The sequence below is a fragment of the Ascaphus truei genome, chromosome 3 (assembly GCF_040206685.1).
Source record: "Ascaphus truei isolate aAscTru1 chromosome 3, aAscTru1.hap1, whole genome shotgun sequence".
In the NCBI taxonomy this organism is placed as follows: Eukaryota; Metazoa; Chordata; class Amphibia; order Anura; family Ascaphidae; genus Ascaphus; species Ascaphus truei.
This window is the reverse complement of record NC_134485.1, coordinates 353620369-353692457: the sequence shown is the minus strand read 5'-3', so window position 1 is coordinate 353692457 and position 72089 is coordinate 353620369. Positions and strand designations below refer to the sequence as shown.

The 72089-nt window shown below is 44.8% G+C and overlaps 1 protein-coding gene across 1 annotated transcript; it reads left to right on the top strand.

Moving 5' to 3' along the window:
- Positions 1–36258: 36258 nt before the first annotated feature.
- On the top strand, positions 36259–61671 carry SPRYD7 (SPRY domain containing 7). Its single transcript, XM_075591951.1, has 5 exons — positions 36259–36422; positions 49461–49577; positions 52745–52911; positions 53691–53793; positions 55424–61671. The coding sequence occupies exons 1-5, from the start codon at positions 36320–36322 to the stop codon at positions 55519–55521; spliced, it is 588 nt and encodes a 195-aa protein (XP_075448066.1). The 5' UTR covers positions 36259–36319; the 3' UTR covers positions 55522–61671.
- Positions 61672–72089: the final 10418 nt, after the last annotated feature.

The window sequence follows — 72089 nt, the reverse complement described above, 5'->3', positions numbered from 1 at the left end:
TTAACTGTGTTCCCGCATTTTTCATCATGTTGAATAGGGAGGGGTAGACCCAACTTTACCCCATTATTAAGGTACTTTTTATGTTTGCTCTGTAAATGTCAGCTTGCTGTGAATAGGGATAGCTGGGAGAGAACTGAGACCAGAATAAACTAGAATAAAACCAGAATAAACGGAATAAACTAAAACTGGGTGTAGGAACAGAGGAAAAGCGGAGGTATGCGGGCCACCACATGGCAACAGACCATTAGGACAACTCTGATTTTTAATCCTTGAAACGTCGGCAAATCCTAAAGTGCTTTGAGATTTGAAAATACACAAAGAGGTGTGACTCGCTTAAGGGCACATCATGTCCTCTACTGGCAGATGTCAGGCTGCCTGACTGCAGGAGAAGCTGGCAATGCTACAAGAAAAACAACGTGCTTGTCTCCTGACATGGAAGCAGGGCATCGGTTTTTATGGGAATGGGTTCATTAATTACTTCTTTTTCTCAATCCCATTTTTAGTGTCTATTGATGCGATTGTGTGGGGTATGTAATCGACGTGCTTTCTGCTGCTTTGATAGTGTGAAGGCAAGAGGAGTGCAGAAGGCCTCTTTGTTTAGTGTTGTTGTGCAGAGGAAGATTCGTACAATAAGGAAAACACAAGTAGCAATGTATGACTTGTTTTTTTTTTTTTTTTAATGATTGATGTTTATTTTCTACTATTCCATTTACATGGTATTTATTTAAAAAAAAAAAAAAGAGTTGTACAAGTGTAGAGTGTAGCCCCCATTTGGGACTACTATTTCAGCTAATGGGTTAATTACCTTAATGAGTTAACTGTGTGGGCTCACTCAAAACTCTCCCTTCCTATCATGTGATGCAAGATGATTATGCAGAAGGGATTGCCACTCCCCAGTATGTCTTGTGACCAGTGATGTCACTATAGGGAGATAGAAGGGTATATATAGCTCCACCCAATGTTCTACAAACAGGTTCTTCAGAGTTCAAATGGGGCCTCACCGTGAGTCCTGTAAATAGGTTTGTGAGTATAGTTAAGTGTATTAAGATGTTTCCTGTCACCCTTTGTTGTTTTCAGTTAAGTAAAGTGCCTCTGTAAGTAAGCTCCAGTAGTATGAGTCTGAGATTCCTCTCACTATTGAATGGGAGGAAGCATGCATTTAGTAAGGAGTTCTCAGTGTTAGTGTCAGGAATCGGCATTCTCCTCGCTTCCCACACAGAGCACTCCCTCCCCGCAGGGACCCCCTGGACACAAAAAACAACCCTGCCTTACCGGCCTCCACGGCTCCTCGCCCCTGCCGCCGTCGCGGGATCACTCCCCTCGGCGATTCCTCTGCTCAGCGCCGGGCGCACCCACGCCCTCCTGCACGCACACCTGCACGCACACCTGCACCATCCACTGTCTCGGTTCACACGCGTACACGAGTTACGGAGCACGCTCAGTCTGCACACTCTTATTCCCATCCCCGGAGCTCAGGCTCCGCCCCCGCACACTGCACGGTATACTCAGGTTACTAACAAGACTCGCCTGGCCTGTTATGCCTGCACCAATCTGCAGTGTCTCCCTGTAGCTCTTCCTGTCCCGCCTCCGTTCCTAATTGGACCTTCCTGCTTTATCTAGCTCCTCTCTGCTCTCAGTCTTTGCTCGACATAGTCTCTGTATGGAAGTACTTCTGGATTCTCTCAGTGTTTTCACAGGTTCTGATGCGGCTTGTACGACTACCCCCTCTGGCTCTCGATCTCGGCACTCCTTGGACAACGCACACTCTGGTAACCCCTTGAACACGGCTTGGACAACGACCTATCTCCACTCTCCACTCCCTGACTTCGGCGAGGCATCCTTCACTCTATCTCTACAACCGGTACCGGCAAGTATTGTCTACCTTACTACACCTGGCCTGGCAACGCTTAGTACCACACTCCGGACACGCTCCCTTTGCTGCGGGTGCGTGTATTATCACTTCCCCCTTCAGCTCAGGGGACGGGTCTGGTCTGCGGGCAGCACCGGCGTAACATTGTGTCGAGCCCACAAGACGCAGACCAGACCGAACTTCAACAGTTTCTCTCCAATCTGCTTCAGCACAACCAGGCCATGGCGGATCAAATTGTGACACTTACACGCCAGGTCACAGTACTCTCAGACAGGGTACCGACCGCGACCCCGCCAGATGTAAGCCCCCACTCCGCAAGCGCAGTTAGCAGCTCAGATGTAAGGATTCCTCCCCCCAAGCCTTATGCAGGTGAACCGCACAATTGTAGGGGTTTCCTAAACCAGTGTGAGGTGCAGTTTGAAATGGCCCCCCATCTCAAAAATACTGATCGCAAGAAGGTAGACTACATTTATAACCTCCTCACTGGCAGCGCCCTGGCTTGGGCTTCCCCGGTTTGGGAGTGACGTTCTGACCTTACCCAAGTTTACCCGGCATTTAAAGCCGAGTTTCAACAAGTATTCGATTCTCCCGCTCGTCGGGAGATGGCATCTGTTTCTCTCCTCCAGATCACTCAGGGACGGCTATGGTAGCCACAAATGCAGGTGATGCAGTGCACAGCAAAGATACAGGATACACCGGAACAGCAGCAGTAAAATAAAAGTGCTTTATTATAACTTCATGGTGCAGACAGGGATGGGTGCAAAAAGCCTCCTTCTCTTACGCGTTTCACGCCTATAAGGCGCTTCGTCAGAGAAGCGTCTGACGAAGCGCCTTATAGGCGTGAAACGCGTAAGAGAAGGAGGCTTTTTGCACCCATCCCTGTCTGCACCATGAAGTTATAATAAAGGACTTTTATTTTACTGCTGCTGTTCCGGTGTATCCTGTATCTTTGCTATGCACTGCATTACCTGCATTTGTGGCTACCATATCCTCTCCTACCTGCAGAAGCACGCATCCTGGAAGGCTACAAGGGCATGGTCACGTGAGTTGGTACTTTAACTGTACTTTGGGGTATTTTATTGGTGTTATCAGGCAGTTGTCAGACCCAGTCCATATTGGCAGTGAGGGAGTGGGGCTCATATATCTCCATCACCCACACTCACCAGGACATTATATTTGGGCACAGACACTCATGCTCACCCATATATACCTCATTACTCACCCTTATACCTGCACCTAGCCATCTTCAATCAAGCATTTATTGCATCATAGATGTATAACCATCACGGTCATTAGAGCACTGTCACTGAACTTTGTTCACCTACCTTACACTCAGGGACGGCGAATGGTGACACAGTATGCTGTGGAATTCCGGACTCTAGCAGCCGACACTAACTGGGGACAAGAGGCTCTCATCTCCGTGTTCTGGCAAGGCCTGGCAGATCCCATCAAGGATGAACTCTCTCGCCAATCCGGATAAATTGGAGGTCCTCATTGATTTGGCTGTCCGAGTGGATCAACGTATCCAGGTACGCCGCTCAGAGCGTCAGCGCACTCGCGTCCATAACTTTCAAGTTCCGTTCTCCAGTACTCCCAGCAACACTCCTGCTCCCCCAAGTGCTACCATACCTCTTCGTCCTGCACTGGAGTTGCCAGAGCCAATGCAATTGGGGGTACAACGCATCCGCACAACGATACGGCAGTTCCGCCACGCCGGGGGATTGTGTTTCTACTGCGGATCCATGGAACATCTGGTTCGGGAGTGTCCACTGCGTCCGGGAAACGGGAACACCCAGTGAGTACAGAGGGGCTCTCTCTGGGTGTAATGTCTCCACGTCCCCTTTCTAAAGGTGAACTTCCTAAGAAACTTACATTTCCAGTCTCCCTTTCAGGCGATAAGTTCAAGACTTCTACCGCCGCTTTCATTGACTCAGGAGCTGGAGGAAACTTCATGGATCTTGAATTCGCCAGGTTAAACCGCATACCACTCGTGAGAAAGAAGGTTCCCATCGCACTCGTCGGTATCGATGGACGTCCTCTTACCCCGGCCCACATCTCCTTAGAGACGGCTCCCTTGCTTCGGTCCTCACATCTGCACAAGGAGATCTTAGTTATCGATGCCATTCACGCTCCTGGGATACCCATCACCCTTGGTCTTCCTTGGCTACAGCTTAACAATCCTCTCATTGACTGGACTTCCTCTGCTCCCATTTCCTGGAGGCCGAGGTCAGACGAGACTCATCAACTGCTGGCCAATACCTCTGTTGCTGAAGTTATTCTACTGTCCGTTTACCATCAATTCCGGGATGTTTTCAATAAGGTACAGTCAGACCTCTTGCCGCAACACAGGACTTGCGATTGTCCGATCGATCTAGTTCCAGGTTACTCCCTACCCAAGTCCAAGACCTACCCCTTGTCGTTACCAGAATATCACGCTATGGATGAATATATCCAGGAGAATCTCAAGAAAGGCTTTATTCGTCACTCCAATTCCCCAGCAGGGGCTGGGTTTTTCTTCGTCAAGAAAAAGGATGGGTCGTTGAGGCCTTGCATCGACTACAGGGGTTTAAACCACATCACTATTAAAAATCATTACCCCCTTCCCCTTATTACCAAACTGTTCGATAAATTACAGGGGGCCAAGATTTTTTCCAAGTTGGATCTACGTGGTGCCTATAACCTGGTGCGCATCAGGAAGGGGGATGAACTGAAGACGGCCTTCAACACGTGTAGTGGACACTACGAATATCTGGTAATGCCTTTCGGCTTATGTAATGCACCCGCTGTCTTCCAGGATTTCATCAACGACGTCTTTCGTAAGGTACTCAATATTTTTGTTATTGTATACTTGGATGATATCCTGATTTTTTCCAAAGATCTCCAGGACCATATACGCCACACCTCCTACGTCCTTTCCCGTCTCCGTGAACACCATTTGTACGCCAAACTGGAGAAGTGCACCTTTTATCAGACCTCTACTCCGTTCCTCGGGTATATCATTTCCGATGAGGGGTTTATGATGGACTCCGGTAAACTTCAAGCAGTCACTGAATGGCCAAGACCTAACTCTCTCAAGGCCATACAACGTTTTTTAGGGTTCGCTAATTACTATCGTAAGTTTATACGGAATTTTTCCACCATTGTGGTACCCCTCACTGCGCTCACCAAAAAAGGAGCTGATCCTTCTGCTTGGTCATCCGAGGCCATCTCCGCCTTCGAGATACTCAAGGAAGCCTTTATATCCGCACCTATTCTCCGCCATCCCAACATTGAACTTCCCTTCGTCCTGGAGGTCGACGCTTCTGATTGCGGCGCTGGTGCCGTTCTTTCTCAGAGACCCACGCCCCAAGATAAGTTACATCCCTGTGCATATTTTTCCAAGAAATTCTCGTCTGCCGAGAGGAACTATGACGTGGGTAACAGGGAACTTCTGGCCGTGAAGATGGCTCTTCAAGAGTGGAGACACCTGCTGGAGGGGTCGAAAGAGCCGTTTACTATTCTAACGGACCACAAGAAACTTCTTTACATAGAGAACGCTCGACGCCTTGGTCCACGACAGGCTCGTTGGGCTCTTTTTTTTTCTCGATTCGATTTTCACCTTTCCTATATCCCCGGGACCAAGAACGTAAAGGCAGACGCACTCTCCCGAATACATTCTTCTGAAGAGAGGCCTGAGGAATCTTTGGAGACTATCCTTCCACATGAGAGGATTCTCGCCACGTCTACTTTCAAGAATTTTGACAAGATTTTGCACTCCCAGAGATGCATTCCCAAGGACTTGGTCGTTCCCGACAACAAACTCTTTGTACCATCCAAATTTGTACCAGAGGTCCTGTCTTGGGGTCACTCCTCTAAATCTGCAGGTCATCCAGGTTTAAGAAGACTACTGATCTCATTCGTCAGAATTTCTGGTGGCCAAGGATGTCTCAAGATATTCTGGAGTTTACCCACGCATGTCCCACGTGCGCTCAAAGCAAGACTCTCCGTCAAAAGCCTCAGGGTTTTCTGTTACCCCTTCCAGTTCCCGACCGCCCCTGGTCCCACATTTCTATGGACTTCATCGTGGAGTTGCCCAGGTCCAGAGGAATGAACACTATCTTGGTGGTCGTGGAAAGGTTCTCGAAGATGTCCCATTTCATTCCACTTAAAGGATTACCCACCTCCCCCGCCCTTGCTGATATCTTTACGGAGCAGATTTTCCGGATTCATGGGATCCCTTCGTCCATTGTTTCTGACAGAGGTTCTCAGTTCGTATCCAAATTTTGGAGAGCTTTCACGAAGAGATTGGGCATCTCTTCTTCCTTCTCTTCCGCCTATCATCCTCAGTCCAATGGACAAACGGAGAGAATCAATCAATCTCTGGAGAAGTACCTTAGATGTTTTATATCCGATTTCCAGGATGATTGGGCTCAACTCCTCTCTTGGGCAGAGTATGCCGTCAATTCTGCAAAAAACGAGTCCACCCGGGAGTCGCCCTTCTTTATAAATTATGGGTTCCACCCTCCCTGTCTTCCCATCCCCAACATTCCTTCTGGAGTACCAGCCGTAGATGAACGCATTTCTTCCCTCCAAACCGCATGGTCCAGGATTCTGTCTACCCTTCTCAAGTCCTCCCGCAGATCGAAACCACAGGCCGATCGTCGTCGTCGTTCGCGCCCAGTTACAAACCAGGGGATTTGGTATGGCTATCTTCTAGGAATATCCATCTCAAGGTACCATCTCCTAAACTGGCACCTAAGTTCCTGGGACCCTTCCCTATTTGTGAACAAATCAACCCCGTGGCATTCCGGCTCCAACTACCACCCAGTATGAAGATTCCCAATGTCTTTCATGTGTCCCTCTTAAAACCATTTATCTCCAGTCACTTCTTTCCGGATCAGACTCGTAAACCGGATCCATTACTGTACAAAATAACGAGGAATACGAAGTTCCCTCTCTTTTGGATTCTCGCCTATCCAGGGGTCAGCTCCAGTTCTTGGTGCAGTGGAAGGGCTTTGGCCCTGAAGAGAGATCCTGGGTACCTTCAAAGGACATTCATGCCCCGGCCCTTCTTAAGTCCTTCAGGAAAAAGTTTCCAGAGAAACCGTTCTTGGACCGTCCTGAGGCCGTTCCTGAAGAGGGGGGTATTGTCAGGAATCGGCGTTCTCCTCGCTTCCCACACAGAGCACTCCCTCCCCGCAGGGAGCCACTGGACACACAAAACAATCCTGCCTTACTGGCCTCCACGGCTCCTCGCCCCTGCCGCCGTTGCGGGATCACTCCCCTCGGCGATTCCTCTGCTCAGCGCCGGGCGCCCCCATGCCCTCCTGCACGCACACCTGCACGCACACCTGCACCATCCACTGGCTCGGTTCACACGCGTACACGAGTTACGGAGCACGCTCAGTCTGCACACTCTTATTCCAGTCCCCTGGACCTCAGGCTCCGCCCCCGCACACTGCACGGGTATACTCAGGTTACTAACAAGACTCACCTGGCCTGTTATGCCTGCACTAATCTACAGTGTCTCCCTGTAGCTCTTCCTGTCCCGCCTCCGTTCCTAATGGACCTTCCTGCTTTATCTAGCTCCTCTCTGCTCTCAGTCTTTGCTTGACATAGTCTCTGTATGGAAGTACTTCTGGATTCTCTCAGTGTTTTCACAGGTTCTGACGTGGCTTGTACGACTACCCCCTCTGGCTCTCGATCTCGGCACTCCTTGGACAACGCACACTCTGGTAACCCCTTGAACACGGCTTGGACAACGACCTATCTCCACTCTCTACTCCCTGACTTCGGCGAGGCATCCTTCACTCTATCTCTACAACCGGTACCGGCAAGTATTGTCTACCTTACTACACCTGGCCTGGCAACGCTTCATACCACACTCCGGACACGCTCCCTTTGCTGCGGGTGCGTGTATTACCACTTCCCCCTTCAGCTCAGGGGACGGGTCTGGTCTGCGGGCAGCACCGGCGTAACAGTTAGTAACTCCGTTTTGCATTTGGATCGGCCCAACCGGAAGGTCCCTAGTGCAATCCTGATCAATTAAGTATGCGGTACACAGTAGTGGGTTCCTTATTCAGCAACCTGAAGTGTATTCCAGAGATATCCATTTAACATGGGACATCACTAACTCTATTGGAGAGACTGACAGTTTAACCCTTACTGTGGGTAACAAGCCAGGTACCTCCCTAGCGTAGGAGTGAGAGCTACAAAGGGGATGAAGCCCAGATAAGTCCAGTACCTCCCTAGCGTAGGAGTGAGCTACACAAGAGATGAAGTCTTGCATATTATTATTGGTCACGAGTTATCAGTCAAATGTGAAGTATTTCAATGTCTGAAGCATTATTGACGGATGTCCAGTAAAGCACTATATGTTTAATTAAAGTTCCTGGCGCCCATCCTTTTGTACATTCAAGAATCCACGCCCAGCTGGCACCTACCCAGCACCCTGAATAGGTATGAGAGACTGAGCACTGCCATGTATGTAGTCAATCTAATGTAAACTCCTTTGGAGCAGGGTAAGGAGGATTACACAATTACTTTCTTCTATAGAATCCACCCTTCATCACTGCATCCTGGAAATGACTGCTGCATTATTTTTTTTAGAATAGATGACACTAGTCTGTATTCTAATGTTTGTGTCTTCAAAGGTACATGTTCAAGTCTAAAGCCATAATAGCACAGTCTTATTTAAGAGCAAAGTGAACTGACGGCGGTGATTGACTTAATGGATTAAATGTAGGTTATTGACGGAATGTTTCAAATATTTGTTAGCCCCTGTGTGATGAGCTCCACACACTCACACTGCCCCCTGGCAGGTTCCTCTCCAATGTGCTCTGGACATGACTGTGATGGACATGAGAGCAGCCAATAATAACGGCTGTGGAAGAGGAGGGACTAAATAAATGTGGTGATGAGCAAAAAAAGTAGGTAGTCTACTGGTTTTGTTCATCCTGAGCACAGGAATTGGCTGCATACTCTGTTATACAGAAGAAAGAACCATGCTGGCAATTCTGGTTTAAAATGAGTATTGGAATTACATTCCGTGTGCTCAGTTGTATGTCTTAATATCTGCTGTTTTAACTCTTATGTGATGTTTCAGAAACTGTTCTACATGAAAGAAACCTTTATCTGAGACACAGGACTCCAAGCTGACGTCTCCCCCTCCTGTCTTTAATATGTGCATCAATACAATCCACACAATGATAAGTAATTAGCTAAGTTGCCGATCGATCCGTTCTCCTGTGATCGATCGGGAAGATTTGGCTCGGGGGTTTCACTAAATAGCTGTCAGTGCAGCAGAAGAGGACCAAAGATCCAAATTTCTGTGGGGAAGATCATGTGACCAGGCAGTCATGAGATACAATTGGTGCACTGCCAGAGAGAGGGCAGGGCTCAAAAAGGGGTGTGCAGAGCCTGTTTCAGAAGAGAACGGGGATGTAACTTTATAAATGGTTGCTATAGAAAAAATCCTTGTTATATTATAATGCATTAAAAAATGTAATTTAGGTTTTTTTTTTAAATGCTACAAGTATTTTCTCATAGTACCTAGTAGTTTTTAAAAAGCTTCTAACCAAAAGAGAACACATTAGTTTTACTTTGAAAGTGCTGCCCTCTACAGTTTCTCAGTAATAAATTCAATTGCGCTGACTTGCTTGTCTGACTGGCTTGTGTGTATGAGATTTAAGACCTTTGCCCAAAATGTTAGTTTAGGCCTTGCACCTTGAATGTCTAACATCATTCAACCTGTAATAGCATCCAGCATTTCTCAGTACTATTACTATTCTAAAATATGTTGGGTACCACCTACTATTTTAGCAATACTGATGCATCTCTTAGCATTTCTTGATGCAAGCCTGGGATATAGATTGGGGATTATTTAAGTAATAATTCCTGAAGAACAGGGCATTATTTGCCAGTAATGTACTGTTCTGAGGGGATTATTAGTATTATAGGTTAGTTGTATGGTTTTTAATAAATAATATACGTTTGTATAGTAATATTTTTATAAACATAGCCTACATTTTGTTTTAGTGCTTTTACTATACTTTTTTATTAAAAAATATTGGAAATACACCAAAGCCCCTCTATACACACACACACGCACATACACACAAACACGCTATAGCCCCCCCCCTACTCTATACATGCAAACACGCACACTCTGCAGCCCCTCTACTATACACACAGCTGCAGCCCCCACTTTATACACACAGCCACAGCGTTACACACACACCCCTCCCCCTGCTCTAAACTCTCATAGAAAGGCGGACAGGCTTTGGCACAGTCAGAGGGCAGCCAAAGAGTGTGAGTCGTTTGCTGATGTTTGGTGATGTTAAAGCTACTCTAGTTTCAATCTGAAACTCACCAGCCCTTTTATCCCCTGTACCCAATTTTCCAACTCTAACTGTCCAAGAAATATCTTTGAATTGACTGTATGGCCTCTGTTCATTTAATGTAACCATGTATTGTTATCATAACTCATCAAAATCCGCCATTGTGTATACAACCCGTGGATGGATTTGTAGAATCCAATCTGCAAATTCAGCAACCGTCCCACGGAATGTGGAATCCGCAGTGTATTGGTAATAATCAGGGCTCGACAAATGCGGTCGCCCGGTCGTCTGGGGCGACTGCATTGTGGCCACTGTCGACTTCTTACCTGCGGCGGTGTCCCCCGGTGTCTCCCGGTCTTCTCCATCTTGATCTTTAAAATCATGTTTTTCTCCTGCAGCACTATTCAAAATGGCCGTGCGGCATCATATGATGCTGCATTGCCATGGTAACGGGACGCTGCGTCACGTTGTGACATCACAGCATCCCATTGTCATAGTAACGCGGCATCATCTGATGCCGCACGCCCATTTTGAATAGTGCTGCAGGAGAAAAACACGATGTTAAAGGCGACAAGACAACCGAAGGCCGGGATACACCGCCAGGACCCTGCAACCGGACTCCGCCGCAGGTGTCGTGGGGGGCGTTCATTGATATTTTGCTCACAAATGGCCAGAATGGCCGCTTTGGAGTACATAGAATTAACCCTAACAGTACCCTGTCAGGTATGGTGGAATGCAAGCCGAAAAATCAGTAAAGGTCCTGATGACCAAGGGCATGGTATCACAATATTTTTGCCGCCAGAAGTAAAACAAAAATGTCAGTGTGACAATAGGCCCGATTTATATGCAGTATTCTACAACTTCGGCACACAGAAGGTTAATTTGAGTAACACTTTACATCTTAAAATGACAGTTTTTTGGTTTATTAACTTGAAACTATTTCTGGTGTTTTATGTGTTTGTCTAAAAGTGGGGTTATCTAAGAGCACCAGAGCTTAACCTGGGGTTATCATTGATGACCCACTTAAATATGTGTATATTATTGAGGTCTGGTGACAGTACCGAGACCTACCAGAGAACCTGAGTGTCATCCTCAAAGGGGACCCTATATACTCCTGAGATCCCCTCCCACCCCCTCGTAAGTAGCAGAGAAAGGTTACGAAAAGGTCAGCATTCAGTCTAAACTCTTTTCTAAAAATAAAAGATATCTTGGATTTGATGTGACGCACAACAATAGAAAATACATATTTCTAAGTTGGAAATAACAGCACGTTCAGCTGTTTCAATTAAGTACAAAGATGCTGGACTAGTTAAGTTGCATATGTGATGTGTCCCTCTGTCCATTGAAGATGGACGTGGACATATCAAAATAGACATTTTGATCAGCCTAACACATTTATATGGGTCCCGACATTCTAGGCGTTATTGAAAGACAGTTATGAGGGTATTAAAAAAAAAAATATTTTCTCCCAAACCATACAAATGTAATTAGAGATTAATGAGTGGGAGTTGCGGGGGGTGCCTTCCCCTCTCTCTTTTTTAAATATCCATGCCATAATAAAGTTTTTCTACAGCACAGTCCAGCCTCTGTCCATTCGTAGCGCGGCCGTGCCCACTGTCCTTCCTCCTCGGTGAGGATACTTTGCCTGTTATCTGTCTAACAGCCTGGAGCACGCCAAAGACTGGACGAACTCAGAAGATTTCAGTGAGTAAATTGACTTTTATTCATCCATTTGCTGTGGAGTTTCCCCAGGTGTTGTGGCTCATATAGTTGCGGGACTTGTATATGGGGTTTGGGTGGGTCTCAGGACTTCCCCCAGACATCCCTAGATACTCACTGCCAGACCACATCCCAACTAGGGGTTTATGTCAATATTAAACTCCTTTATACCTTGCTCCTCCAGATAAAGCAGCACATCTATCACTAATATGGATTCAAGCCCTGCAGCACTGGTTGATTGAGGGGTTAATGTTCCTCAATGTTCTGCTTACTTATTGTCTGCTTATTCGGCATTAACACTGTAAAACTAGGACATTCATAAAAATGTATAGGCATATACATATTTTAGTTACATGTTTTATATATTACAACTGTTTGTGTTTCATTGACGTGTTCAGTGAAACGTTGCAGTTTTTGTACTGTAAAAATATTCACTACCTAACCATCTGTGGTGTAATAACTTACATAATACGTTTTGCTGACATCAGAGGACAACCCCATGCATACACGCATTTGTATCTTTAGGACAAGTCTAACATTACATTGTAACTAACAGCACCAAGGGAATTTACTCTGTAAAACAAATCTTCATATTTATTTATCCACTTTGTTAATGTCTCAGACAACCCTTAAAGCTGCAGACCAAGCAATATTCTACATGGTTTTTTTAACTTAAAAAAAAATAAAAAAAATCAGTTCTGTACTATGAGAAAATACTTGTAGCAGAAAACTGTGAATAACATTCATGTATTATAATGTAGCAAGCATTTTTAGTTTCTATAGCAACCATTTACAAAGTCAGATCCCTTTCCTCTTCTGAAACAGCCTCTAGCACACCCCTTTTTGAGCCCTGCCCTCTCTCTAGCAGTGCACCAATTGTATCTAGTGACTGCCTGGTCACATGATCTTCCCCACAGAACTTTGCATCTTTGGTCCTCTTCTGCTGCACTGACAACCATTTAGTGAAACCCCGAGCCGAATCTTCGCTCATCGATCACAGGAGAACGGATCGATCGGCAACTTAGGGCCCTATGCAGAGAGCAGCGCTAAAATAAATTGGAGATGTTAATAAATTGTACCTGTAATGGCGTGATTTTATGTCCATATGCAGAAAGGCCCGAAAACTGCATTTAAAATCATGTGTGATTATGGAGAGTTTCAACCGGCGAGATGCGCGCTGGTGAAACATGTTTGAAAAAAAACGCGTTTTTTTTTCTTCTTTTCCCTCTCGCCGGTGAGCTCCAGCTTCCTTCCAACTTTTTTTGGCGGAGCAAATTGTACAATTTCTCTCCATTTTAATGGCGCGAACAGCCACTAGATGGCGATCGTGCCTTTCTGCATACGGCGGTTTAAAAGACTGAAGAAATATAGGTTCTCGCCAGCCGCGCGGCGAGATTTACAAATAGAAAAAAAAAATGGCGCGTTTTTCGTAACCCGACATTTTCTGCTGTTTTAAACGCAAATTTCTCCAAAAAATGGCGATATTTACTATAGCACTGCTCTCTGCATAGGGCCCTTAGCTAATTACTTATCATTGTGTGGATTGTATTGATGCACATATTAAAGGGGGGGTGGCATCAGCTTGGACTGCTGCATTAAGAGAACGTCTGTGTCTCAGATAAAGGTTTCTTAAATGTAGAACAGTTTATGAAACATCACATAAGAGTTAAAACAGCAGATATTAAGACATACAACTGAGCGCACGGGATGTGATTCCAATACTCATCTTAAACTGGAATTGCCCGCATGGTTCTTTCTTCTGTATTACAGAGTATACAGCCAATTCCTGTGCTCAGGATCAACAAAACCAGTAGACTACCCAATGACAGCTATTCCTTTCTTTTTTGCTCATCACCGCATTTATTTATAACATTTTTTTTACAGGAAATAATACATTGAGAGTTACCTTTCATTTTCAAGTATGTCCTGGGCATAGAGTTATGATAACAATACATGGTTACAGTGGCGTAACCACCGTGCTGCTAAACCCCGCAATTCGGGGTGGCCTGGGAGCGCAGGGGGCCCCTGCCGGCCGGCACTGGAAGTTGGTCTCAGGTTCTGTGCTGGCTCCTGCTCGCTGTGCTCCCTGCGGGGGCGGAGCCTTACCTGCACACAGACAATCCCTCCTCCCCCTGCTTGTTTCCCTGCACCCACATGGCTGAGCACACAGACAGGGTCAGAGCAGCTAACCTTAACCCCAGGTTAAAAAAAAAAAAAAGTGTATGTAATTGTGTGTAGGGGAGGGGGATAGAAATTGTGTGTGCAGGTGGAGAGGGGAATTGTTTGCATAGGAGGGGGGGATAAATTGTGTGTGTATGTGTGTAGGACGGGAGGGGAGATAAATTGTGTGTCTGTTTGAGGGGGGAATTGTGTTTGTAGGAGGGGGGGAGAAATTGTGGGTAGAGGGGAAATGTTGTGTGTGTGTGTAGGGCGGATTGTGTGTGTGTGTGAAGGGGGAGGACTTGTGTGTGTGTGAATGGGGGAAGTGTGTGTGTGTAGGAGGAGGGAAGCGTGTTTGTAGGAGGAGGGGAAATTGTGTGTGTGGTGGGATTAAGTGAGGGGAAGGGCTGTGTGAGGGAGAGAAGCGTGAGAGGAAGAGGAAGAAAGGGAGGAGAGGGGTACAGTAAGGGTGGGGGGAGTGTGAGGATGAGTTGGGTGAGCATGAGGGGGGAGGATGGGAGTGTGAGGAAGAGAGGGGGGACTGTGATACGGTGAGAGCAAGGTGTCTGAGAGGGGGGAGCTCACACGGCCACTCACATTGGGAGCCCGGTGGAAATTAATTAGATGTTTTGTTTAGGGGGCTGTTTCAACATTTTTGCAGAGTGGGGGGCAAAAAATGTAGTTAAGCCTCTGCATGGTTACATTAAATGAACAGAGCTTATGCATTAAATTCACTGACATTTCATGGACAGTTAGTTATGATAATGAGCATATTCAGGGCTCGACAAATTAGAAAAAAATCCACTAGCCCGAAAAAAAAGGCACTTGCACCCCCCCTAGCCCCCCCCAAAATATCTTATTGTAACCCCCCTCCCTCTCTCACCGCCCTCACATTACCCGCTGGCGAGTCTTACCAGCAGCAGGGTGCTGCGGTGTCTCCCGGCATTGTCCTGCTTCTCTCCCTCAAACTCCAGTGTCTCCCCCTGCAACTCGTGTGAAAATGGCTGCACGGCGTTGCCATGACAATGTGACGCTACGTGACGTCGTACATGGGATGAGAGAGCTGGTGCGTTTCATATTGCAATAGAGCAGCTTTAATAATCCCAAACATCAGCGAACGGCAGACAACGGCAATACCCGTTGGTTGCCGCCAAAGGCTGAACCTTCTCAGTTACTGATACCTTATAATACAGACGAGTACATTATCCCTGCATATACATATCCTACCTTACAGCTTCTTGTACACAGAGACAGTGTACTCCCATTGTGTGCACGCATGCACGCCGAGGTGTTCACATGGGAGGGCTGCTTCATTTTCTCTTCTAAAGCAAAAAAGAACATTGAGGTGTACACCTGCAAAGGATTGATGTCCTTAGTCATATTATTTCTTCAATGTACCATAGGCTTCTTTAACCTAATCAAGATCCTGGTTTTGGACAGATAAAAATACATGGGATTGGAAAATGAAGTATTTCCAGTCTAATCTAATGTCATTTTAACACAGCAGATCAATTATTCAAGTGTCAGTTTACCATAGGGATCCAATAACAATCAGCCCTACACCGTCCATATTTTTTATTCTATAAGACTTTCTTTTATACAGGTTTATCCTGTTACATAAATATGAAAAATGGACCAAAAGGGATAACTACAGATTAAATACCTTGAGTACTTTAATTATTCCAATAAACTAACATGTCTGCACTTGTTTTAAGGGAGTGGGTCACACAGGGTCATAGGACCCTATGAATTTGCACGACATCTGATAGAAGAAAAATTTCCAAAGTAATAGAAAGAGATTTATATATTGATGTTTATTTGGCGTGTACTGCCTATGTACAAACAAAGTCTTCATATTAACGGCTTCTCTGGCATAGGAGCATGCAGTACATTGTAAACTTGTCTGTCAGCAAAAGGTCTAACTATCTCAAAAACAGGAAAAGATATTAGTGTGATTTAGGCATCACTTACAACACATATTCTGTATATTTATAAACCCTGGAAAAAAAATAAAGTGCTCATTTTAAAAGAACCACCAGATAAAATAATTTAACCCCCCGCCGCCCCCCCCCCCCAAAAAAAAAACCCAGATCCACATTCACAGTAAATCTTCAAAGTACCTAGTGTCTGAAAATAGAGGTTTATAAAGAAAGTTCTGGTATATGATGGATATTGTAAGTGAGACTAAAGCATCATAAAATAAAAAACAAAACCATGTGTGTTCAGTTTTCATATTGTGTTGCCCAGACATTGAAAATAAATATTTTATGGCAAATAAGTGCCAGAAATTGAAAACTGAAAAAAGTGTCCTCTCTGTAAAGGCCAAAATGTATTCTACCAGAGTATAAATGATCCGTACATTGTTGATTTAGTGTCACTAGAATAGGTTGCGCCATGGAATTTCATGCAAGTTCCCCAAAACTGTTCTAATATCTCCAATATTATGTAGTGTTTGCAGACTTGTTCAGAAAGAAAAACTGACAGTACACCAACAAATGCCATAGAATATACAACACCAATTGGTTTCATTTCGAGTTATGGAAGTACTGCAGCACTGGTTCCAAAGAGTTTAATAAACATTTCTTTGTATCATCATAATGTTGGCCACATAGAAAAGATTACTCTGAAATAGTAAATTGGAGGATTTAGCGGTGAAGAATGTCATTAAGATTAAACATATCTTTAGGGGGCTAATGTAGTGCACAACCCTCAAAAGGCCAAGCTAACCTGCAGTCATTTTGTGATCTTATTAGTGTTTGTATTGTAAATGTTTCAAAAACGTGTTTCTTAAATTGATATTCCCTTTTGTTCTAAAAAAAAAAAAATTAAGATATATTTGTTATTATTATTTTAAAAATAAACGTGAAAATGAATATGAGGGTCTTTGTAAGAAGAAAAAGAAATACAGACCTTGCTATATTGGAGTTCCTTGGTTTCAATCAAATGAAGTCAAAGTAGATCATCTCGTGACGTGATAAATGTGTTGCCTGATCATTATTGTATCTGATATAAGGTGATCTGTTAGTGGTTCAGTTTCACATTGCAGGGAGGTGGTACACTTAGAATCAGTCAAACAGTGCTTGTGCTGAAAACTGCATTAGCAGTGCTGATGGCATCACAATAGCACCATGACTACAGGACATGTCATTTGTGAGGTATGAAGGTAATTTGTACACTGATTGATCAAATATATAATTTAGTTAAATAAGGATAAAAAATGATCCCTGAATAACCATGCAGCAGTCTGACTGTGACAGCTCATGCATAATCAGTTTTCTTTAGAACGCCAGAGTCCAGATGTTCACTGCTTGTGTATGTATGATAATATACTGTACAAAGAAGCGCAAACTGGCCCACCAAATAAAGTGTTTATAACAAATATATAATATAATAATATAATAGCATGTTCTTGTATAGCGCTGCTAATTGTATGCAGTGCTGCTAATTGTATGCAGTGCTGCTAATTGTATGCAGCGCTTTACAGAGACATTTTGCAGGCACAGGTCCCTGCCCTGTAGAGCTTACAATGTATGTTTTTGGTGCCTGAGGCACAGGGAGATAAAGTGACTTGCCCAAGGTCACAAGGAGCCGACACCAGGAATTGAACCAGGCTCGTCTGCAGCAATCTCAGTGTCAGTCAGTGTCTTTACTCACTGAGCCACTCCTTCTCCCAAGTGCTCCTCAGTGCTCCTCAGTGCTGCCAAAATAAATGGTCTCTAGTACCGTGTAATACAGTGATGATAAAAATAGAAGCGCAAATGAGTGAAAGTGAAATATATAAATATATGGGGGGGAAAATGACCCAGTGTGTGCAGTGTTGTAATGTGAAATAAAGCACTCACAGTGGTATAGATCAGGAGTGAACAAACTTTTTATGCCGAGCCCCCCTTTTCATCCATAAAATTTCTCGGGACCCCCCTGCCTGATGTAATCAAAATCACATGAAAAAAAAAAAAACCCTTTATTAAACGGTATACAATATAAATCCAAATATGTTTAAATACTTACATATTTCAACAGCTCGCGCTTGCAAAATTAGGCTGCGTCCACGCTGCCGCTGAGAGCGGTGACATCACCAACTCTCCAAGCATGAGCACAGGGTGTCCTGCATAATTTTGCAAGCGTGGATCGGGGCAATTTGTGTGTGTGTCTGTGTGTGTGTGTGTATTGACTGCTCCTGAGCGCACATCAAAGTCAATTTTGTTTTGCCTCCCCAAGCGTCAAGCTGGGAGAGCGTATGTGCACAAAGGCAATCCTTTGGGGGGGCATTCATCCACCTCTTTGCTACCTCCCTTCCCTCTCCCCCCCCCTTTTTTTCTTCCTTCCCCTCCATGCTTTTTGTCTTGCTATCCCCATTGTCATCCAAACTCCTACCTACAGTATTATATATTTTTTTCCCGTTTTCAATGTTGTGTTTTCACAGTTTTTTTTTATTAGTTCTGTACATTCATAATATGATTGATATAGGGGCAGCCGACCCTTTCACTTGCAGAGGATCGCAGCGAAGCAGGTTGCCAGCAGAGGAGAGCAGGAACAAAGCGCTATTGCAGGGCAGACACCAAAGGAGGGGTGTTTGACTTCACCGTGCTCGGGCATGCTCCTCCCCTTTCCTCCGAAGCCCCTGCGCGTGCGCTCACACACCATCACGTTGCCGCCACCTGCACTATCCTGTTCAGCCACCCGCACACATCTTCGGCTGCCTGCCTGTACACATCTTCTTGGCCGCCCCTCGCGCACAGCGTCTGCCGGCCCGCGCACCCAGTTTTCATCGCACGCCGCTTGCGCCCCCCTAAATAATCTTGCGCCTCATTGCCCCCCCAGTTTGCGCACCACTGCATTACAACACACACTCTCTCAATCAATCAATACATACACACACTCACCACATACACTCAATCAATCACCACACACACACACACACACACACACACACACACACACACACACACACACACACACACACACACACACACACACACACACACACACACACACACTCACCACATACACTCAATCAATCACCACACACACACTCAATCCCCCCACACACATACACACTCAATCCCCCCCCCCACACTCACACTCAATCCCCCCTGCCCCCACACACACACACACCACACACTCAATCCCCACACACTCACACACTCAATCCCCACACTCACACACACTCAATCCCCACACACACACACACTTAATACACACACACACACACACACACACACACACACACACACACTCACTCAATCCCCACACACTCAATCCCCCCACACACTCAATTCCCCTCCCACACACACACACAATCCACCCCCCCCACACACACACACTCAATCCCCCCCCCACACACACTCAATCCCCACACACACTCAAATCACCACACACACACTCAATACCCATACACACACACAATCCCCCCCCACACACACACACTCAATCCCCCCCCCCACACACACAATCCCCCCACACACTCAATCCCCCCCACACACACAATCCCCCCCCACAAACACACAGTCAAATACACACACACACACACACACTTTCTCCTGGGGGGCGACATGCTACGATCCCCCAACAACCCATGCTGCTGAAAACTGGTGCAGGAAGCAGACAGGAAGAGGAGGGGTTGCCTGTGTGCAGAGAGAAGCCCCGCCCCTCTGCAAGACACAGACACATAGAAGCAGCAGCACGGAGCTTCTGGCCGCCCGTGCACAGCTCTGCCCGCCCCCAGGTTTCCCTGCAAGCAGCCCGCGCCCCCCCTACATAATATTGCGCCCCCCCAAGGGGGCGCGCCCCACAGTTTGCGCACAGCTGGTATAGATGGTAGATAAACCCAATAGATTGAGTCAATACTGGTAAATGTCAGCAAATCTCATCTCCTCAAGAAATGTACACGAGAGAAGACATACTGTAGCATAATAACGTTTTAATGCACAATTGCACTGCTGGGAGAGTAAAAATGGCACTCACATTCTCCCAGTTATATAGCGCATTGAGTGTACACTCATACCACTCTGGATATTCCGTAAGTCTCAGCAAAACTGCATGAAATTGTTTCCTCCACCTCGATCATCCGATTTCCCTAGCAGTCGGCACGGGCACTCCCACAATCTGCACGCACACTCAGTACGGTGTCCAGCTGGAGTCAGGCCTGCTGTTACAGAATCCGTAGAGGGTCAAAATACCCTACGCATTTCCCTCTCTTCAGTATACGGCTTCCTCAGGTGTTCTCCCAAAGTGACCCTCCAGAATTGATTTCTAGACATAATTGTTCAATGAATATGGCGCCAAATAAATGTCCTTCAAAATAGCTCCAATCCGATACCTATGCAGTGCTAATTACTGACATCGCAATGATGCAATACCATATCACATAGGACAATTGGTAGAATTACAAATGTAAGGTGAACAACACATACAATAGAAATACTTTAATATATCAATACATTAGTAAAATACATGTTGAATACCTAAAAAGGCGTCACTAATTGTGAAACTGCACTAAAAAAGAAGAGACAATGATTAATGACATAGAAGGCATGAGAAACTAAATGCCATTTTAAATACAATATCGGTCCAATCGGTAATTGAACAATTCCTGTATTGCAATTTGGGCATGTTCCCACATTTCCCAAATATGGGAATCAAATTAGTCTAAAAAATGCAGAAATATAAAAAATTCTATAAAAATGTCTTTATATAAATTAGTTTTGACGCCATAAAATCATGGTTTTGAATCTAAAAATGGTTGTTATGCAATGAAGCAAACTACATATATTCTACTCAAAATTGAATAATATTGAAAAAATATTATAATATGACCCAACTGCATTACAAAAAGACAGATTAAGTGAGAAATTAGCTAAATTCGAAATCTACGTTCAAACCTAGTGGTTTTAGCGTTTTTAACCTATAGATCCAAAGGGTCTCTCTTTGAGACAAATCCTTCTCTCTGTCTCCACCTCTCCAAAACTTGGAAACAAAGTCAATACTTTTATAGAGAAGGCCCTTAGGATCTGGTTTATGACATAGTATAAAGTGCATGGAAACATTGTGTTTCTAGCACTATTCTAATGTTGCCTATGTGCTCTAAAACTGTTATTTTGAGCAATCTTGTGGTTCGACCTACATATTGTAGGCCACAGGGGCATTCTAAGAGATAAACCACAAAGTTGGTGTTGCAGTTTATCAAACTCTTTATCAAAAACGTTTCCCCGGTAATGTTGGATTTTAAATCTTTTGCTCTGTTTGTCCCATATTCACAAGCCCTGCAACGTAGGCATGTGAAAAAAACTTTAGGGTTGCTTTCAAGCCACATCTGTTTTTTGTCTAGGCTGTCTTTGAGATTTTGATTAGCTTTTAGAGCACTCAGTGCCAATTTGTCCTTTAAATTGGGTGCTTTTGAAAATATTGTTTGTGGTTTTGCTGGTAAAAATTCCCTTAAAAGCAAATCTTGTTGTTGGATTTTCCAATGTTTATTCAGGATATTTTTTATTTTCTGACTGGGTACTGTACTGAGTAACAAAGGGAATCCAAGTGCCCTGAAATTTCTTTGATTTGTCTTTTGATTCCTTATTTATTATTAGGATATCCTTTCTTTCTAAATCATTAACTCTTTGGATCACATTGTCCACCAAATTCGGATCCTACTTTTTCTCTAAAAACTTTTTTTTTTCAAAAGTGGAGATTGTTCCTGGCATATAACATCTGGTGTGCAATTTCTTTTTACTCTTATTTAACCAATCTCTATGATTGCAATTTGTCTGATCTAGATATGTATTGCAATATATGGATTTAAAATGAGTCTTGCACGTAATTACCTTGTCCTCCACATATAGATGCAAGTCCAAAAACTGAATATCTGTTCCACTTAAATTGTATGTGAAATTCAGATTCCAGTCATTTCAATTTAGACTTTTCATGAATTCCGTCGCTACTTCTTTAGTAGCCATATAAATATCACATCATCAATATAGCGGTACCAAAGGACCAAGCCCGTGCCAAGAACGCTACCCCTTCCAACATGGTCCTCCTCCCAGGCCCCCATAAATAGATTGGTGTAACGTGGCGCGAACCTGATCCCCATGGCCGTACCGCATGGTTGTAAATAGAAATGCTCATTAAACCAGAAATAGTTATTTTTAAAAATATACTCTATGCCAGAAATGAGAAAATCTGTTTGTGCTTTTTTAAGAGAACCATCCCTTTTTAGCACTCTCTCTATTGCTTTCAAGCCTTTGCCATGATCTATACTCGTATAGAGTGATGTAACATCACACATTACAAAAAGAAAATCTTCCTCCCAATCCCTTTGATCAAAAATATTAAAGACCTGCATTGTATCTGTCAAATAAGAGGGGAGTTTTGTCACATATCTCTGGAGGAAATAATCGATATTCTCTGACAAATTTGGGGATATTGAATTGATTCCAGACATGATGGTCCTGCCAGGAAGTATACAAAAAGAACGATTCCTGCGCTCCTACCAATTAGGCTAAGATAAAATAATATTCTCATGAAAAAGGGTATTTGGTTAAACCCTTTGGCCAAAGCATTTGTAAGCCTGTATGCCACGTCAAGGCAACCCATTAAATGCAGGTACCTACACTATACTGTATATACATGTAATAATTGTCCCATGGACTGGTGAAAAAAGTGTTAAAGCCCTGAAGGGGTATATCAAAACTTTTATGAATTTTTGGGATAAAATAGAAAATTGGGAGTCTCGGGAATTTATTATATAGATATTGATATTCTGAACTGTTTATTATCCCTAATGATTTCCTTTTCAATAATAACTCTTCCAAAATTGTATATGTTACTTTATTTCCCAAAATTCGATTGGCTTCATTTAATTAGTACTCCCTAGACTTAATTACAGTTCCTCCTCCCTTGTCCACCTGTTTTATTACAATTTGCTTATTAGATTGTGTTCTAAAATCGTTTGATGTTCTTTTTTACTTAAATTAAACTTATCATATTTTTGTAACTTCTCAAAATGGCTTGTGATCATTTGAAAGAAGGTTTCCACAAAATTGCCTTTGCAATATTGGGGGGGGGGGGAGTAGATTTTGGCTTTAAGCTTGAATGTACATACTGATCCTCAATGTTGAAAATGTGTGTATCTTTTATTTCCGTAAAGTTCTTAACCTCTGCATTCTGTTTTAGATCTTTTGGGAGTCAATTTTCTCAAATAATTATGGACATCAACAAACACTTTAAACGAGTTTGGTCCTAAATTAGGTGCAAAATTCAACCCTTTATTTAAAACGGAAATTTGATCTTTGGATAATTCCACATTACTGATTGTAAAACCGGTTGGAATTTTCAATATCTCATCCTCTTTTTTTTATGCCCCCTCCTACCCCCTCTGGTTCCTCTCCACTTTTTCTTTTGTCTGTCTGTATGTATGTCTTTATTTGTATAGCGGCATCAACGTACATACAGTAGCACTCCCCAGCAGTAATACACATAATAAAGTCACATAGTAGATGAGGTTATAAAAGACACAATGTCCATCAAGTTCAACCTATGCTAAATTTAGACGCAGATACTTTATCCTAAATTTGTATTTACAGTATATTGATCCAGAGGAAAGCAAACAAAAAGCCCCAGTGAAATATCATCTAATGATATCTCATAAGGGGAAAAATATATTCCTTCCTGACTCCGAACATTGACAATCAGATTACTCCCTGGAGCAACATCGTTCCGATATTTACTTATTTGGTATATCCCTGTATAACTTTCCTTTCTATAATAATGTCCAAACTTTTTTTGAAGATATCTATTGTATCTGCCATCACATGGATAATGTATTCCACATTTTAACTCCCCTTACTATAAAGAACCCTTTCCTTTGTTGCTGGTGAAATCTCCTTTCCTCCAACCTTAAGGGATGACACTGTGTCGTTTGTACTGCCCTTGGGATGAATAATTATTTTCAAAGCTCCTTTTATTGTCCACAAATATTTTTGTATATAGTATCATATCCCCTTAGATGCTTCTTTCTCCTGTAAATAAATCTAATTTAGCTAGCCTCTCCTCATAGATCAGATTTTTCATCCCCTTTATTCATTTGGTGGCTCTTCTCTGCACTTTTTCTAGTTCCATAATGTCTTTATATTTGCGTAGTACCCAAAATTATACTCAATATTCAAGGTGTGGTCTTAATAATGTTTTATAAGGGGCATAATTATGTTTACTTCCCTTCCATCCATTGCCCGTTTGATGCAAGATAACATCTTGTTTGCCTTTGCAGCTACTGCATGACATTGGGCACTGTTGCCAAGCCCGCTGTCTACAATCACTCCTAAATCCTTCTCCATCAAGGATTCTCCTAATTATTCCCCATTTCATTTGTAAGTCGCCTGTTTATTCTAGTTTCCCAAATGCATAACCTTACATTTATCTGTATTAAACCCCATCTGCCATTTACCTGCCCAAGTTTCCAGTCTATCCAAGTCCTTCTGGAGAGAAATTACATCCTGCTCTGATTCTACTACCTTACACAATTTAGTGTCATCAGCAAAGATGGAGACTTTGCTCTCTATGACAATCTCAAGGGCATTATTAAACCAGTTAAAAAGCAGATAGTCGTATTAGGAGACAAATTGGGAATAAGCGCTACAGGCATAAAAGTAAATATTAGGAACAAGAGTCCTTGCTCCGAAGCGAAATAAGATATTTGGTCATGGCCGTCTTGCCATAACCCAGGGGTGCGCAAACTTTTCAGTTCACGCCCCCCGTGTCTGTGCTCCTCCTTACCTGCGCCCCCCACTTACCTGCTCTTGGGCTCCACGCGTCATATGACACGTTGTCATTTGACCCCCCAGCATCATGGCGACGCGTCACTGACAAGCTGGCTGAGAGCAAGTAAGGGAAGTTGCAGAGGCCTCGCGCCTCCCCCAGCATTTAATTTACATGCCTGGGGGAAGAGTGTGGGGGCTCTGCAACTAAAACACCCCCCACCCACTAGAAGGACCCTCCGCAGCCGTCCGCTTCTACGATAAGGTACCTTTTAGGGTAGGGGATTAGCTTTAGGGGGTATAGTAGTTAGGGTAAGGGGTTGACTTTAGGAGTATTAGCGGTCTGGGTAAGGAGTTTTAGGGTACCGGGTTAACGTTTTTAGGCTAGGGTGTAGCATTAGTAATAGAGGTTAAGATTAGGGGGTTTTAGAGTAAGGGTTAACGTTTGTGACTTACCTTGGTGACGAAGCAGCAGGCGCTGAGTGTTCCGGCATCGAACAATTGGCGGCTAAACACCAATGGTCATTTAGTCGCTGCGAAACGGCCGTGACCAAATGTCCTAGACCGCTCCGAAGAACTTACAATCTAACAGTGTGCTTAGAACTTACAATCTAACATCATGTGAAGATTTCTTCAGAGCTTGCTGATTTTCTGTGAGTCTCACGAATTTGAAGAAGAGTTGGCCAGTATTATGGTTAGTAAAATTAGTAAAATAGTTTTAGGATAAGCATTATTACTTTCAATTAAGTATAATTTATAGCACTTACAAAAACACATCCAGAAAAGAACTTGCACCTACAATAGAAGTTAGTTGCGTTAGTGAGCAATTTGGGGAGTGGTTGAAGAGCAGTTAAGGGACGAGTTGCCTGGCGCAATAATCCTGGCAGAGTTTTCCGAAATGTTACTTTCAACAATTCAAACTAATGAGGTGGTATCTCCCGGATGTCAAAGAAAAGCAATAGGGCAGAGTTTCCCAATTGAGATACAAAGTAGAACTCAACTGACCAATTTCTTTGTTTAAATTTTTTTTATTAGGCATTATGTGATACACAATTTTACAAACAAGCATATTGAGGCCTAATACAAGGTTTTTCTAATTTTTGCTACCTAGATAGACTCAGCTCGCTCCCGACCCTTGGTCTTGGGTCTGCTGGGCTAGCGTGAGAGGAGAAACAGAGAAAGAAAAAGGGGGAGGGGGGGAGAGGGGGGTGGGGGGTGATAGGGGGAGGGACAGTCCCGGTCCCGTCCTCCTCAGTTCCCCAAAAGGGGATCCTCCTGTATCGCCTCCATCGCTTGTTGGGGGAAATCGGTTTTAATCTGCTGTTTGGGTCAGCCATGGCTCCCATGTTTTATAAAAGGATACCGTTGTCCGCTTTAGGAAGGCTGATAGCTTTTCCATCAGCATTACCTCTTGGATTCTCCTTTTAACTGTTTGCTTAGGGGGGGGAGACACCTTCTTCCATGAAGCTGCCACCGCACATCTAGCCGCTGTGAGAATGAAGGAGATCAATTTTCTTATTGGGCGGTCAATATTCTCAATTGGCCTGGCCAGTAAGTAGGTCAGCGGATCAATGGGTATATTGAGGTCTGTGACATCTTTAATTAGGGACTCTATGGTTTCCCAGTATTTCTGAATTTCTGGACATGACCAACATATGTGGGCCATGTCTCCCTTTTGTCCGCAGCCTCTCCAGCATAAGTCGGAGGTCAGAGGGTAGATTGATTTATTCTGACTGGAGTAAGATACCAGCGAAACAGTATTTTGTATATATTTTCTTTGATTGTGGTACATATGGAAGTTCCTGAGGCTGATTCCCAAATACTTTCCCAGTCCTCTCGGTCTATAACTATATCCAATTCTGCTGCCCACTTAAGCATATAGTCATGGGTGGGGGCTTCTGTCGCCCTCTCCAGTTCTGCGTATATTTGTGTTATGAGACCTTTTTGGTGGGCTGTTTCCTTGCAATGTTGGGGATAATGATTGGACGAAGTGCCGGATTTGGAGGTATTTAAAGACATTCAGTCTACTATTTCATATTTATTTTGAAGTCTTTGATAACTCAGGAATTCCCCTAAGCTCAGGAAGTCGGCAACCGCCCTTATTTTTTTAGTAGTAAATTGGTCAAATTGTCTGGGCTCACAGCCAGGTGGGAATTTGTGACTTTTAATAATTGGGGTGAGTTGAGATTTGGGGGCCGTGAGCTTGAATTTGAGTTTGCATGCCATCCAGGTCTCCCATGTGTGCCTCATTGGTCCTAATTTGAATTTACTGTTCTGCATATCTTCCTTGCTCAGGGACCAAAGGCATGCTGGTAGAGAAGGCGTGCCTGCGTATTGCATTTCTATATCCAGCCAGCAATATTGGCCTGGGTCTGCGTTCCAAACTACTACCTGTCTCAGCTGGGCGGCCTGATAATATCTTGTAATATCTGGGACCCCCAGGCCCCCTCCCCCCCTTGAAGCAAGTAGGACAGCCCTAGCGAATCTGGTTTTTTTACCCTGCCAAATAAAATGGAAAATTTGTTTTTGGATGTTCTTCAATTCTGAGCCACGGATGTGGATCGGGAGAGTCTGGAACTAATATTATAATAATCTGGGGAGTATATTAATTTTCACCGAGATCATTCTCCCGATCCATGATATTTGGTATGCTCCCCATTTATCTAGGTCTTGTTTAATTTTCCGAAATAGGGCTGGGTAGTTATGTTGATATAAGGATTGGTAGTTCCACGATATCTTTACTCCCAAATACTTGATATAAGAGGAACTCCATCGGTAATTAAAGTTTAGTTTTAGGAGTTTCTCCTCTGGCTCTGGCAGGTTTAAGTTCAGCGCTTCGGATTTGTCAGCGCTTCAGATTTGTCAGCGCTTCGGATTTGTCACTATTGATTTTGTATCCTGATATTCTTCCGAAGTCTATGAGTTCTTTTTGTAAGTTTGGGAGGGAAATTTGGGGTTTGGAGAGCGTTAATATGATATCGTCCGCAAACAGGGATATTTTGTATCGCGTATGTCCAATTTCTATTCCATGGATGTCTACATTCTTTCGAATTGTGGCCGCCAGGGGTTCTATGGTTAGTGCAAAGAGGAGAGGGGACAAGGGGCATCCCTGTCTCGTGCCATTTTTAATATTAAATCTCTGGGTACTGCCCCCTGGTAATTTTACCATTGCTGATGGGTCTTGGTAGAGTCTACAGACCCCTTCTAAATATGCGTCTTTAAAGCCAAATTTAGCCAAGGGGCATCCCTGTCTCGTGCCATTTTTAATATTAAATCTCTGGGTACTGCCCCCTGGTAATTTTACCATTGCTGACGGGTCTTGGTAGAGTCTACAGACCCCTTCTAAATATGCGTCTTTAAAGCCAAATTTACGCATGGTGTGGTCTAGGAATAGCCAATCGATTCTGTCGAACGCCTTCTCTGCATCTAAACTGAGGAGTATTGCTTTGGTCCCTGTGAGGTGGACATGGTCAATGATATTAATTATCTTACGAGTGTTGTCTGAGGCTTGTCTGCCCGCGACAAATCCTACTTGGTCTATATTTATAAGTCTCTGTAAGATAGATTAAATCCTATTTGCTAATATTTTACTATATAATTTGAGGTAATTGTTGAGAAGGGAGATTGGACGGTAGCTTCCACAATGCATCGGATCTCTGCCCTCCTTGTGTATGATGGCTAGGTTGGCGAAAGACATAGAGGTGGGGATTGGGCTTCCCTCCAAAAAATGGTTGAACATTTTTAGTAGATGCGTGGATAATATGGGCAGAAATCTCTTGTAGTAGACATTGGTGAAACCGTCAGGGCCAGGTGACTTGGCGAGTTTTGGCACTTTGATCGCCGCTTCTAGTTCCTCTTTTGATATCTCAGCATTGAGGACCATGTTTTCCTCCTCTGTTAATGTAGGGAGTTGGCAGTTGTCTAGGTATTTTTTTATTGCTTTGGACGCTATTGGCTCAGGTCGGCCATTTTTGGATCTTAGGTTATAAAGCTCTGTATAGTATTTAGTAAACTCCGCTACTATTTTGTTATCACTATATTGTATCTCACCAGACCTATTCTTGATCGCCGTTATTTGGGATCTCTTTTGTATTCCCCTCAGTCTGCTAGCCAAAAGTCTGTCTGCCTTGTTGCCCTTATCATAGTAGTGTTGGTTAGTCCATTTTAGGGCTTTTTCTACATCTTCTAGTTGGGCTTGCTTAAGTTTTAGTCTAGCTGTAGTTAGGGGTTTATAGATTTTCTTTGAGGGGTTAGTTTAATGGGTTTGCTCCAGCATTAGGATATTATCGGTGAGTTCCTTAATTCGTTTCTGTTTAACTTTTCCATTATTTCCATTATTTCCCTGAACCTTTTCCCCGTGATTTGGGGGCGGGTTGTACGGGGGTGACCCATTGTGGTTGATCTGTCCTCGGTAGGGTTTGAGACCATGTTTAGGTCTCCGCCCACTAGCATCGATGACAGGTATCCCGGGTCGATGCCCTCAAGAACTGTTTTTAGGAATTCCGTTTGGTTCTCGTTCGGGGCATAGACATTGATCAGAGCGATTGCCGAGCCCGCTAGGGAGCCGTATACCACCAAAAATCTACCCTCTGGATCCACAGTTGTTTTGACATGATTAAATGGAGTTCCTTGCCTAATTAGTATAGCCACTCCCCGCTTTTTACTACTAAATGATGCGAAAAAGCACACTGGAAACACTTTTTTGAATAAATTTGGGAAGTCTTGTGATGTGAAGTGGGTCTCCTGTAGAAATATGATGTCTCCCCCTGATTTTTTCATATCTTGGAGGGCCAGTCTCCTTTTCCTGTTATTTTGTAGCCCCTTGACATTTAATGACAGTATCTTAATTGGGGACTTGGTAGCCATTGAATTTTTTTATGGCGTAAAACCTTAGGACCCCTCCTTTCCCACTTGGGGGGGTCTTGATTCCATGGTGTAGGGATTCCCTACGCCCTAGCAAACATGTAGGGTTGTTTCGTTCTCCTCGTGAGGTTGACCGGGTGTACTGAGGAGGTGGGAGGGTGGGGAGGAAGGGAAGGGTAGGGCAAATATCTGCTGGGACAGGGTCAGCAGATAAGAGATAGAGGTGATTAGGTCCATTTGAGAACCTAACAAAAAGTCGCCAGGTCCTTGGGCGACCGGCATTTTGGCTGATATGCCCTTCGGGGGTGGTTCCGGCGTCGGCAACCGGTGGGCAGCAGAGAGGTCAGACCCTCTAGTGCCTTTGATGGGTACTTTCCCCCCACTTTTTAGTGGAACCGTGTAAATTCCCTGCGTCTATTTTCCTGGTTTGAGAGTGGGGGGTGGTTGGAGGGGGGGGAGGGGGAGGTGTCTAGTATAGGAGTGCTTTAGGTCTGTCGCAACTGGGATCTATAAGGTTGCAGCTGTGTGCCCCACATGGGTCACTGTATCGGTGAGGGTTGATTCTTAAGTTCTGGGTTGCTATTTTTGGGCAAGGTCTGCCCTGCGTGTCTGTTTGTATGGTGTCATTGGCCAGGGGGCTAGGGACTCTGAAGTGATAGGAGGGGAGGTAGTAGGAGGGAGGAGGGGAAAGGTAGGGGCGGAGGGAGGGAGGTGGAAGGGGGCGAAGGGGGGAATGGGGAGGGGGAAAGGGGGAGATGGGGGGGAGGGAAGGGGGAGATGGGGAGGGAGGGGGAGAAGGGGGGAGAGGGGAAGAAGGGGGGGAGAGGGGGAAAGGGGGAGGGGGGATTTGGGGAGGGGGAAGGGAGGGGGGGTAAGGATATACTCCGACACAGCTGCATTTACAGTGTGGGTTTGCTGAGCCAGTTTGGTCCATTGGGGTGTTAGGGCCAGTTCTGTAGCATGAACAGATTAACATAGAAAACATCTTACACAGTGGCAATCCTCCACATGTGGGTTGGAGGTTTGGTTATCAGCATAGAGACCATACTGTAGCAAGTTTGAGCACACTATTTCAGCATGAACAGATTAGCATAGTAAACATCTTACACAGTGGCAGTCCCCCACACGGGGGGTGGAGGTTTGATTATCTGCCTAGAGACCATTCTGTATCTAGTTTGAACACATCATTTCGGCATGAACATATTAGCATAGTAAATATCTTACACAGTGGCAGTCCTCCGCACGTGGGTTGGAGGTCTGATTATCAGTATAGAGACCATTCTGTACCTAGGTTAAACACCTCATTGCGGATGTTAACTTTAGCGACGGCATTTTTCCTGGTACAGTAGATGGTGCTGCTATAGGTAACTGTCACGCTGTGCAGCCCGCAGACCAGGTGTCAGGGTCTCCTAGACCTCCTGCCTTGCCATAGTTCTTCTTTGTCCACTGGGTGTGCTGCTGTCTTCTGTTTCCTCTGGGTTCCTCTGTCTGCCTGTCTGTCTTCTTGTTGCTCCTGTTTCTGTCCTTTATAGCTTCTGCTTCCTGCTTGGTTCAATTGCCTTTGCTTCTAGTCAGACTCCTATGCACATGCCTCTGTCTTTGATTCTGATCTGTTCATGTACCTGTACCTATATTATAGTCTGTTCACAGTAAAGGCCCTTGCTGGTAATCTGGCTTGTCCCTGTTTGTTCCCGTTCTCAGTCCCTGCCCCCAGACCTGTCCATGCTCCCCTGTCCTGTTCCAGTCTCCTCGTTGCTGACCTCTGCTTGTTACCTAACTTCGCTACCTGCCGCCTGTCTCGGACCTCTGCTTGTTACCTGACTTCGCTACCTGCCGCCTGCCTTGGACCCCTGCTTGTTACCTGACATCGCTATCTGTCGCCTGCCTCTGATCTCTGCTTGTCACCCCTACTACGCTCGTGCTGTTCCGGCCACTGAGATCCTACCCACCACAGGAGTCTCCCGTGACACCAGGCCAGTCCCCTGTACTGAGGTGGGATGTTGAATATACACACCGACAGCAGAGGGAGCGGGTCCGGGATGTGGTTGTACCGTGGCCAGGCCTGGGTTAAGATTCAAAATAGTCGTTGTACTTGCCGAGTTCAGGAGTATGGAGAGTTCCGTAGTTGAATCCGTTTCCGTGTCCAAGGGTCTGAGAGGTAAGAATCGTGATGGGTAAGCCGAAGTCGGGAGCCAGGGAGGTAAGTCAGACAAGCCAGTTCAAATCTGTAGGAGTAAAGACAAACAGGAGCATGACACAGTTTCCAGGCTACACAGGAAGCAAGGAGCTATGCAGAGCAAGAAGATGAAGGCAAAGCAGGATATTTAAAGCAACAGTGACCAATCCGGACGAGGGGCATGGCGGAGGCATGTCGAGGAGCTGCTCGTGAGTGGCTGAGAGACAAGGAAATAGTAGAGCCCTGCTGAGAGTCTGTAACACCAGTGCCAGAATCCAAGATGGCGACGGCAGAGTTCAAGGTATGCACTGGGCGGCGGCATGGGTAGCGACGGGGGCAGGGGCAGCAGCCGCTGCAGTACTGATAGTGGGTAAGGAGGGGTCACGCCGCAAGGGACGTGGCCCCCGATTCCTTACAGTAACATCGTGATTGACATCTAGCTAATATTTTACGTTTCCTAGCAGCAGTACCAGTATCTCTCGGGGTTGAGCCTCTCTGCATAATATACGTCTGTATACACACCCTGGATGTCCATTGTTGCCCATAGTGCTGGGGAGGGGAAGGGAGGGGGGTTAATGGGAGGGGATGGTGATAAACATTGCCACAAATAATTAACCATTTGACCATTATCAATTAATATGAATGTGTTGGTGTCATGCTTGGGACAGGAGGGGGAGGGTGGGAGGGAAGGGGGGGGGGTAGGAGGGACAATGGGGGGGACGACGAATAGGGGGCGGGTGAGGGGGGGACGAGGGGGGGTATAGTTGACAGGGAGGTATGTTGTAACTTAGCATTTTTCATCATTTATGTACCTTTGACGGGTCCCGCAGTGCTGCGCTTCCTAGTCATAACATTTTTAGTGATTTTAACGAAACTTGTATAACAGGGGAGGAGTGAAGAGAATACATTTGAACATATATATTGTCCATATAAACTACAATGATTAACTTTGCCCGCTGTCCTGGTCTTAAACTAGGGCCTGTGATTGTCCGCAGAGCTGTCCCAGGAGTGAATGTGCGTACAGTCTAAGCTCCTGGCCTTCGCTTAAGCTCTTGGAGTCTCTTAGAATGTTTAGATAATGGTGCTCCCATTCAATGAGAGGGGTCAAGCTTAAGGGGGCGATTGTACTCACGTTTGTGGCGGGTTTCTAACCCAACTTGTCGTTGCAATATTGCCCACCTCTATGCTCCGACTCGGTTATGGTGGTTAATGCTCCTTGCATTGCCACCGGGGATACTCTGTGTAGAGTAGAGCCGACAGGAGGGGCGGGAAAAGGGGGCCATGGTGTTCACGTGCCCGGTTCTCGCATCGATTTACAGAGAGCCCCATCCCTCTTCTCTCTCTTTGTCGCCCCTAAACAGGCGGAAGGTGAGTAGCTGCTCCGTGGCTGTGCTTTGTACTTGGGAGAGGGGGGAATCGACGGCTCCATTCCATTTTTCACCCGCGGTGGAAATTGTGGATGTTGAGTCGCTGTAGGTGACGGTCGGGCCTCTCATCGGCTGTTGTGCTTCTCCTTCCTGGAGTGTAGACCTTGTTCAGCATCTGCGCGCTTGATCTGCTCCTTTTCTTGTAACCGGCGGATTACACTGCGTTCTCGAGAGCTCTTCAGTCAACGTAACTGGGCCTCCATAGGCGTGGTGGGGAACAACTGGCAACTGGGAAAATGGCCTCTTGGGTGAGTGCACTTTTCTTTATTTTTTCTGATGCTTCTGACCGGCTAGTCTTTCCGATGCCCGGATCGGTGGATCCCCGGTCTCCCGATGGTGAGGCCTTGCTACAGTATGTCAGAGCTCCACTCCGTGGGAGGGTCCAGGCCCACAGCCCTGGCTAATCGGGTCATCTCTGCAGGGTGCCGGATGGCATGGAGCTTGCCGTTCCTAGACACAATTAATTTAAATGGGAATCCCCATTTCTATTTAATTCCCTTTTCTCTCAGCATCGTTGTTAGAGGTTTTAACTCCCTGCGCCTGTCCACCGTGACTTTGGCCAGGTCGTTATATACCTGTAGGTGATCGTCCTGGAATACAATGGGTTCCTTAGCCCTGCAGGCCGCCATTATTTTTTCCTTCACTGTGTATCTGTGGAGGCGGATAATCTTGTGCGGTTTGGGTCTTTGGAACGAGAGCGCGGTGGGTTCTATCTATCTCTAAGTCTCTGGCATCCAGATCGTCACAAAGTGATGTGAAAAAGTCCTGGAGATATTGTTTGAGGCGGTCCGGGAGGACAGACTCAGGTATGCCTCTGATCCTGATATTTTGGCGCCTGTCACGGTTTTTGTGATCCTCCAGGCTGTCTTTCAGGTTATTTACCTCCATACCTAGTCTGTAGATTTCATCCTCCGCTGCCGTCTGTGCCTGCAGGGACTCCTCCATTTTTGTTTCCAGTGCCGAGGTGCATTCCGTTAGCCCTGTTATGTCTTGCCTGAGCTCGGTTATGACTGCCTTTAGGTCATCTTGGATTGACAAGTGTAATTTGTTGAGCATGGAAGTCATTAGGTCTTGCATGTACTCCCGTGTCAGGCTCGCTTCAGGGTTCTGCATTTCCTCTCCTGGGTCCCGATCTGGGGCCTGCTGCTTTGAGCCGCGTGCGCTTGCTGTGCCAGCGCCATCTTGGATTTTAGATGTCGCGTCCATGCTCTTTTGCGAGGGGGAGAAAAACTTCGTTACCCCTTGGGACGTTTGTGTTTTCTGTTTGTTCGACATTGCTCCCTCTTTAGTCCAGCTGGGGCAACACTTTGGGGTGTAAAAATTGGGGGGGAAGCGTTATTTGGAGGGTTTATTTACGAGGGTCTGAGGAGCTCCTCTCTCACACGACCTGCCTTGCCGACATCCTGGACACGCCCCAACTGACCAATTTCTTAATGCAGTACTTTCCATTTATTTAAAGAGCAGTGAAGAATGCAACGTTTCAGGTCCCATACAGACCTTTCATCTTCCAGATGTCTGCATTAGATGGGGTGGAAACTCTAATCCTGAGCCCGGGAAGGCTGTCTGTGGCAAAGATGTAACACTAACTCATCTTTTGTTTACAAAAAAAGCCCTGCGCAGATATATCTGTCCACCCGTACCCTCACACCTGCAATCCAGTCCCAAATCTCTGATTGCCTCCTGGTGCTCATAGCGCTGTAACAGTAGTAATACGTGACAATCATATAAATAGCAAATAATACAAATAACAGATCATGGGAAGAAGTGCATCAGACATAAAAGTAACATTTAGGAAAAGAAGTCCCTGCCCCGAAGAACTTACAATCTAATTGGTTGGTAGGAAGAACGTACCGATAGATAGGTAGATGGTGCTCCGCCATTTAAACCTAATATGTCTAAAACTGAGCTCCTCATATTTCCCTCTAAACCTGACCCCCCCTTTTTCCACTGCTGTAATTGGTTTTACCATCCATCCTGTTGCTCCCCGGGGCAAGGATTTCCTTTCCTATTGCTCGATTTTGTTTATTGCACTTATTGTATTATAATTCCTGTACTGCAGTGTCTCTTTTGTAAAGCACTGAGTACATTGTGGGTGCTATATAAAGATATACATACTGTTTCAGTTTCCGCCTCTTCACCCACGGATGGGTATAGGCGTCTTCCACGGAAAACTTAACTTTAAAAACATCCATGGGAGTTGTTTAGCTGGATATACCCAAGGGGACGCTAGGCATAAGGGTCGACAGAGCCCATTTTGTTAGAAACGAGGGGCGCCACGTGAAGGCAGGGTCGTCAATTGATGATGAGAGGCTCTATATTTGCATCAATTATCCTTGCCCCCCATATACATACATAAATACATGTGGCCCTTTCGGATGTACAAGGGATGCAGGTGCGGCCTGTGTATTAAAGGAGTGATCTGTGCTGATGCTTTCTTTTTTGCGGGAGGGGGGCCTGGTAGTTTCTTCCTTTGGAGGGTCCTGGTGACATCGCGACTTTGGCAGCCACATTTCGGGTCTCGAGAAAGAAATGATGAAGAATTCATGCTACCGGTAACTGGGGGTCTCAGAAGTCCTGTGCTTTAGCTCCGTGGGACCTCTCCGCACCGTGTAATCGCTGCCAGACAGGTCTGCCATTTATTGCAAAGCTCTGGCAACAAAATTATCAAAACAAAAGCAGGTCTGCTTTGGAAAAAAAAAGATGTAAGCAGCTTTTTCTGAAAAAAAAAAAAAAAGTTTCAAATAAATTGCACCTGAAAGGCGTTGTACCCCTGACCCCTCCAATACTAACACACTTGGAATCGCTGTTGTTAACGTGTCATTGTCACTTGTGCACGTTGGTGCTAAGTGGCACTGCAGCTGCAGTCGTGTCTCTGTGCTGCTACTCCCAGCCGCCAGGTGCCGCTGTCGCCTCCCCAGGCCTTGCTGTCTGTTCGCTCTCTCTGTGCTGCTTCTCCCAGCCGCCAGGTGCCGCTGCCCCCTCCCCGGGCCTTGCTATCCGCTCTCGCTCTCTCTCTGTGCCCGCAGTGGTGTATCCGGCTCGGCATGGCGTATGTGTTGTGCTGCTTCAGGTGGTGCGGGGATGGCAGCTCCGGTCACATCCCGCTCAAGGAGATGCCGGCCGTGCAGCTGGATACGCATCACATGGGTGAGTGGGACACTTCTAACGCATGCCCCACTAATTAACCCTGCCGCTGCCAGCAAGGGCTATAGCGCTCACCTCCCAACTGTCACAGAATCCTACATCACCACCCTCCCTCACCTCGCCCACCATCACCCCCCTCCCTCACCCCCCTCACCCCCCTCCCTCACCCCCAGAGTAATGATTACCCCTTCCCTCATGCGCCCTATCTTATACCCCCAGAGTAATGATTACCCTTCCCTCCTGCGAGCTATCTTATACCCCCAGAGTAATGATTACCCTTCCCTCCTGCGCCCTATCTTATACCCCCAGAGTAATGATTACCCCTTCCCTCCTGCGCCCTATCTTATACCCCCAGAGTAATGATTACCCCTTCCCTCCTGCTCCCTATCTTATATCCCCTTGTATTTATTATAAGCCCCCTGTGGCAGTGGGGTTGCTTTAACCCACATTGCTATGTGAATTCATACCCCTTTTACTGTTACATTTCCTCTTTCACCCTCTCTTTTTACGCCCGTTTTGAAGGTTTGCCCCTCCTGGTCACTTCTCCCCCAATTTGATTCCATAGCCCTCGTCGTTATTTCAGCCCCTTCCTGTTCCCTTTACTGTACTTCATCCTCTCTCATCCCTGTTTATACTGTATTACTGAGCACAGACTATACCGAAAAGGACGTGATCATATATACAAATGGAAATATTACTGTATGCTCATTTGATGCTCAAATGAGCGTACAGTAATATTTCCATTTGCTATATGCTTTACTGTGGAGGGTTTTTGTCACTTTTTTTACCCACCATAATATTTATATATATCTATATATATATCTATATATATATATCTATATCTATATATATATATATATATCTATATCACTATTGGCCTCTACAAAACTCACCCTCTGAGTTTAACATTGTACGATTGGTTGTCCTTTTTTCTCTTTTTGGTTTACTCTGCGCTCCCTCATCCAATTATCCAATTTATATTACCACTTGCCATGTGTCATCTACTGTACACACCTTTCTCACATCTGGTCTTTGATAATATTACCCTTTATTATTTTTATTACTCTGTGACCTTTCTGTTTTATTTACCCTGCGTCTTAAACTGATCCAGGTGAAAACAGTAAGGCCGCGTCCATAGTCGGTGCGAGCAACAACGCACACGCCGCACACAAAAGGCTGTACCTCAATGAGGACAGCAAAAAAGCGCGTGCACGAGCGACGGGGCGGCCGATTTTTTGCGAGGCAATTTTTTTTAAAAGTGAAACTTCTTTAGTGGCACCTAGTTCTGATGGGGCAAAACTGGAGAGATGCAGACGAAATGTGAAACGGAAGTGACGTCACAGCTCTCTCCATCCCGCTCCCCTCACCCCCCCCCCCCGCTCCCCTCACCCCCCCCCCCCGCTCCCCTCACCCCCCCCGCTCCCCTCACCCCCCCCGCTCCCCTCACCCCCCCCGCTCCCCTCACCCCCCCCGCTCCCCTCACCCCCCCCGCTCCCCTCACCCCCCCGCTCCCCTCACCCCCCCCGCTCCCCTCACCCCCCCCGCTCCCCTCACCCCCCTCACGCCCCCCCCGCTCCCCTCACCTCCCCCGCTCCCCTCACCCCCCGCTCCCCTCACCCCCCCCGCTCCCCTCACCCCCCCGCTCCCCTCACCCCCCCCCCGCTCCCCTCACCCCCCCCCCGCTCCCCTCACCCCCCCTCCCCGCTCCCCTCACCCCCCCTCCCCGCTCCCCTCACCCCCCTCCCCGCTCCCCTCACCCCCCCCCCCCGCTCCCCTCACCCCCCCCCGCTCCCCTCACCCCCCCCCCCCCCTCACCCCCCCCGCTCCCCTCACCCCCCCCGGCTCCCCTCACCCCCCCCCCCCCCCCGCTCCCCTCACCCCCCCCCCCCCCGCTCCCCTCACACCCCCCCTGCTCCCCTCACCCCCCCCGCTCCCCTCACCCCCCCCGCTCCCCTCACCCCCCCGCTCCCCCGCTCCCCTCACCCCCCGCTCCCCTCACCCCCCCGCTCCCCTCACCCCCCCCCCGCTCCCCTCACCCCCCCCGCTCCCCTCACCCCCCCCCCCCGCTCCCCTCACCCCCCCCCTCACCCCCCCCGCTCCCCTCACCCCCCCCGCTCCCCTCACCCCCCCCGCTCCCCTCACCCCCCGCTCCCCTCACCCCCCCCCCGCACCCCCCCCGCTCCCCTCACCCCCCCCTGCTCCCCTCACCCCCCGCTCCCCTCACCCCCCCCGCTCCCCTCACCTCCCCCCCTCACCTCCCCCCCGCTCCCCTCACCTCCCCCCCGCTCCCCTCACACGTCTGCTGTCACATGCGGCGGCGCCGCTCCCCCCACACGGCCGGTGCCATGCCGCGCATGCGCTCTACTAATGGCGACGCTTACGGACTTTTGCGCATGCAGAACGCCGGCGCCGATCCCCCCCACCCGCTCAACATTTACTCTCCGCCGCCACAGCTCCTAACGAGCGCCGCTCCCCCCACCCGCCCACTGACATATGCGGGGCCGCTCCTAACGGCCGTTCCCCCCACACGCCCGCTGACATGCGCAGTTGTGATGGTAAGATGGCGGCTTGTCGGCGGATCGGCTGGGTGTAGTAAGATGGCGGATCGGCTGGGTGTAGTAAGATGGCTGGGTGTAGTTAGATGGCAGATCGGCTGTAGTAAGATGGTAGAAAGTATTTGGGCGAGAAAACATGGCCGGTGAGCTAGGCTGATTTTCCGGAAGTGACGCCATACACCCTCCGTGTCACTTTGTTTGTGATGGCTTTGGGGCTGCCCGGTGTGAACCGACATGGCCGAGCCGCAGCGGGAAGCCGTCGAGCCCCCCGCGGGTGGCCTTAGCATCCCGAACCCTCGCAGCGGGCCTCCGAGCCCCGGCCTGTCATGCACCCCGATCCCCGCGCACTTCTGGCCCGCAGGAGCCCACAGGCTGTGCCGGGGGGAAGTGGGTCCTCCTAAATGTGGGGGGGCATGTGCTACGTGAGCACGAAACAGACCCTGAACCAGGAACCCAAGTCCTTCCTGTACCGGCTATGCCAAGAGGAGCTGGACTCGGACAAGGTGGCAGCGATGTATTATATATAGATACTGACCGGGGGGGGGGGGAGGGGGTGTTCTCTCTAGGTATGTATGTGTGTATATATAATTTATATACACTGTATACTGACGGGGGATTATATAGACTCTATACTGACGGCATTATATACAGTAGGCTGTATACTGACGGGGGTTATATACACTATACTGACGGGGGGTTATATACACTATACTGACGGGGGTTATGTACACTATACTGACGGGGGGATTATATACGCTGTATACACTCTCACATTCACACACTCTCACATTCACACACTCTCACATTCACACACTCTCACATTCACACACCTCTCACATTCACACACTCTCACATTCACACACTCTCACATTCACACACTCTCACATTCACACACTCTCACATTCACACACTCTCACATTGTATTGTATTGCATGTCTTTATTTATATAGCGCCATTAATGTACATAGCGCTTCACAGTAATCGAATAAATAACAGATAATATAAATAACAGACCATGGGAATAAGTGCTTTAGACATAAACATAACATTAAGGAAGAAGAGTCCCTGCCCCGAGGAGCTTACAATCTAATTGGTAGGGAGAACGTACAGACACAGTAGGAGGGAGTTCTGGTAAGTGCGTCTGCAGGGGGCCAAGCTTTATGTATCATGTGTTCAGAATATCCACAGTGCTATTCATATGCTTCTTTAAGCAAGTGTGTCTTAAGGTGGGTCTTAAAGGTGGATAGAGAGGGTGCTAGTCGGGTACTGAGGGGAAGGGCATTCCAGAGGTGTGGGGCAGTCAGTGAAAAAGGTTTAAGGCGGGAGAGGGCTTTAGATAAAAAGGGGGTAGAAAGAAGACATCCTTGAGCAGAACGCAAGAGTCGGGATGGTGCATAGCGAGAAATTAGGGCTGAGATGTAAGGAGGGGCAGAAGAGTGTAAAGCTTTAAAAGTGAGGAGAAGAATGGAGTGTGAGATGCGGGATTTGATTGGAAGCCAGGAGAGGGATTTCAGGAGGGGAGATGCTGAGACAGATCTAGGAAAGAGTAGAGTGATTCTGGCAGCAGCATTTAGGATAGATTGTAGGGGAGACAGGTGAGAGGCAGGAAGGCCGGACAGCAGGAGGTTACAGTAATCAAGACGGGAGAGAATGAGGGCCTGTGTCAGAGTTTTAGCAGTCGAGCAACAGAGGAAAGGGCGTATCTTTGTTATATTGCGGAGGAAAAAGCGACAAGTTTTAGAAATGTTTTGAATGTGAGGGGCGAATGTGAGAGAGTCGTCGAGTGTGACCCCTAGGCAGCGTGCTTGGGCTACTGGGTGAATGATCGTAGTTCCAACAGTAATGTGGAAGGAGGTAGTAGGGCCAGGTTTGGGAGGAAGTATGAGGAGCTCTGTTTTAGCCATGTTGAGTTTAAGGCGACGGAGGGCCATCCAGGATGATATAGCAGAGAGACATTCAGAAACTTTGGTCTGTATAGCAGGTGTAAGGTCGGGTGTTGAAAAGTATATTTGTGTGTCGTCAGCATAGAGGTGATATTTAAACCCAAAAGATGTTATTAGGTCACCTAGAGAGAGTGTGTACAGAGAAAAGAGAAGAGGTCCCAGGACATTCACACACTCTCACGTTCACACACTCTCACGTTCACACACTCACGTTCACACACTCTCACGTTCACACACTCTCACGTTCACACACTCACGTTCACACACTCTCACGTTCACACACTCTCACGTTCACACACTCTCACGTTCACACACTCTCACGTTCACACACTCTCACGTTCACACTCTTACATTCACATACTCACATTCACACTCTCACATTCACACACTCTCACATTCACACACTCTCACATTCACACACTCTCACATTCACACACTCTCACATTCACACACTCTCACATTCACACACTCTCACATTCACACACTCTCACATTCACACATTCACACACTCTCACATTCACACACTCTCACATTCACACTCTCACTCTCACTCACACACATACACACTCACATTCACACACTCACATTCACACACTCACATTCACACACTCACATTCACACACTCACATTCACACACTCACATTCACACACTCACATTCACACACTCACATTCACACACTCACACACATTCACACACATTCACACTCACACACACACACACACACACACACACACACACACACACACACACACACACACACACACACACACACACACACACACACACACACACACACACACACACACACACACACACACATTCACACACTCACACACATTCACACACTCACACACATTCACACACTCACACACATTCACACACATTCACACATTCACACACACACTCACACATTCACACACACACTCACACACACTCACACACTCACACACATTCACACACACATTCACACATTCACACACACATTCACACACATTCTCACACACATTCACACACATTCTCACACAAATCAGTTATGCGCAGAAATAAAATTTATATGTTGCTGACAACACACAAAGAAGTTTCACTTACTATGCGCGTGCACAGCACACAACTTTTTTTTTTTTTTTGTCATGCGATTGATGGATGACATGGGCGGTTCAACCAATGAGGGCGAACATCTCACGTGACATCACGGGCACGCCTTCGGCACCCCCTCGCCACGCCTCCCCGTCACGGAATCCTACAGGCCACTGATCGCTTCTCGTAGAGGCGTGCGTGACGCCATGCTCTCCGTCGCGCGCGCCTGTACTATATCCGAGGCCTAAGATAAGGTTAGCACCACTTGTACAGACCTCATAAACAATATTACTGACGGTTGTCAAGATGGTAAACATTTACAATCTTAATTTAGGAAGCAGATGTCAAATGTTGTATTTTGTTAATTTATGCTTTAAAGCAGCAAAACTTTATTGTAGTTGAACGGGGGGGTCCCCCAGAAATGATCCATGTTCCAACCTCTGGGGACTCCCCATGATTACCGATGTATTTGAGGTTTTTTTTGTGTCAGTTTTCAACACACAATTTCCTACAACTATGGCTCAGGGTTCACCAATAGAAAGTCACAATGTCATCTCCTGATGATGTCACAGCATTCTATGGGCCACTGCAGTTACTTGACCATGGAAGCCATTTTGTGTCCACAAAGTTTATATCTCCGAAACCGGGATTCCCGGAGGTTGGGGGACTGCAGATGTGGTTTTATAATCTGTAACATATACTCTGTGTATTTCGTATTGTATAAATAGTATTTCCTTGATTGTAAGACGTTCCATTGATTTGGCACTTGCAGTCGAGGAAAATAACTTTTAACTTACCATGTTTCAGGAGCGGTCCTATGTCAGTGGAGGATGAAGTGGGTGGCAGCGGCCGAACCGGTCCAAGATCTGCAGAGGATTGAAGATTGACAGCAGGTGGGCGTGCGGCTACTGCGGAGAGAGATCACCATAGAACAGGAGACCTGGGCAGTGCGGCATAGCGGAACGGCTGCGGAAGAGCACGGAAGTAAGACACTGGTCGACTTCCGGAGTTACAGCCCTCTCCTCCCCAGCCGTTCCGCTATGCCTCTCTACCCCTGCTCAGGTCTCATGTTCTATGGTGATATTCTCCCACTGCCGTGCACCCGTCCACTGTCCATCTTCAATCCTCTGCAGACGTGGGACCTCTCCGGCTGCTGCTCGCTTCATCCTCCACTGACATGGGACTGCTCATGAAACATAAGTGAGAAAGAAGGAATTAGAAGACAGGTTTTTTGTTTTTTTTAAACATCGATTTTTAGACACCCCCTGATTTCAGACGTGAAAATCGGAAAAAAGGTGCGTCTTAGAATCGAGGAAATACGGTAAGACACGATCTGCTCGAGCCATCACTATATAATTTTGCACAGTTAAGGATATTTTGTGTGCTCTGGGCTATATAACACCTACAGGGTTATTAGCTTTCATGTTTGTTACCTATTCTTTTAGAGTTTGTAACATTACTCGTCGGCATTGTGCCGTGCTTTATCCATAGCAATTCATTATTTATAGTCGGGGTGTAATTTCAATGAATAATCAATCTCCTGCCTGAATTAACTCTGCCTTGACTGCAGCTTCTCTTACAGCTTGCTTCGAGCACACAGAGTATGAATAATAAGAAGCCTCCTTAAGTTCTGTGTATTTTGCTGGATTTGCCCATGTGTGCCAGATTGATTAAAATACCCAGTATCTTCTGCCATATACATTACAAGCTCCCACAGTGTACTCTGCACTTTACAAAATACACTACAGTACAGGGAATTATAATACAATAAGTGCAACAAGCACAATCGGGAATAGGGGAAATAAAAAAAGCTGTGTGTGCTGTGCACGCACATAGTAAGTGAAACTTCTTTGACTTTTGTCACAGAAATTGTGTTTGTGATGTTTTAATTAAAAATCAAAATACAATTTCTTTGACAAAACGCAAATAAATTTGGACTTAGAATGTGCGTGCTCGGCACACATCCCCTGTATTAGCTATTTGCACTAAGCGTGAATTCCTCGTGCGTGTGACTGTGTGTGTGCGTGTGACTGTGTGTGTGTGCGTGTGACTGTGTGTGTGTGCGTGTGACTGTGTGTGTGTGCGTGTGACTGTGTGTGTGTGCGTGTGACTGTGTGTGTGTGCGTGTGACTGTGTGTGTGTGCGCGTGTGACTGTGTAGTGTGCGCGTGTGACTGTGTGTGTGTGCGTGTGCGTGTGTGATGTATGCGCACCCATCCTGCACCTTGCATATTCCCCTGCACCTCGCATCACCCCCCTGCACCTCGCATCACCCCCCTGCACCTCGCATCACTCCCCTGCACCTCGCATCCCCCCCTGCACCTCGCATCCCCCCCTGCACCTCGCATCCCCCCCTGCACCCCTTCACCTCCTCACCTGCACCTCCCCTCACCTCCTGCACCTCCGATCACCCCCTGCACCTGCGAGCACGGCGGCAGAGCAGTGTGGTAGGAGGAGGGATGGGCACAGGTTGTGTTGTTCCGCAGTGCCGGGGATCAGGGCAGGGAGGACGGCACATACGGCGAGGAGGCCCATGTGAGTGTGACGGCCCCCCCCCCCCGGGGAAGAACACCATGATGCTGGTGGGGGGGTGTGGGGGGAGGAATAGAGGGAGTAATTGGGGGGCGAGGGGTGGGGGAAGGTTGAGACGCGGCCGCACCGGGCCCGCCGTATGCGTGGGAAGCGGCGCGCTCAAACCCCTCCGCTTCCCACTTTACCCGAGCAGGAGCCAGGAGTCACTGGCGCCATCGCGCATGCGCGGCACGGCAGTAGGCAGCGGGCGGGGAACGGCGGCCGTTATGAGCGGCGCCGGCGGCTGTCGTCGCCGCCGCATGTCAGCTGCTGTGTGGGGGGTGCGGTGGCCATTAGGAGCGGCGCCGGCGGCTATCGCCGCCGCCGCATCTGATTTGTGGAGCGGGTGTGATGTCAGTGTTGGGGTCGGGCTGAGCCAGAACTCAACTGAGCCTCAACTGCCAGCACTGACGTCACATCCGTTTCATTTCTGTCTCCACAATCCATTTTTGCCCCATCACGAATGAGGTGCCACTAAGGAAGTTTCACTTCAAAAACCTCCTTGCCCTGTAGAGCTTACAATCTAAGTGCTATGTTGGGAGATTTACCGAGACCGTAGGTAGTGGAATAAGTACAGTAGATGGCAGTGTTTGGCCACAATGGTTGGTAGGTGTCACTAAGTGTGGGACAAGAGCCATGAGCCATATTGCAATGCTTAATTTAAGAGGTGAGTTTTAAGTTTTGACTTAAAGGGGGAGAGAGAGAAGATGCTTGGTGTATACTGCGTGTGAGGGAGTTCCACAGGTGAGGGAAAGGAGACAGGAGAAAGGGTAGAACGCAGGTGATGAGCAGTGGCGTAATGAGAGCAAAGCTGATATGTAGGGAGGAGCAGGTGAGTGACGGTCTTGTAGGTACGGAGGAGAACTTTGTAGGTGATCCACAATTTAATGGGAAGCCAGGAGGAGATGAGCAGAGAAGGTGTGATTAAAGGGAGAAGGTGTGATTAAATCAGATTACCTTGTGATCTGGGTAAAGAAAAACCCTCGTTCAGGTCACTAGCTATAAAGAAAAGCGGAGGGAGATTTTCAGAGCTGGGAGAAAGTTAAATTATTCTAGCAGCAGAGTTTTGGGGAGGAGAAGGTTGTCAGGCAGAGAGGCCTGTAAGCAGTATGTTACAATAGTCCAGATGGGAGAGGATAAGGGCATGCATTCAAGTTTTAGCAGTAGAATCACAGAGGAAAGGGTGTATCTTGGCAATATTATGGAGGAAGAAGTGACAAATTTTAGACGCGCCGTGAATGGAGAAGAAAAGGGAAGAGTCAAATGTCACTCATAGACAATGTGCTTTGGTGAGAGAATAGATGGTAGTAGTCACACAACCCATGTAAGCTGAAACCTTGACCCCCCTTACTATATTTGTGTGTAATGTAGATGTATGTTATGTATGTGTGTATATGTATGTATGTCAAAAAGAAGTGCTATTGGGTATGTGACAATGTATAAACAAAAGACAGAGCACCCCAATGCTACATCCAACCTGACAAATCGTATAGTTAAATACTTATCTGTTCTTCTCTCATAAGTGAGGGTCACTTAATTAAATTGTTTGGCCAAAGCATTGTAGTCTTGCAGACCATCTTTGTCTGCAAGTCCTAACACTCTCTCTAGAGCGCTCAGTATGAGGAGCTCAGTTTTAGACATAAAATGGAGTTTAGTGAATCTAGGCCTTAATCTTGAGTACTTCTAGTATCGACACTTAAGGTATTAAAACAGCACTCCCCCTCCCAGAAGTCTATATGACTAACTCGCATAATCTTAGTATTTTGCCCCCTTAACGTGTCCTGCGTTTTTTTTGTTATCTTTGTTAAAAATCCTGACTTTCTTCATCTCTAAATTGGAGCTCTCCACAGAGCCCGGTGCAGGTAACCTTTAGCCTGCAGTGGTCTCTGGGTTGAGTTCCAGTTCAGCCCCCAGGCACTTCATGCGTATCTTCTGAATGGGACATCAGATTTAAACATGCTCTTAATGTACACAATTCAGCAAAATGGGCTGCTGCTTTAAATATACTTAACAAGTGGTACTATAATGATGCAGACAAGACCTTCACAGTAACTAGAAGATAACAGTTGTGATGGAGGGCAGAATAAAGACAAAGTCAAAAAATACATTGTGAAAAGACCCTGGCTGCAAGGCTATTCACAAATTGTTATTTATCTGTTAGCAGGGCCTTGAAAAATCCACTTGTTCACACATCCAGGGACAAGTGGAAAATGGAGAGGGGGTGGGGGGGAAAAGTGCAGTGGGGTCGGACCGTGGCTACTTCAGGACGTCTGCCGAAGCAGTGCTGTCAATTACCACTCTGCTTACCGAAGCTGGGTCCCATAATACTTTGCATAGCGCGGTGCAAGTTTCGGCAGCAGAGCGGTGATTGACAACTCTGCTTCCAAAGACGCCCTGCTGCAGCCGCGGGCTTTCCTGTGCAGGCAGGTGACGTGTTTTCAGTTCTGTCTGCTGGTTTTCTCGTCACTTCTGGGAGCTCTTCATCAAGATGGAAAGAAGGGATTCAGGGAGAACTGGGAGGTAATACAACTGAAACATAAGAGAATAACTAAAAAGGGGGGCCAGGTAAATGTGCGTATCAATGGTACATAGTTTGGGCTTTCCTAAATAATAATATAGGAGCCCTTTTATAAAGGAATGAAGAGGAGGAGATTCTCGTATTTGTGTGTTAAACTTGTTTTAATTCCATTACTTAGGATCCACTTGAGCTAAAGACACTGATATGTAATAGGTTAGAACTCTTATTCTAAACAAAAATAGACACATTTAAAATACGTGGAGGAAAGAGAGGTAATAAAAACCCAGTAAACCCACAGTACGTTACACGGAAAACGTTTAAAAAATACAGTAACTTAATAGTACTTCATGCTTCAATTGCCTAGAATAAAGCAGAACTGGGAGTGCTTTTGTCTACCTTTTGTCCTGCACCAGTGATGTACTATGTCCCATGAGGTACTGTACTTCAGGAGGGCTCTCCCTTTATTAGAAAAATATCCGTACTTAAGGAAGACCAAAAGTGTTAGGCCGCGGACATGGTAATACCAGCCGTACTCTTCAGCGCTCGTGCTCAGCCCCGCCTGCTCAAGCAGGAGCTTTTTTGCGTCCGTTCAGGCGAGGCAGCGAGCGCACTTGGGAGGCGGAGCGGAGGCGGGGCTAGTCCCTCGTTCCCATTGGCCGTCTGCGGTCACGTGACCGGCTTTCTGCTCCTGTAAGCGCGAAAACTTAAATTAATCTGTCGACTGCGGAAGCGCCTGCTAAAGCCACACATACCAGATGCAGGAGGTAAGTGTGCTGGCTCAGCGCGGCTCAGCACAGTATTTTTTACCATGTCCAAGGCCTTAATGAGGAGTGTTGCCCTGCAGGAATGCATCGCCAAGATGGGCCACAGTCGGGGTGGTATGGGTCTCTGGGTGCCGAGGCCAAGAGTAATTGGATGCAGTTGCCGCCTGCGACTGAAAACACTTTTGGACATTTTGCTTTCATTTAATTCGTTTTTCAGTACTGGAACCTTTTATATGTAATTCTTCCCGTTAAACAGAGCAGGTACATGATGCTAGCAAGTAAATAGCTGATGCCTTGTACACTGTACTTCGACTTCTTAGACTGCATGTGTTTGGGCAGAATATGCCTATAGAATAATGTGTGATCTCCAATTCATATTCTTCAATTGTTTTAATATGGAGAATTGTGCTGTGTATTCATCGGCGGGCTCCAGGACCAGTTCTTGCAAGGCCCAACTCCATTAGAAACAGGATTTTGTTTAGACCTCATCCCTATAACATAGGGAGAAGGTGTGATTAAATCAGATTACCTTGTGATCTGGGTAAAGAAAAACCCTCGTTCAGGGCACTAGCTATAAAGAAAAACGGAGGGAGATTTTCAGAGCTCCAACATAGGTTATACTTATTCTTACAGTGTCGGTCACCTAGTTCTAGCCTACCGAAAAATATCACTGGCATTAGTGCACATTGTTCATATGTAGGATTGCACCTGTAGCTGTGTGTATACGCTGATGTTGCTTCCAACGTTCTTGGCCTCAGTATAGCATCCATGCGGTCAAAGAAAGTGCTTTTTGCAACTCGGTGGTACCGCTGCTCTAAGAATTGCACCAATATAAATAAAAAGCAGTACTTACTGCCTTTCATTCTAATTCCTCGGGCATAGACACTTCGCCCGTGCGGAGGCGCGCTGAGGCTCAGGAAAAGCGGTGCTTTCCCTGGCCTTAGAGCGCGCGCCATCCGTGGGCGTGTCTGGGGGCGGGCCAGTGAAGTCACGGAGCTGGTTCGCCCTCATTGGGCGAACCGCTCACGTGACCGGCCCTGCGCTCCGGCGAGCGCCAAATCTAAAATTTAGGTAAGACACACGCTTCTGCAAGTGTGCAGAAGCATGCGCGAGCCCCTGCTAAAGCCGCTCATATTGCGGCTGCAGGGGCTCAGTGCTGAGCGTGTGCGTGCCTCAGCACGGGTCAGCAAGGCTGATCCTACTATGTCCCAGTCCTTATACTGGTAACTTGCCTGCTTGCTGTGCCTGTAATGGTCATTGGTACCCCCTGCAATACTAAAGGGCCTTTTATTTGAGAGCACTTCACTGCTCACACTTGGGTCACGTCCATAGTAGAAAGCTCTAGCTTCCACGCTCCTCCGTGACCCGGCGTCGCGCTTGCAAAACAAACTTGTTTGCATTGCGAAGCACCGCTCTCCCTGTAGCGCATGTGTACGCGCTAGCTCGCACACTATGCGCATATGCATTCGAAAACCGGTATGTACTCTATAGTTTAATTGTTATTTTGAATCTATTAGAGGCTTTTGAACTGCTGCAAGTGAAGTTCGTATTTTTTATTTTGCACTGTTAATGTATTTGTTGCCTGAATATAATTTGAGTTCTCTTGTTTGCAGGGACGGATGTTGTTGTCGTGAAAAATGGGAGAAGAATCTGTGGCACCGGTGCCTGCCTCGCCAACGCACCTCTTCATCAGAACAAGAGCTATTTTGAATTTAAAATCCAATCCACAGGTTAGACTACACATTGATAGAGTGGGACAATTCAAATATGGTCGCATGGCTCTGTTGTATTGTATATTGTGTCTTTTAAAATTCGCAGTGTTTTATGTAATCGCTGATAATTGAGGTTAAGGCTGTTTTCCCTATAGATTTAAATTAGGCTGTGCTATGTTAAATATATAGATTACTTTACTGCAAAACGTTTTAGCAATAAAAAAAAAGACTGAAAATTGAATTTCACAGCCTACCAGAGGCACAGAAAACACTGAACAGATCTAGCCAATCACGTGCTTCCAATTTGACCTTAGAAATCAATATGCTGGCACCACAATTGACCTGTGCCCCTTCTTTAAAGTTAACCCCACCTCCTCCTGCCACTGGTTTGTAGTTCTATTCAATAACTTCTCCAAGTTGCAGTCCCACATAGGACTCGATTGCTGTAATGACTGTGCTATATTGAATGGGCAAAAATGAGGCTAACGTGATTATTTAAGTAATAATCCCTGAAGAACAGGGCATTACTGACCAATAATGACCTGGCTGGAAGAGTTGAAGGCCCGAGGCGAAGCCGAGGGACATTAACCCAACCAGGGCATTATTGGCCAGTAATGCCCTGTTCTGAGGGGATTATTACTATTATAGGCTAAATGTAGGCTTATTTTTAATTATTTAAAATTTTTCATAAAAAGATACATTTTTGTAGTCGTATTGATTTTTATCAGCATGATTGTCTACATTCTTATGCTTTTACTGCAAGTTTATTAAAAGTAAATTGTACTTAGACACAGACCCACACACACACACACACTGTAGCCCACCCTACTCACAAACACACACTCTGCAACCCCCCTATATACACAAACACACACTCTGCAGTCACCCCTACACACTCGCAGCCCCCCTCCTCTACACCCACAAAACACACTGCAGCCCTCCTCCACCCTCTACACACACTGCAGACACGCCTACACTAACAAAACAGACTGCTGCCCCCTCTACATCCATAAAACACACACCAGCAGCCCCCCTCTACACCCACTGCAGCCCACATGTAAACCCACACACTGCAGACACACACACACACACACCACTCTGCACCCCTCCTCCACCCACAAAACACACACTGAAGCCACACACACTGCAGCCCCCCCTCTACAAGAACAGAACACACACAGCAGAAACACACCAACAAGACTCTGCTGCCCCCTCTACACCCACAAAACACACACCAATAGAAGACACACACTAATAAAACACTCTGCTGCCCCCTTTACACCCACAAAACACACTGAACAGACGTACAAACCTTTCCCTTCACTCTCCTGTGCGGAGCTCTCTGCAGACAGGGTAGGGGAGGAGTCAGTGCCTTGCTGGTGGCTTCTATCCAATCACCTCCCCTGTCTAAGTGCAAATTTCACTCTTTGTGAATGAAACCTGAAAGCTGATTGGCTGAAAAACTTGGCAAGCTGCCAAAAATTCCGGCCCATTACTGATTGGTTAAAATTCCGAGCATTATCCAATCAGAGAGCAGGGATTTCAATAATGCCCTGAATTTACTAACTTTAGCCTATAATTCTAAATACATTTTTGAAAGTCTATAAAACGTTCGGATATTTCCCTTGCAGTGGGGAGTTTGAAGGCTGGATTATTTGGAATCTTGTTGGCTCCATCTCACGAAAAAAATTATCAGATTTAATCATACCCTGTGAAAATTAAAAGAGCACCTCGGAAGACAGGACAAAAGGCTATGGAGAGAGGGGATAAAAGGGTAGTAAAATACAAAACATAAGGTTGCGATGTTTCCAGAAATCGTATGGAAAGATTTGAAAAAGTTTGTTATTTTACATGTTATTTTAGGCTGCTACCATCTGGTTTTAACCCATTTAAATCTGAAACCCTACCTACTCACTTTACATAGATGGTATTGGGGAAGCAGAGGCCCTCGAGCTGAATGGCAATATTTTAATCTCCGTAGACCTTTCTGGTATCCCTGTGATATTTACCTGTTTAGTTGCTGGAGTTCCTGCTCCCATTAGGGAAAACAAATTGGCTGTCAAATCCCACGGGTCTTGCCCTTCCTCTAGGAGAATTACTGTTATCTGTGAGGGGAGTGGAGGTGGAAGGTTATATTGTTGCTTCCTAATGGATGACCGTGGGAGCTATATTGAAAATCTAGTTAGATAACTCTAGTAAGTAACTAAAACGGTAATTATCCCAATAACCTGCATAAAAATAGTGTCATTCGGCTCCAAGTGACACCCTCACTGCCGATTCTGCCCCAAAAATGGGGGTTTGCTTTTTTAATGTTTGATTGTCCAGTCATTGAAGACAACATTAAATGAAGTTACTATTTACACATCATTTAATTTGTTTATTGCTACATATACAACTTGGATTCACATATCGAACCTTAAACGTTTTGGAGGAGAATTGGTGGGATGAAACTCCAGTCAAATGATGTGTAATCGCCATAGAGCGGACTGGTGGGTATTTCAAACAAAATGATTGTGATTCAGTGCATTGTGACTTATTACTGCAGTGTACCCCGCCTAATCCATAACTCCAAGCACTACTAATGCTGAGCAATAGCTAAGCTCTTTAGGGCTGAGAAGATTGCATTTAACCGGTTCAAATATGTGTCAGCAGTCCTTGTAACCTAGTGAAAGCAATTTTTTATCTCCCTGTGCCTCGTGCACCAAAATTAGATTGTATGCTCTTAAGGGCAGGAGCGGCCTGAAAAAAAACACATTGTCATATTAGAAAAAACATTATTGTTTTATTGCCCAGGTGTACATTTTTAAAATGTTACTATTATCCATTGTGGTCGCTTACATTGTTTTAGATGAATAAAAAGGGATCTGAGGGGGGAGTATCAAGCTGGCATTCTGTTAACCCATGCAGGAAAAGACAGGCCTTGCAAAGCTTTGAGCTACAATGAGATGATAAAGCAATCTGTTACTGATAATGTTGACAGTCTAAAGCAACATATCACACTTTAAAATATAGATCAAAAGAGATTGGTAAACTTTATCACATATGAATCGCACATATGCCAAACATACAAGGTGCTGTATTTGGAACTTTTTACTTTGACCAAAGCGTATCCCGTGAGGGCGTTAAATTACTGGCCTTGCTGGAGCAGAAGGAAAAAAATTCAACAAACCTCTCCAATATTTCAGGTGTGTGGGGCATTGGAGTTGCAACGCAGAAAGCAAACTTGAATCAAGTACCTCTGGGTCGGGATGTGCATAGCCTAGTAATAAGAAACGATGGGGCCATTTATCACAACAACGAGGAGAAGAATAGACTGCCAGCAAACAGTCTACCACAGGAGGGCGATGTTGTCGTGAGTACACTTGCATTATTCTCTTTTATGGCAGCAACAGATGGAGAGATACATAGATGTATATATTGTTCAAAAGCCTGGGTAGTTTGAGGACTTTGCTCCTTTCGGGATACTGAAAGAACCTCCCAATGCCACAAACAGTGTCATTTGTACAAACTCTGGAGTTGATCTAAAAAAATATTTGAATGTCACTAGTGCAGGGGTGGGCAACTCCAGTCCTCAAGGGCCACCAGCAGGTCAGGTTTTCAGGATATCCCTGCTTCAGCACAGGTGGCTCAGTCTCAAGCAGGTATATCTTGAAAACCTGACTTGTTGGTGGCTATTGAGGACTGCAGTTGCCCACCCTTGCACTAGTGTGTAGTAAAAACCACATCAAATCCCAGTGCCAGTAGTGTAAAGCCTGGGAAAAGTACTATTATCTCTCTGTTGCTCATACACATTACTAAGACACATAACATGGGCGCGTATACAGAAATGCACCCCGATCTGGCTACAATTAGGAAATCCCAAACCCGAGATATTTTCACCCAGATAACCCATATAAACAACAAAGCACATAACTGTGATGTCATTGATTTGTGGATAAAGCTGCCATATCATTGGCAATTCTTCATACTGTTCGTACTGGAATTGAGCTAGAAATCATTAAGGGCTTCAATTTTTTTTTATAAATTTTTTTGAAAAGTGTTTACATATTTAGTTCACAATTACAAATAATTTTTAGTCTTTTACGGCCTAAAATTTGTTATTTCTAAATATATATTTTTTATTTCCCTTAGGGTGTCACCTATGATCAAATAGAATTAAATGTACATTTAAATGGAAAAAATATGCATTGTCCAGCATCTGGTATCAGAGGAACAGTCTATCCAGTTGTGTATGGTAAGTTACATATATGTATAACATTTTTATATAGAGTGAAACGTTGGTGACTACACACGATTATAGTAGTTAGATGGGCTGGGTGCATAGTAAGGTATCACAGTAGAGATTCTGTGCGCGTGTGTGCGCGTGTGTGCGCGCGCGTGCGTGTGTGGCCGTGCGCTGTGCGCATATATATATTTATATTTACATTAAAAAATAACACACTTTAATACAATATGGTCAACGTTTTGGTCCTGTTGATGACCTCTCGTAACCAAGCCCAAAACGTCCATTGTATTCATATTTTGTAAGTAAGCCCTGTGAGTGTGGGTCTCCATTATTTTGCGTGCGTGTATAGACAAATAGATACGGCGATCTTTGACACATGGATGCACGGTTTGAGCTATGTGCGTGCGTTTGCTGATTATATTTGTCAGCATATTTTCAGTGATCACAAATTGTAGACAGGTTTTTACACAACTACGGTACGTGCAGAGAAAAAGAACCCAGTTATAGCACTCAATGTCCTAATTGAATGTTTTTTGAGTATTTTAAAAGAAACTTTTAATGATCATTATTATAAAATAATGGGATTAAAAATCCAAAGATTGGATACACACATTAAATCCAATGTTGAGTGCTTAAGGCACTCCGGATTATATATGATAGGAACAGTTGAGTGGGATTAAATCAATGTTCCCAAGGGAGCTGGTGTGCATCTGACCCTAGTGAGGTGTATCTTAACACAGTGGGGATAGGACAGAAGTGAGGGATAGGACTATCTGTGTATATAAGTAGTCACTAGTTACATTGGACTAACTATATGCACTAAGTAACTTGGCTGAGGTCTGAAGAAGTTAATATTAAGGGGCGGAATCATGAACATGTGATATGCGCAAAAACAGTCATTCACATCAATTGTCATTTTCCAAATAAAATGTATATATACAGATGTAACACACTGGGTGAGTTTTGTCCAAGAAGAGACAGCTGTTACGTTTAGGCTACGGCCCCGCTGTCTGCGCTGCGCGAGCGTCTGCCAGTCTGGCAGCCGAGTTCCCCGGTCTGCAGCAAGCTGCAGGGTGAAAGACGGGAGGCGCAGCCATGACGTCACCCGGCAGATTCGCCCTCATTGGCTGAACCAGGGGGGGGGCGTGGCCTAGCGCTCTGTCGGTAGTATTGATCACAATTTTCCTATCTGCAGGATATCTTGCAGTGGGCCCGGCCCCATTGAGGGGCGGCTCTTGTCCCCGAGGCGCCCGCCATATTGGGCGCTGTAGCAGCCAGCGGGGACCTAGCCTTAGGGTTTAACTCACAACTCACTTGCTACAATAGTAAGGCTGAGCGGCATTAACGAACAGCAAAAATAACACACTAAAAGTTTTATAGTTTATTTTACATGATCATTTAAAATTACCATTTTATCCAGCTGTTTAAGATCATACTCAAAAAGAATATTCTTTATTGGAGTCACAAAAGCCAGTTACATTTCTGAGTTGCTAACCATGTTGCATATGATATTCTTGTGGAGTGCTTTGGCCGGCACTGTATCCTTTATGATTTTGAGCAATACATATACGAACAGTATGAAAATGTGGGCTCTGTCATACATCCACCTAACCAGCTGTGTCCTCGCTTCTTCCTGCAGTTGACGACAGTGCGATTTTGGATTGTCAGTTCAGTGAGTTTTATCACACGCCTCCAGCGGGGTTTGAGAAGATATTGTTTGAGCAGCAGATCTTCTGAAGACTGGACCTCTGCAGCATTCCCAAAGCTTTTTGTCATCTACCTAAAGCTGCACGATGCATACTGAAAATGTGCTTTGTATTTATAACCCTCTTGGTGCAGGCCTATCCAATCTTAAAGGTGTTAAAAGTGTATGTGTGAGTCATTTACTAGGTGTCATCAAGCTGCATTGATCACCCTCTGAAAAAAATCTTCAAATAGTTTACCGTGACCTGTTATTTTGTGATGTAAAAAGTAGTTTGCTGGCAGAGGGTAAAAAGTAGTTTGCTGGCAGAGGGTGTTGTATCTCTAAATGTAAATATCAACTATTAGATGGCTTAATCGTTCACCTGCATACAGTATTGTGTGATATTTGGTTGCTCTTGAAACGTTCTTTTCTTCCGTTTTGTGCCCTAATGGTGGGATTTGTCCCTGATTTGTGATGCATACCTCCATGCCTGAATGGCCAAGCAGGTTCTGTTTTCAGTAACTTTACATGTAATTAACTTGGATGGAGATGAACAAAAGCAGTTAGCTTAGATACCTGTTCTGTAGGTGACATTGCTGATCTGGAGTTGTGCATCACTGATCTCTGATTACTTAAGTCCCAGAGTGCCTTATGGAATGTTCTGCTCGTGTCACTGCTCAGAAGATTATGCAGTCAAATATTTGCATGCACGTTCAACCACATGCTAGACTAGTTGATATGTTGGCTACTGGTTTACAAACCACAATGTGCCTGCATGTATTCTTGTGGGGTGAGGTGCGCACACAACTAAATTAGCTGTTTAGATTTACAGGAGAATCCAATTTGCCACATACTGCAGAGGTTTTGGGGTAGAATCATCATACAAAACTTTGAGAAACTGCAAAACCCATGGAAGCTAAACAAGTACTATATTCATCATATTCACACTTCAGAGCTAATTCCAGTTTCACCTACTGAAATCGGCTGCTCTTAACCCTGTTGTCAGTGCTTGTGGGTCAACTTGTGAATAGCATTGCAGGCCCCCCACTAGTACTGGGACAGGTTCAATCTTCATTTCATTTTAGGACACCCACGTCTGGCAAATAAATATGTAATGCATTATGGTGTATGACTGCATATGTTCTTTCACCATTTCAATATTGAATGCAGACATTTCTGGAGTCTTCATACATTTAATCTGGTATCAAACGTCAAATAAAAAGACAAAACACCAACCAAAGTGTTGTAAGTCAGACCCAGGCATTTAATAGACTTCACCAAGATGTATTGCACGCACATTTCCACATTTTATACAAAACCATGCAACAATCCCCTACGCAGGGGTCCTCCCCGCAGGTCCCTCTGCTTGCGACACTCCAAGCACAGATTTATTAGGGTCCGATCGACAGGTGCTTTGGGCTGCTACCGATGACATTCGTTCTGTGCTTTTGTCCTGTGATCCAAGTACTGTTGGATTGGATTAAGTGCTTTTAGATCAATTTGTAAATGAGTACAGTATCTCTTGGTGGGGTTTTTTAAATTACTAGGTTTAACTTACTATGGTTTGTTTGTTGCTTTTTTTACACACACACACACACACACCCCCCTCCCCCCCCTTTAAAGAGCCGCACGTGTTGGAACCCGCCATTTTTTGGGGGTGAGAATGTTGCCTTTTTGATGGACTCAAAAGGGACTGTGCAATCTAAACGCTGTCTGATTCTCAAGTATAGAGTAGCTGCATAATTCTAGGATCACTTTTTTTTTTTTTTTTAATATACTGTGGTCATTTTGTTCTGTTTTGACTGGATGTACATTCTGAGGGTACCTGTAGATTTTTCACATTCTCCAGTGATCATTTCACTTTTAGCACCTTCATATTTGTCACTTACTATCACTCTGACACACTGTGGGTCTTTTCATATTTTTGAGTATTAAATTGATCTAGTACAAGTATATGTGAAGACACTGTGTGTGTGGGGTTTTTTTTTGTCGAACCCACACATTATTTGGTTAGCTTTTTAATTTTCATTTTATTCATCCAGATTTTAGCAGCGCGCACTATTTTTCTGTGGTTCATCTGCTAGCTACCACTGCTCATCCATAAGGCCCGTTAATCACACACCCCCACCCACCAATGGAGAGAGACATACCGCGTTGAAGGACTTGAGGGTGGTGATGGAAGCAGTTGCAAAGCACACAAAGAACTAGTCTGATGTGATTCTGACTTCTCTAAGTTTAACTTTATTTAAATAGAAGCAGAAAGCAATTACAAATGTTTGGTGCTGTTCAACATCTTTACACAACGAGGGTGAAAGAAAATGACTTGAACAAATACATTTTAATGGGAAAACAAATGATACTGCAGTGAGCAGCTTGTTAGCCCAATTTAAATTAAAAATGTACTCCCATAATGTCATTTTCTCTAGAACAGATAACCAAATAAGGCAAACTAAACCCATAATGCAGTAACTTTTCTTCTAAAATCTACAGTTACTCTTGGCAAGATACACTGGGTTTGTTGGTGGAGACGCTGTCCCTGTTTTTTTTTTTTTTTTAATGGTCCTATTGTAACTTTAGATAAATAGAACAACTTGGCGTGTTTAGACATAAAAGCCCAACTGTACAACGCACTATAACAAATATCACAGAGTATACTCTACTTGCTGCTTTTTGTTACTCTTTATGGGCTCATACTGTACCTAATTGAGGCAAGAGTGCGGCACCAATTCCAACATGGCAGTGGATAATTCCTCGCGGAAAACGGAGCACAGCAATTGCAAAATAAGGGGGCTAGATACCGATGAATGAATAAAAATCCTTTATTCCATGGTAGACATCATGGCACGGGATGTATAAAACCTCTTGCGCGTTTCGGGCCGTCGCCCTTTGTCAATTGCTGTGCTCCGTTTTCCGCGAGGAATTATCTGCTGTATACCGTCCACGTGATGCACGCCGTGGGATCCACCGGACAGAAAAACTCTCAAATGTGAGTACCCCAGTCCATTCACTATGGCTGGGTGTCATTAAGTATAAGTGTCTTTCTCCAGGGGGACGTGATTATTGTGTTACTGGTAAGTCAGAGATTTCTTTACTGACTTCTACCATTGTACACAGGTTCCCCACACCTTAGGAGTGAATTTATTAGACACGGACATATGTGTACAGAGTGGTGGCTATCCCTGCTTGTTTTCATTTAGAAACTATATCCTAGATCTGCATCTAGAAATACCCCACAGCTTAGCACAGAATTCTAGGAACCCTGTGTCCTAGTACCTTCCCAACATGGCAGTGATCAGTGCCAAGTTATAAAGCGGGTCTATACATACTGGGTCACAGAGGTGGATGTCGCGCGTTCATCACGGCAAAATAAAAAAAAACATTTCTTGAACTCAAAAAATACTGTAATATTTCAAAATTGAGTATTAATCAGAATAGGAAGTAAAGGCAATGTGTTACAAAATTGTTTTTGTTTAATTCAGGTGGAGTAGGATGGCTTTTAATGCTACTGTCTGACTGTCCATTATCAAACCTAAATATACAGCTGTAGCAAGCGATATTGCCCCCGTTAATGCAGAATACTGTTACATATCGCGTGTAGAAAAAAACACTACCATTGCTTTCTCTAACGCTTGCGGTAATACTGTGGGAGTGTTATTACTGTTGCGTTATTGTGTTACATCTTTAGTACATGGTTTTTACTACATTTTGTGATAATGAAAAATATAATTATTACAGCTTTACCAAATATGGCTCAAGAGTTTGTGATAACAAAGAATTTTTATTAATGCAAAAATCCTGCTTTTCGTTTTTGTTTTTTTTAATGTAATTTTGGTTTTCGTTGGGATTGAAGCAAGGGATCTCCGGAGCTGAAATTAACCTTGTCCTTTTCAGCTCTGGGGACCCCTTGCTTCTTGAGATACCTCCGCAGGGGGTGCCGGTAGCAGCTCTGGAGACCCCTTGCTTCTTGAGAGACCGCCGCAGGGGGTGCCGGTAGCAGCTCTGGGGACCCCCTGCTTCTTGAGATACCTCCGCAGGGGGTGCCGGTAGCAGCTCTGGCTGGGCCGTGTGGAGGTATCGAAATGGCAACTTCAAAGCTCCCACTTCACACGGGCCAGTAGGAAGCCTTGACGTCAGCCGTTGTGGCTTCCTATTGGCCTGCGCGTCCGGGACATTTAAACCTGAGCAGGAGATGCCGGCACCCCCTTCCGAGTAAGGTCCCCATAGCTGAAATTAACATGGTTCAGCTCCGGAGACCCCCCGCATCAAACCTATTTTAAAAAAAAGCATATGTTCTGCTGTTTTAAATGAGTATGTGCAGCAAAACGGCCACAGCAGTAATGTCCTCTTTGTCGCAGATTTAAAAAAAAAGTTAAATATTGTAATGTTTGTTTAAATCCCTCTTGTCTGGAATGTTTGTAAGTTATAGTTTGAACAATGCAAGTTCAGAGTTTGCAACCAAACGCAAAACCAGATCTATATACTTTGTATTGTGTATTAGATTACTGTAAAATGTCATTCTATTTTTGTGAAGAAAATCTGTCCAGATGTTTAATATATATACACATGTTCCTTCAGTGTTGGAGATGTTTCCAGCTCCAGTACTGAAGCAGTTGTCTTAGCAATTGATTGGCTAAGTTTGTACTTTTACATTAATAAACAATTTGATGTGTTTTAAGGGAAAAACTGAGGTTTACAAATTACAGAGGTGTAGGTAGTTTAGTCCGTTCCAAAGCCAATGCTTGAAAATGTGGCAGGAAACAAAAATCGCATTTTAAAACATTTATTAACACATTCTCAAAATATTGATAAGCCTTTTTCTTATCTGTATTGATTCTGACCTCCCATGAGTGTTAAGTTTAACCATTTGTATGCTGTGCAGCTTTTGGGACAAATTGCACTGTGACTTGATATGCTTTAGCTATGGATATGCACATACACCAGTGTCGGTGTGTCCTGTTCTGTAGTAATTTGAAACATACCAAAGAGCTGATAGATATTGGGGGTGTGAAGCCCCTACTAGTAAGTTTGAGGAGCAGTTTACAGATAATTTGCAAAAAGGTGTTGGCAGATGCACTGGTTGCCATATATGTTTACATTTTTTGATGCATCTAAGGGTTTTAGAAAACATACATGGGAAACTTATCTACAATGTCACATTTGTATTCTAAAGATTTTACATCTATAAATTCTCCAGTTATGTAAAACATTAATATTTGTGAACACAGCCAACAATCTGTAACCTAAGAGACAAATTAACAGTATATAACACGTTTGTGCTTCTTTGCAAGTGTTTTTTAAAAATGAGAAAATAATTGGGAAATCTTTTCGTAAATGTACCCGGCCTTTTTACGCTCTTCCAGAAATCCAAGTTCCAATACCCGAAAATCGAATGCACATTTTTTTCATGTCAGGCAGCATAATACATTGAAATAGCAGTTTATTGGGATAAGAAAGCAGATTTTCTTTAGAAATATATCTAACATTATGTATGCCATAAGTCATAAGAAACAGCTGTTTGTCATTAGCCTGGACCTGGCTCTAGCAGTCCTTGCTGATTTCACTGAAGTTTAAATTTGTTCAAACAGGTTGGCCGACTTTTCATTTTAATTTGTAACCTTCTATTTCAATAATTGCATTGTCATTATTTGGCTTCTTCTGACAAGTTATGCTTTCTAACTTGAGTTTCTTTTGAAGATTTCTTCACAGCTTAAATACAATGCAGTCTACACTAGTCCTCATTGTTCGACATTGAGGCTTTAATATTTGGCCTTCCTCTGAAAAGGTGGACCATGTCCATATCCTGGTTTGCCGGACAATTTATTGGCAAAAACAGTGCACTACAGAATTGGATTAAACCTGGTACTCATGCTGTTGTCACATTAATGTTGGCTGAAGATGCAACATTTTAGATTAAAGAAGATCCCAGCTCCTTCCTCAATGGAAACCTAAAATTGCCACACTATTTACTTGCGTTAAGAATGTGGTTATCGCCTTTTTTGCTACACATGCACTTATGTCCAGGACTGTTTGAAAAGGGTCTTGGTAATTCTTTAAATGTTGTGTTTTCCTGGTGTTTTTCATTTTCTCTCACTTCTATCAGTAATCTGTGAGAATTCAGCTATCTGTTAATTTACTGTGTTGTAATATGTTTCCAATTTAATGTCTGAATCTGTATTTGTAATTAAAAACAGTTGAGTAAATAAGTTGAGTAGCATACATTGGTATTGGCAGTGTGGTAGGGTAAGGTACACCCCGCCTCTTGAATGTTGTATTTGTTAAACTGCATGTGGTTTTAAGTGTAGGATGATCTTTATTGTTCACACTTATGTCTGATTCCCATAGTTTTCTCCAAAAGGCACTTTCAAATCTTCCAAATGTGATAAGTAGAATCCATGCACAGTTGATCTGTCAATTCGTCTTTGTTAAATGTCATTATTTTTTACTGTTGCATCCTCCAGTCATATTATTATTTTTATTTCTCTTTACTAAATTGGTGAGTAAGTGCTCCCATCTCAACTGAAGACATTATTGGGTATTTCAGAAATAGCCCACTACCACGCTTATTCGTTTGCTGTAGAATCTACTATTCACAAATCACATTCCATTTTTATGGTTTTGTTGGCAAAAAGAAACACAAAACCCCAGCAAGCTCTTTTTGGGAACTCCTGAGCCCCCACAAAAAACAATGATTGCAGGCAAAAGCAATGATTGCAGACGAGACATCGGTTTTTTTTTTGTGAGCCTGTGTGAACTGTCCTGATATTTTTTTATATCACCATGTTAGTTATCACATTAACAATGTCTTCATTTTTCCACAATATAATTGTATGCATCCCCTGATTTGCACCATTTGTGTTCCTTGCTCAAAAACCTCTTGCTTTAATATGGTGTTGCACAATGTCCCACAGTCATTTTGAAATACCACGAAGGATTGTTTTTCAACCGTCTCAAAAGCGAAAGCACTAATGTACAAATAATAATCCTTACCCTCAATCAAAAAATAAATACAAATCTAGACAATATCCTATAATTCAGGTGGTGGTCTTCTCTGTTAGCCCCTTCCTCCTGTGGGCTTTACCTCTTTCATCAACCTCCTCTTGCCTGTTTCTATTACACCAGTCTTGCAGCCTCCTTGTAAGTCTCTCATAGCCAGCCGTTACCTGTGGCTTTGTCAGCTGCGGTCATCTTGTTCTTCTTTAGTAGTTGCCAGCATGATAAAGGCTAGACCTCTCTTGCAGCAAAGTGGTGAATGAAAGGATAGCTGGAATACATGGAGGCCAGAAAGGTGCTCACCGCTCAACCGTAGTATTTAAAATGAATATACATAAATATAGGGGAATATGAAATATATTTACAAGGTCTGATCAAAGAAAATCAGGAAAGGTCCCATGATACTGCATTCTACCAATTTGAGGTATTGATAGACCAACAGTTGGTATAAAATATGATGATCAAATTGTTGACCAGGCTACATAAGGATAAATTGATAAGAGACTGCTCATGAAAACTTCCTCTCAGGAATGCAACAAAAAAAGAATACAATTTTATTAAACATATATATCAACTCATTGGGTGTGTAATATTTACATTGTGTGAATCTTATAAAGAGCCGGGGGTGGGAAACGGATATACAGCTACATAGGAAAATATACTGGCCTTGCTAGTAGAGAAAGCCATTGAAATATAATCCTTTAACTTTTCTCAATTGCTGGTGTAGTATATTAGAAAAAGGGGGGGGGTACCCAATGCTCTCCTAATCCTAATAGAAACTAATGTGGTAAATAGGTGCAGAAGGGATATCGAAATGTATGCAGAAAAAGGTTGGAGAGAACAACCCAAAAGACACCTAACTGCACTCAATATAAACCATACATTTGACTCTGATGTAGTGGCCGGAAATATTCAATCCGTGGGATAATCGTTTCCCATATAGCCACTCCTGTAACTAATGTAAAATCTTTTATTGGGTATACGTAAACAACAAATTGAACACACATACATGTAAAAACAATTAAAATAAAAAGAGCTAATAACGGACATATACCACACTCTTGTAAGGGCTATAAAGTCCTGTTTAACCCTATTGGATAGGGATATAGTGTGGTACCGATAGTAGTCAGCTGCTGACAAATGAGTCTCTAAATGGCTCAGAATCTGTAATCCAATGATAATTAGCACTGTGTAGCCAATGTGCAACTGTGTGGTACACCAGACTAAGATTTATATTGTCAGTCAGCGCTATGTCATAAGACTAATGTCTATTAAATAGCATGTTGATCTACTAAATATTGTTAGAAAGGCACATGGTGACAACGAGGGTATGAAGTATATATGCTTAGCCAATACAGTATAATCGTATACAAGCATACATATGTTGATCAGTATCCCTGGGAGTTGCTTAATTATGGCTAAGGGACACACAAATGTAGTCTGGTATTGATCAGGAGATCTCTGCCATAAACTGAAAGTACTGCTGCGGCTCATTTTATTCTAACACATCGCCGGTTTTTCCCTGGCTTTTTCATTGAATGCGACGCACTTCACCGGGAGCATGCCGCATTCATTTTGCGTTCTCAGCCACGGGTCGTGCGCGGGTCATGTGCAGTTGACGCACGGTTGATGCGTTTATTGAGAATGGTTCGGATTTAATAGGTTACAATTCTTTGCGTATCCGCCAGATGGCAGATATTCATGAATTGTAATGCGCATGCGCTTCAGTAATGTGTCGACTTGCAGGTGTTTCGTTTAAAAAAGATACCACAGTGTGCTATTGTAAATTGGCCTTGAAATTGAAGGAAGAGGTTGCAAAAATGTATCAATTTAGGCTTTTCATATTAAATAAAGACAAAGACCAGTTTCTGTTACAGTATTCTCCAGAGAGCCGTCACCATGAGTGTTCAAGTGCAGCCCGTTGTCCAAAAACCCGACAGAAGTTACGCGTATTTGATATCGGCCGCGATTAATGCAACAGATGATAAGATGGCAACAATTGTTCAAATTTATCAGTATTTTATCGAAAACTATGACTTTTACACATTTTCGCCAGCTCCTCATACGTGGAAGCGTGCAATAAGGAAAAGGTTATGTAGCGATCCCTGTTTTTATCGTATTGAGCCCCAATTTGTTGGAGGGTATTGGTGTGTATCACCGGCTTTTTCCTGTATGTATGATCATGCAGACGGCAAAAGGCGAAGGGTCGTGTTAAAACCAAATAAGAAACGACAGTCTCTGCCAAGCTATGCACCAGCACCGGCTTCCAATAACGGTCCCACCGTCAGTGACAACCCTTGTATCCAGCAAGCCTGAGCCGGATTTCGTGTGCAGTTTCGATTAAGCTTGCATGTACCTGAGGCTGGAAATTGCTTATCAGCTCACTACAGGTGTACTAGTCCCGCTGCAAACTATCGACGTGGATGATCAAGAACACTGGACTGGCAGTGGCCCGGCGCCGGCGCCAGCTGAATGGGAAATTCTATGGTGAGTATTGTTGCCGTATTATTTTCTGTGTTTTTTTTATTTTGACAATACAGTATCAATATCGGTGCGATTCAAAAGTCAAGCGATTCTCCTGTAAGCAATATTATTGGCTGAGCGGCTTCTCCAGTACTGTGCTGCAGATACTGAACAATAGGTGGAACGCTATGCGCATTGGAACCTTCTTGAAACGCATATGCGTGTCATTATATCGACGGTAGGCGCATGCGCATGTGAACAGGAGACGCCCCCCCGAGAAAATTATTGGTGGGACTGGCTGGGAACTTCTTTAGGGGGCTGACCATTACAGTAAAACTTTTCTTTTTGTTTTTCCTCAGAAAAGAAAACGGCTAATGGAGGGATTTCGATGGATAATATTGCTTTGTGTAACAATGCCTGCACTTTGCTGAATCGGATTTAAAAACCCACGTACCGGAGTCTACAGTTTAGTGGCCATTGTTATTGATTAGGATAGAATACTGTACCTGAAACAGTATGCTGATGTTTTCCAGCCGTACAATATACAATACTTTTTTATATACAGTATACTGTGTAATAAACCCGAAAAAATAAAAACTATGCATTTATTCTACATGTATTACAGTACTGTACATACAGTATGTGTCTTCTATACAGTGCCAGTACATACAGTACAGTACAGTATGTGTCTTCTATTTTTTTTAATACTCTTGTACTGAGCATGCCTACAGTATACAGTACAGTATGCCTGGACAGTAGTGTACATTCTAGAAACACTGTATTTTGTTACAGTAGCAAAGGAGCCAATGGAACAATGTAAAACAAATCAACATGTTCTTTTATTGGTGGAGTAAGTACAAAAACATTTATTTACAAATACTGTACAATGTAGAAACATTTTAAGTGCACAGCAATTCAAAACATCAACAGGTGTATGGTTTACTGCTACAGTAGTGAAAACATTTATGTATAGAAAGTAAAAACATTTACAGTCAGTCAGTATGGTTTACAGTCACATGTTTTAAAAACAAATTCTTTATTCATAAAATATACAAAACCCAACATCTCCTTTATTAAAGAACGGCAAGTCAAAACATATACAGTGGGATGGTGTGCAAAACAGTCTGCACCAGTACAGTCCTCGAGGGCAGCAAACAGGCCCGGTTTTTAGGGTAACCTTTGAAAACCATGCCTGTTTGCGGCTCCCAGGGACTGGAATTGTGCAGGTCCTGTGTGTGTGTACAGCAAGTTACAACATTTCTGTCTAAATACAAGTTAAAAAAAACACAACAACATCTCCTTTATTTAAGTACAGCAGGTCAAAACATGTACAATACAGTTCAGCACAACAGTATGGTCTTACAGTACCCGTGATTAAACCAGAAAGTCCACCAAATTGTCCGTCCATGGCCGATTCCTTGCATGGCGCAAAACGCCATTAATGCAGTCTCGAACGCCTTTCATTACAGGATCTGTAATTGTATAAAAGCGCCGCAATTCCCCCAGAATGGTCTTTCTTAAATTGGCAGGAAGCGCCTTTTTTACACGATTTCCTTCGTAGTTCACTCTGAAGGCCCAGTCGCAGTACAAAGAGTAGGGCACATGGTACTTAAAAAGTAACACGGCATACTTGTGGGGTGCATCAGCACTCATCACCCTATACTTCTCCCTGAGTGCCGGTGGCAGATCGCGCAGGGTGATGTCGGGCACCGTATCGATGTGAGCGAATGTAGGTCTTCTGGGAGCGGATGTGCTTGAGGCGACGGGCGATGGTAGGTTGTCTGGGAGGAAGCTTTCCTCCAGTCTTGGTCGCCATGTTGTCTCCTGGTATGGTCTTGACGGGGTTGTCATGTCCTCCTCAACGGCATACATGTACACTACCTCTTTTGGTGGAGGGGGTGCGCTTGGTGATGGAAGGGGGTCGATGCTCCCATTCAGCACATCCATGCCACCCTCCTGCTCCGGCGTCGGGGAAACAGGGGCATGAACACCGAGCAAATGATGTATACCCGCTATGTCAGCCCCTATCTTCTCCATCCGTTGATCCATATGTTGCATCCGTTGATCCATATCTAGCATCCGTTGATCCACATTTAGCATGGTCTCCAGAAGCAGATCTATCTTTGCCAGCACAATAGAGTTCCCGGGGATATCCACACTTATCCCATTCAGCATCCGGGCTAACGAGCGGCTTCTTGTGCATGGCGTGTGGACATCTGGGTGGATGGGTGCAACGGAGGATGAGATGGGGGTTCTATGGAGAGAAGCGGCAGCGACGTCGAAGAAGGGTGGAGGAGGTGACATGTGGATATCCGGTAGAGGAGAAGCGGCAGCGTCGTCGAAGAGGGATGGAGAAAGTGACCTTTGGATTTCCGGGCGAGATGCAGAGTCGTCAAAGAGCAAAGGAGAAAGTGACCCGTGGATTTCAGAGGCACCAGCGGCAGCGTTGTAGGATAGAACTGGAGAAGATGGCCTGTGGGTTTCCGGGAGGGCGGTGGCAGCGTCGAGGAGGAAGGGTAGAGAAGACGGGCTGAAGATTTCCGGGACAGCAGCAGCAGAGTCGTCGAAGCGTATGGGAGGAAGTGGTCTGCGGGTTCGATAGGTTGGCTGCCAATCGTTTTGCGTCGAGAGTACATCACCGTATTTCTTCTTGACATAATAAGGCTGACGTCTATGAAAACCCTTAGCCTTTGGGGTCAGCAGAAGGTTTTCTTTATTGGCCTTAGCCTGTCGCTTTTGCCTTGGCGTGGAAACGGCAACCACCTTTCGCTTTTTCTGCATGACAGGCACGGCAGAGGCGAGTGGGTTACTGCGTCCGTAGAATTGGGGTTGATCCATGGAAGCAGATGGCATAATGCTGTATCTGGACAAGGGCAAGTTCAGATAAAGATCATCGAGTGTTGGGCTATGCAAAGTGTGTAACCTTTTATGCATGGCGGCGAGGTACAGGTGTGGAAAGTGGGCGTACTCTAATGTGAGTCATTACCGTATGAATACACCATCCATTTTGTGGATTCACTGCACATTGAATACACATTGACTAAACATCGAATATACATTCTTGTGTTTGTATTTCTTTCTACTCGCAGCAATGCCTGTTAAAAAGATTTCCAAGGATCTCAGCATGCGAATTAAGGAGATGTACACGAGCGGACACCGAATTGCTGCTATCCAACGCTGGTTAGCTACTTCTGGCCTCGTTGTGCCAGCAACCACCGTGAGCTATCATGCACACGGAAAAAACAGAGAACGCAAAAGGGCACCAAGGGTAACAAACGCGTAAGTATATTTATACAACTTAAAAAAAAAAATTATATCAGGCATGGATCGACAGTGGAGAAACTTTCCAGGATTGCATCTTCACTGACGAGTCTACTGTGTTGCTGGAGAGATTTGCAACCTTTGCATTCCACAAAAAAGGCCGCATATCTTTGAAGACACGGCCAAAACACACCGTAAAGCTGCATGTGGGGGATGCCATCTCTAGGCGTGGACCAGGTTGCATTGGCATCTTTGAAGGTAAAATATATGAAATATAATGTAGCCTTATGCACTGTACTTTACTAGTGTAGACTTACTGTATGCACTGTACTGTACTATTGTGCAGTTTTTCGAGCACTTTTCTTGCTATAGGAATCATGAATAAAGCTTTCTTCCAAGACAACATTGACCCGAACACGTGAGTTCCCGAATGGTCACCCCTTCTACCAGGACAACGATCCGAAGCACACCGCGTCAACAGCGCATATCCTTGAGCGCGGTATCAACTGGGTGAAGACGCCAGCAGAGTAAGTGTGGTAACCGTGTCTCATTTGTTTCCCACAGTTTTTACTGTGTACTGTATCTCTAAAACTAATTGTCCTTTTTTTCCAATGACAGATCGCCAGACTTCAATCCGATCGAAATGGTCTGGCATCAGCTGAAGGACCATATCCGGAAAGTGGTGAAACCCTCCAAAAAGGACGAGTTGTTGAAAGGCATAATGAGTTTTTGGAATGATGTACTCACCGTGGAACGCTGCAATAAATATATAGACCATATTGCCACTGTGTTGCCCATTGTGATCGCGCGTAATGGGCAAGCATCAGGAAAGTAGTACTGAACTGTAGTATTGTAAGTACGGTATGATACAGGTAAGTATGGCACAGATTTTTTCGTTCTTAATAGTCAGAGTATACAGTAGTTAGTTTTTTCTTTACAGAGAGAGCATCACCAGCCATCTGGTTACATAGTATTTAACAGTAGTCAGAGTATACAGTAGTTCCAGTATAGACTAGTTTGACAGTAGTACAGTAACTGCCTACTAACTGCTCATTATTTTTCTTTCCAGAAAAAGCATCACCAGCCATCTACAGTACAGTAGTACTACACATCACAGAATGCCATAATACAGTACGCACATACCTGCACTAATTTTTTGTTTTCTTGTTTCAGGAAAAAAGGGTGGCCTGGGGGGAGGTGGGGTGTTGTGTCCAGTCTAATCTGTTTGTACAGTCAAATGTACAGTATATAAACAGCAGTAATGATGTACACAAAATCTCTCCTCTCTCAATGAACTACTGTACTGTACACAGAATGAGGAACAAGAAAAAGACGGAAAAAATAATATTACTATATATATAAATTATACATTACAGTATATATTATTAAATAATATTCTTATAAATGTGCATTATTCATGTTTATCCATGTTTTAAAAATGTTTTCTAAATGTTTATCCAATTTCAATCTGCCAGAAGAACTTAATAAAGACTGCATTATGTATTATTCATGATTTTTTTTATATTTGTATTTTTTGGTTCCTAATAAAATAAATATTTATTTACATTCCTGCTAATCATAATCATTGACAACACCCCCCTCCCCACACACACACCTACAGTACACCAATGAATAAGAATGAATGACAAATCCACATGAATCAGTTAATGTTTTTTTTAACTCTCAATTCTCACAATGCTGTGCAAATCAGATTTACATTTCAAATTCGAGAAGGGATTTTCCAAAGTGTTACTGTAAACAAAGCCTCAAAGGGTTGGGGGGGAGGTGGGGTGAGTCATGTGCAGTAATCAGCTAGCTCCCATCTCAAAGAGGATTACACGCAGGCGCAGTGAGGCTTTGTAGCTTGGCTATAGACGGATTAAGAACACAATGTCAAGATTCAGAAAATGAACGAGACTGGAGAGGGGGGGGGGGGGTTGGGTGACTCATGCGCAGTAAGCAGCAAGCTCCCATCTCAAAGAGGATTAGAGTACACGCAGGCGCAGTGAGGTGACGCTCGGCTAGGGACAGATTCAAAACACGACTAACTTCAGAAAATTAATGACTCTGTGGAGGTGTCTGTCGATAAGAGTTTGTGTGTGCGTGGGTGAGGGATGAAGGATTAGTTGTGCAGCAGTTCAAGGAAATTACATAGAGTGGAGTACAGTAATTTCCAAAGGCAGTTCATCATAGTACTGTAATTTGATCCCTACACCCCCAAATACAGTACATAAAAAGCACACAAATCAACCATGTGCAGGCAAACGCACAGATTGAATATCGTAATATCAAGATTGTTTTTGCAGGCTTGTGGAAAAAATAACAGTTAAAAAATCATAATTAAAAAAATAAATTTGAGGGCACTCAAACAAGCAGTGGTGGGTGAAGTTACAGGCGCATGAGCAGGAATCAACTAGCTCCCATCCGAAAGAGGATTACACATAGGCGCATAGAGAGGTGATGCTCTGTGCAAATCAAATTCGAGAAGGGATTTTCCAAAGCGTTGCCGTAAACAAAGCCTCAAAGTTCCCATCTCAAAGAGAATTACACACAGGCGCAGTGAGGCTTTGTAGTTCGGATATGGACGGATTAACAACACAATGTCAAGATTCAGAAAATTAACGACTCTGTGGAGGGGGGTTGGGTGAGTCATGCGCAGTAAGCAGTTAGCTCCATCTCAAAAAGGATTACACGCAGGCGCAGTGAGGCTTTGTAGCTCAGCTATAGACGGATTAAGAACACAATGTCAAGATTCAGAAAACGACTCCGTGGAATTTCAAATCCTTGAGCTAGCCTTGTGTGTGTTCGTGGGGGAGGGGGCTACAGGGTACAGCTGCATGAAGTTCAAAGATAAAGACATACTTTAATTTCAAAAGACAGTTCATCATAATAATACACCCCCAAATACAGTACGTAAAAAGCACACAAATCAACCATGTGCAGTCAAATGCACAGGGTCGCAGTCAAAAGCTACAGCACAGATTGAATATCATAATACAGTAAGATGGTTTTTGCAGGCTTGTGGAGAAAATAAAAATAAAAAAATTACAATAAAATAATTTTTTACATTTTTTTTTGGTCACTCATTCAAGCAAGCAGTGGTGGGCAAAGTAACAGGCGTATGCGTAGTAATCACTTGCTGTCAAGCAGGAATGTGATTGAAACCAGACACACATTCAAAGGAATGGTGTGGGAGAGATGTACTGCATTGAAGAGAAGATAAGAAGTTGAAATACCCTGCAGTGCAGTTAATTATCCTGAGCGAGGGGAGAGCGCTGTATATGCAGAAATGTGACACTGTTACAGTACTGTACACGCCTATGTGCCATACTGTACAGCAGCACAGCACTGCAAAAGCATGTATACTTTAAATATGCAAATTTACAATTACTGCGCGTGCACACACAGACTGTGTACTGACGTAGGTTGAACCGCAAAGGTATTAGACTTCCAAGACAACAGCTCGCAAACGCCCCCTGAGTTTTTAAACGGCATTGAAGTATTGCAGACGGCGAGAATAAAATGCTAAAATCACGAGCGCTAAAATAACGCAGTTCCTTTCGGTCGAAACAAACAGAAAACCGCACATAACCGGGATAATCTGAGAGCCGCGGATCTAGCCGACTTAGACTCAGGTCGGCCGCCACTGTAGCAATTCACTCCATGTAGCCACAATAAGTATCTGTCAAAGATTGTATCATGTGTCTGCCTGCTCCGCTAGAATGGGATACATTTGATCAGAGTGTGTAAACTAATGAAATCATACTGTGAATGCGAGAAAAAAATACAATAGTTACGGGTTCATTATTTTTCAGAGTTGAATCAAGTAAGAGTTTATTTCATTATGAGTATACAAGGAGAAGAAGCTCAATGCAGAGCTTTCTCTGCCATACAGTGACAAACACAT

Excerpts from the sequence above, each read along its gene's own strand:
- SPRYD7 (XM_075591951.1), top strand. The coding sequence starts at position 36,320 with ATGGCGTATGTGTTGTGCTGCTTCAGGTGGTGCGGGGATGGCAGCTCC. Across the intron at positions 36,423-49,460 it reads GCTGGATACGCATCACATGG|GGACGGATGTTGTTGTCGTG; the intron begins GTGAGTGGGACA and ends TCTTGTTTGCAG. Across the intron at positions 49,578-52,744 it reads ATTTAAAATCCAATCCACAG|GTGTGTGGGGCATTGGAGTT; the intron begins GTTAGACTACAC and ends CCAATATTTCAG.